The 72,089-nt window shown below is 42.4% G+C and overlaps 1 protein-coding gene across 3 annotated transcripts; it reads left to right on the top strand.

The window, feature by feature from the left end:
- Window positions 1-28,163: 28,163 nt before the first annotated feature.
- CABP1 (calcium binding protein 1) lies at window positions 28,164-60,189 on the top strand. Of its 3 annotated transcripts, XM_040416498.1 has the most exons (7): window positions 45,555-45,988; window positions 46,761-46,922; window positions 47,949-47,979; window positions 56,733-56,876; window positions 57,084-57,193; window positions 57,360-57,507; window positions 58,141-58,166. In XM_040416498.1, exons 1-7 carry the CDS (start codon window positions 45,944-45,946, stop codon window positions 58,164-58,166), a joined length of 666 nt encoding a protein of 221 aa, XP_040272432.1. In that variant the 5' UTR covers window positions 45,555-45,943. The 3 variants fall into 3 exon arrangements, with proteins under 3 accessions (XP_040272431.1, XP_040272432.1, XP_040272433.1); XM_040416497.1 differs by lacking the exons at window positions 45,555-45,988; window positions 46,761-46,922 and adding an exon at window positions 28,164-28,964 and having other exon boundaries at window positions 58,141-60,189; XM_040416499.1 differs by lacking the exon at window positions 46,761-46,922 and having other exon boundaries at window positions 45,558-45,988; window positions 58,141-60,189.
- The last annotated feature ends 11,900 nt before the right edge of the window (window positions 60,190-72,089 follow it).

The following is a 72,089-nucleotide window of genomic DNA, read 5'->3' as shown; positions in this document are numbered from 1 at the left end:
GCCTCATTTTTGAACCGGTATTACCGGACCAGGATTTTAACCAGGGAGCTCTCCTAGCTGCAACTGCTAGGCCCGAGGTCTTAGCGGCCATTCTGACTGACTCTGCCGTGGAGTCTGACAGAAAATCAACTGCTTTCACTAGTAGGGGAAAGGAGTCTTTTAAAGTATCATAAGAGGCTCCTTCTTTCAGGAGAACCTCTAACTGTAACAGCCACTGTTTTAAAGACCTTGATACAGATGTGGCCGCCAGATTAGGCTTAAATAATGCTGTGCTGGCCTCCCAGATTTTTTTAAGGACCTGATCAGTTTTTTTGTCCATGGGATCCCTCAAGGTCCCCATATCTTCAAATGGGAGAGCATTAGCCCCTTTCACTAGTTTGGATAAAGATACATCCACTTTGGGGCAAGTTGTTAATAGGGCCTTGTCTTCTTTACAGAATGGGAGGCGACGTTTCATTGTTTTTGGGACAAATAGTTTTTTATCTGGGGATTTCCATTCTCTTTTAATTAGTTCCATCATGTTTTTATGGACCGGAAATACCCTCTTTTTCCTTTGTTCTAGACCGTTATACATTTGGTCCTGGACAGACCTCTGCACTTTCTCGTCTGAGAGCCCCATAGTAGCCCTAATGGCTTTTACTAACTCCTTCGTGTCCTCAGAGGAAAAAAGGAAGTTTTTATACTCCGAATCAGACCCGGAAGAGATTTCGGAATCTTCATCCTCCGAATCCGACTCAGGCTCTGAGTCAGAGGATGGCACGGAGATGCTCATTTTAGGATCTCTGTGTTTAGAGCTAGATGTCCCAGGAGTAACAACTGGATTTTCTGCCATAGCAGATCTCATTTCTTCCCGTATAACATCCCGTAGCTCCTCTCTAATTGACGGAACTAAGTCCTTCACCATATTAGAGGTACATTTTTAGCAAAGTTTTTTTGTTATAAGCGTCGGGCAATTTAGCTGAACACATAACACATTTTTTCGTTTTTGGACTAGCTTTTTTCTGAACTATATCCTTATCACTCTGCATTCATACAGGGAGAGCCATAGAGGGGGAGAGAGAGAGAGATGAGAGGCACATACTGGGGTTAGCAAGGTAATACAACCAGCACTCACCCAACCCCCAGGACCTTACTTACAATAGAGGGTCCCTGGGAGGTTTCCATCTGGCCAGGTTGTTCAGACATGTTGCAGCAACCTTCTCAACACAAACCCCCCTTAAATACTCTCACCTGCAGACCTCAGATCAGTGGGCGACTTCCGCCATGATCAGCGTGCCGATTTGCTGCTCCGCCCCCACCGCATGCGTTCCACAGGGCGGAAGTTCCGGTTGGAACGCACGTGAACCGCATAGGACTTCCGGTGGCATTCTTTGCGAGAGCCGAAACTATCGGATCGCAATGCGGAGCTGCTGGACAGACCGGAGGGACTCCCTGAGTGTCCGGTTGCACATGGACCTCCACGCCCGACACGCCATGCGGGAGGTAAGGAGCAGGGGTCCTGACAGTCTTTACAGCCCCACAATACCCAACTAGGGCACGGGTGCTGTCTGCTTCCCTCATGTGCTAGGCATTTCCTTTCTTCTTCCCGCCTCTGCCTGCCTGAACAGAAACGGGCTCATAGCATGTGCCATGAGGATGATCCATCTCCTACCTGGAGGGACAGGAAGACACTGGATATGCTGGAGGAGGGTCTAATTTATACTTCCTGTCCCTACCTGTTTGGAGGCGGGTCATCTCTCATGGTATGCCGTCATGGAGGATGAAAGGGGAAAAAAAGCATTTAAATGACTCTCAGACTGTAAGAAACAAGATTCTGTGGTCTAATGAAACCAACATTTAACTTTTTATCCTCAATTTTAAGCGTCACAACCAGGCAATGACTAATAGCATCACTAACGTGAAGCATGGTGTGGCAGCATCATGTTGTGGGAGTGTTTTTCATGGAAACGCGGTCTGTTGAGGGAAAGCTGAATGGGCAAAGTACAGAGATATTCTTAATGAAAACCTCAGAATGGGATGAAGGTTCACCTTCCAAAAAGACAAAGACCCTAAGCACACAGCCAAAACAACACATGAGTGTGAATGTCCTTGAGTGGCCCAGTCAGAGCCCTGACTTGAACCCAATCTTGACAGGTTCTGCAGAGAAGAATGGCAGAAAATCCCTAAATCCAGTTGTGCAAACATTGTGGCATCATATCCAAGAAGACTGGAGGCTGTAATCACTGCCAAAGGTGCTTCAACTAAGTACTGAGTAAAGGGTCTGAATACTTATGTCAAAGAAAGATATGAATTTTTCCTTTTCAATAAATTAGCAAAGATTTTGAACACTTTCTCATTATTGGGTACTGAATGCAGATTGATGGGGAAATATTTGAACTCTTTATTTTAGCACAAGGTCATAACATAACAAAATGTGAAAAAAGTGAAAGGGTCTGAAGACTTTCCAAATGCACTGTAGGTTTTTATTCAAAGAAATAGACCCTAGTGGCAATTTATTGTCTCTAAAGACAGTTCCAAATGTTTTTTTCTCCTGGGACTTTCTTGCCCTCATATTTCATTAATCAGTACATCCCACAGAATTGCTAAATGGGAGCAGAATATATACACTGGGTATAGCTTTTAAAAGGAACTGTCTGATTGCTGATTTTGAAATATGTAAGCACGGCAAAAAGAGAATAAAGACCTCCAGAAGATAATTCAATGGTGCAAAACACATGGGGCCCTACACTACAAGCAAGAGAGTGTTATGCAGTGTATATATAATAGTACCAAAAAAGTACAAATAACAGCGCCAGACCTGCAGTGCCTTTGTATTCACACAGCCAGACAAACAGTTAACCCTTTGTGACAGAAAGGCTTAACATTTTTTAATGAAGACAAATTGAAAAAATTATTTTTATCCCAAAATAAGTAAAATGCAATCATAAAAAAAAATTTGCCCTCGAAAGTGTACATAGCCTTTAACCCCTTAACCACTTCCCATCTGGGCCCTTTGCCCCCTTCCTGACCAGGCCAAATTTTGCAAAACGGACATATCTCACTTTATGTGGTAATAACTTTGGAACGCCTTTATTTATCCAAGTCATTCAGAGATTGTTTTCTCGTGACACATTGTACTTCATGATAGTCATAAATTTGAGTCAAAATATTTCACCTTTATTTATGAAAAAATCCCAAATTTACCCAAAAATTTAAAAAAAATCGCAATTTTCTAAATTTCAATTTCTCTGCTTTTAAAACAGAAAGTGATACCTCATAAAATATTTATTATTTAACATTCCCCATATGTCTACTTTATGTTGGCATCATTTTGGAAATGTCATTTTATTTTTTTAGGACGTTAGAAGGCTTAGAAGTTTAGAAGCAATTCTTCAAATTTTTAAGAAAATTGCCAAAACCCACTTTATAAGGACCAGTTCAGGTCTGAAGTCACTTTGTGGGGCCTACATAGTGGATACCCCCATAAATGACCCCATTGTAGAAACTACACCCCTCAAGGTATTCAAAACCGATTTTACAAACTTTGTTAACCCTTTAGGCGTTCCACAAGAATTAAAGGAAAATTGAGATCAAATTTTTAAATTTCACTTTTTTGGCAGATTTTCCATTTTAATCAATTTTTTTCTCTAACACATCGATGGTTAACAGCCAAACAAAACTCAATATTTATTACCCAGATTCTGCGGTTTACAGAAACACCCCACATGTGGTCGTAAACTGCTGTATGGGCACACGGCAGGGCGCAGAAGGAAAGGAACTCCACATGGTTTTTAGATGCCATGTCCCATTTGAAGCCCCCTGATGCACCCTTACAGTAGAAACTCCCAAGAAGTGACCCCATTTTGGAAACTAGGGGATAAGGTGCCAGTTTTATTAGTACTATTTTTGGGTACATATGATTTTTTGATCATTCAATATAACACTTTATGGGGCAAGGTGACCAAAAAATTGGTTGTTTTAGCACAGTTTCTATTTATTTATTTTTACAGCGTTCACCTTAGGGGTTCAGTCAAGTGACATTTTTATAGAGCAGATTGTTACGGACGTGGCGATACCTAATATGTATACTTTTTCTCATTTATTAAAGTTTTACACAATAATAGCATTTTTGAAACCAAAAAATTATGTTTTAATGTGTCCATGTTCTGAGAGCTATAGTTTTTTTATTTTTTGAGAGATTTTCTTATGTAGGGGCTCATTTTTTGCGGGATGAGGTGACGGTTTTATTGGTACCATTTTGTGGGACATACGCGTTTTTGATCACTTGGTGTTGCACCTTTTGTGATGCAACGTGACAAAAATTGCTTGTTTTGACACAGTTTTTTTTTTTTTTTTTTTTACGGTGTTCACCCGAGGGGTTAGGTCATGTGATATTTTTATAGAGCTGGTTTTTACGGACGCGGCAATACCTAATATGTATACTTTTTTTTATTTGTTTCACTTTAACACAATAATAGCATTTTTGAAACCAAAAAAATTATGTTTTAGTGTCTCCATGTTCTAAGAGCTATAGTTTTTTTATTTTTTGAGAGATTTTCTTATGTAGGCGCTCATTTTTTGCGGGATGAGGTGACGGTTTTATTGGTACCATTTTGTGGGACATACGCGTTTTTGATCACTTGGTGTTGCACCTTTTGTGATGCAAGGTGACAAAAATTGCTTGTTTTGACACCGTTTTTTTTTTTTTTTTTACGGTGTTCACCCGAGGGGTTAGGTCATGTGATATTTTTATAGAGCTGGTTTTTACGGACGCGGCAATACTAAATATGTCTATTTTACTTAATTTTTTCTATTTTAATTTTTTTTTTTTTATTCCTAACTTGGGAACTTTTTTTTTTTTTACATGTGAAACTTTATTTTATTTTATTTTTTCAACCCTTTATTTTTTTTATTTTTTTTTACACTTTTCGTCCCCCATAAGGTCATACAAGACCTCTGGGGGACATTTGCTTCACTTTTTCTTTTTTTTTTCACAGTTGATTTCTCCTGTAACTGGGGCTGAGATAGTAGCCCCAGTTACAGGACAAATGCACCCCTATAGAGAGACCTCACACAGCCCCTGCACTCTCCGGTCACGGCGGTCACATGACCGCCGGGCCGGAACAGGAAGCGCACAGGTGAGCGCTGTGTCTGCAGCGATCGTGAAGGCAGGGACACCTGGGCACTGTCCCTGCCTTGTCTTAGGGTTGCCCTGCTGTCACTGACAGCGGGCAACCCGATCAGCAGCTGCACGATTAGCGTGCAGCTGCTATTTCTGACAGGACGTTTTAAAACGTGCTTTCAGAAATAGACGTCCACCCATAGGACGTTTATATCCTATGGGCGGACGTGAGGCGGTTAAGGACTTAGCCCTATTTCACCTTAAGGACTTGGCCATTTTTTGCAAATCTGACCAGTGTCACTTTAAGTGCTGATAAATTTAAAACGCTTTGACTTACCCAGGCCATTCTGAGATGTTTTTTTCGTTACATATTGTACTTCATGACACTGCTAAAATCGGGTCAAAAAAGTTAATTTTTTTGCATAAAAAAATACCATATTTACCAAAAATTTGGAAAAATTAGCAAATTTCTAAGTTTCAGTTTCTCTACTTCTGTAATACATAGTAATACCCCCCAAAATTGTGATGACTTTACATTCCCCATATGTCTACTTCATGTTTGTAGCATTTTGGGAATGATATTTAATTTTTTGGGGATGTTACAAGGCTTAGAAGCAAATTTTGAAATTTTTCAGAAATCTTCAAAATCCCACTTTTTATGGACCAGTTCAGGTTTGAAGTCACTTTGTGAGGCTTACATAATAGAAACCCCCCAAAAATGATCCCATTCTAGAAACTACACCCCTCAAGGTTTTCAAAACTTTGTTAACCCTTTAGGTCTTCCACAAGACTTCATGGCAAATGGACATACATTTTAAGAATTTTGATTTTTTTAAAATTTGTCCAATATAATAAATTCTTTCCTGGAAAAAAACAAGGGTTAACTGCCAAACAAAACTCTAAATGGGTTGCCCTGATTCTGTAGTTTGCAGAAACACCCCATATGTGATCGTAAACTACTGTTTGGCCAAACGGGAGGACATAGAAGGAGGGGAACACCATATGGGTTTTGCAAGGCAGATTTTGCAGGACTGGTTTTGTTTATACCATGTCCCATTTCAAGCCCCCCCCCCCCTTGCACCCCTAGAATAGAAATTTCAAAAAAGTGACTCCATCTAAGAAAGTACACCCCTCAAGGTATTCAAAACTGGGTTTACAAACTTTGTTAACCCTTTAGGTGTTCCACAAGAGTTAATGGCAGATGGAGAAACAATTTAAAAATGTAAATTTTTTGGAAAATTTTACATTTTAATCCATTTTTTTCCAGCAATAAAGTAAGGGTTAACAGCCAAACAAAACTCAATATGGGTTGCCCTGATTCTGTAGTTTGCAAAAACACCCCATATGTGGTCGTAAACTACTGTTTGGCCAAACGGGAGCACATAGAAGGAGGGGAACACCATATGGGTTTTGCAAGGCAGATTTTGCAGGACTGGTTTTGTTTATACCATGTCCCATTTCAAGCCCCCCCCCCCTTGCACCCCTAGAATAGAAATTTCAAAAAAGTGACTCCATCTAAGAAAGTACACCCCTCAAGGTATTCAAAACTGGGTTTACAAACTTTGTTAACCCTTTAGGTGTTCCACAAGAGTTAATGGCAGATGGAGAAACAATTTAGAAATTTCAAACTCAAAATGGGTTGCCCTGATTCTGTAGTTTGCAGAAACACCCCATATGTGGTCGTAAACTACTATTTGGCTAAACGGCAGGACATAGAAGAAGGGGAATGCCATATGGTTTTTGGAAGGCAGATTTTGCTGGACTGGTTTATTTACACCATGTACCCTTTCAAGCCCCCTGATGCACCCCTAGAGTAGAAACTCCATAAAAGTGACCCCATCTAGGAAACTACGGGATAAGGTGGTTGTTGTTTTGGGACTATTTTAGGTGTAAATATGATTTTTGGTTGCTCTATATTACACTTTTTTGAGGCAAGGTAACAAAAAATTTTAATTCTAAAATTGTTTCTACATTCGCTATTTAGTTTTATGGAACACCTAAAGGGTTAACAAAGTTTGTAAAGTAACTTTTGAATACCTTGAGGGGTGTAGTTTCTTAGATGGGGTCACTTTTTTGGAGTTTCTAGTCTAGGCTACATCAGGGGGGCTTCTAATGGGACATGGTGTCAAAAAAAACTGTCCATTAAAATCTGCCTTCCAGAAACCATATGGAGTTTCCTTCGTTCTATGCCCTGCCGTGTGGCTATATAGCCATTTACGACCACATATAGGGTGTTTCTGCAAACTACAGAATCAGGGCCATAAATATTGAGTTTTGTTTGGCTGTTAACCCTTGCTTTATTACCGGAAAAAAAGGATTCAAATGGAAATTTTGCCCAAAAATTGGTGTTTTGGCACCGTTTTTATTTTATATTTTTAACGCTGTTCATCTGAGGGTTTTGGTCAAATGTTATTTTTATAGGGCAGATTCTTACGAACGCGGCGATACCCAATATGTCTACATTTTAGAATTTATTTAGATTTTACACTACATTATCATTTTAGGAACCCCAAAAAATTTTAGTATCTCCATAGCCTGGGAGCAAAATTTTTTTTTTTTTTTGTTGGGCGACTATCTAATGTAGGGGCTCATTTTTTGCGGGATGAGATGGCGGTTTTATTAGCACTAATTGGGGGTGCATATGACATTTTGTTCGCTCGCTATTACACTTTTTCTGATGTTAGGTGACAAAAAAATGGGCTGGTGGTGGGGGGTGGCAAGTGGCAGGGGGGGGTCTGGGGTCTGGGGTCTGAAAGCTGGAACAAAGAAAGTTTGGATAAAAGTTATATATATATATTTTTTTACTAACTAACTTTTCCCTTCTGTCCCTGCCTAACGGTGCCTCTCCCTCACTGACCCTAATCTACCTGGAGGGCGATGGGTGCAGGAGGGTGATGGATGGCGATTAGGGGGACTCAGGAGCTGGTGCTGGACGGTGCTGCAGGGTGCTCGTGCAGAACAGGAAGAGGAGCGCAGGAAGTTTGAATCTCGCGCCTCTCTCCCCTGCACCAATCAGCACCCTGGACAGCGGCATTCAGCACCAGGGCCAGCACCGCCTCTCCAAATCTTTGGACTGTGATTGGTGGTGACCTGCGGTTTTCTGCGATCGCCGATACGGGGGGGGGGGGGGGGTGTCAAAGGACCCCCCCTGCGTTGTTACAGGATGCCGGCTGAATGATTTCAGCCGGCATCCTGTTCCGATTAACCCCCGCGGCGCCGGAATCGCGATTTAAAGCTATGACGTACCGGTACGTCATGGGTCCTTAAGGGGTTAAGGGGTTAAGCATACAGTACTGTGCCCTGGCTGTACTAAGAAATGCTGGTGGGAGGGAAGGGGGGGTACTTTACCTCACTGCTGTGTTCCACTGGCATTCTTGAGCAGTTTTCTGAGTGAAGAGGGGGTGGGGCCTAGCAGAGGATCCTCTGATCCTCCGATGCACTAGTCCGACAACGTGCACACTGGTCAACAACAGACACGTTAGTGTGTTATGCAGCTGGGCCACAACAGGAACATGGATTGTGAATCTGGACCATAGTAACAAAACAGGGAACAGGCCGAAGAATTAACCAGGACGTCGCAGGAACAGAGACCTGGACCAGGCCTTGGAAACTACCAGGAGAACGAGACTAGTGGAAAGTGCTGGAGTGGGGAGTGATGGGTACAGTGCCATTCATAAGGTGGTGCATACTTGCTGGCAGTGCTGCTTTTAGTGGGACAATCCCATGAACCAGACCACAGGAGGGGTGGGATTCAGGGGCGGATTGGCCATAGACCCTACAGGGAAATTTCCCGGTGGGCCGATGCCCCAGGGGGCCACCCAAGCCTTCCTCTCTGCTACTGACCGGGTACACAATGAGCTCTCAACAGTAGTTAATTTTATGAGAATCAGGTACTTATTTACCCAGCCAGCTACCTCTCATGTCCTCCTGAATTCAACTGCAGTGGCCTGCACCTCACCTACTTAGCCCACTGCTCCATAGACAACTGGAGGAAGAGGACACAATGTGGTAGTTATTGATGGCTATCACAGAGGATCAGCTTTTGGAACAGTATATTGTGCTACACTGTGTTATTTGGTCCTGCTGGGATGGTATTTTGTGATTGTTGACCCCGCCTACTTGTATTACCCCACCTTCTGTTAATTTAGACCTGCCTTCAACATGGGGCCACTTATTTTTTTTCCAGGGCCACTTTAAGTTCCCAGTCCGCCCCTGGTGGGATTTATGCAACCATGTCCAATAAGGGACGTTTCGGGGGCTTTTCTGGGGGTGGGTCTTTTTGGCACTTTGTACCTATGAAACTGGCTGACCTGTTGCATGTTCGCTTGGCAGCTGAAGGCATCTGTGTTGGTCCCATGTTCATATGTGCCAGAATTGCTGAGAAAAATGAAGTTGTAATATATACAAATTAGCCTCTGCGAGCAACAGAGGCGTTGCCGTTACACCTAGAGGCTCAGCTCTCTCTGCAACTGCCGCACCCACTCCACTTTGACTGACAGGGCCAGGCAATGAAAATGTCACTCCTTCCCTGTCAAAGTGGAGCTGGTGCAGCAGTTGCCTCGTCATAAATTAGGCGCATCCTCCGGCAGCACAGGGATATCAAGACAGGTGCAGAAAGTGTCTTAATAAATCTCCCCCTAAGTGCCTGCAGCCTATCAGACGAATGGGGAAGGGAGACGCTGCTCCTGTGCCCCGCTGGAGCAATCAACTGTATCGCTGTCCTGAGGATAACGATATAGATGAATGTAGAGAGAAGAGCATATCCACAATAGAAGAGCTAATTTCCCACAGCCCTGCTGCGCCCCCCTCCCCCCCACACACACACATTTCTGGCTGCTTCCAGGGGGGGTCCAGACCTGTTGGACCCCCCTCTGTGCACATCATACGAATTAGGCCTCATGCACACGACCGTTGTTCTGGTCCGCATCCGAGCTGTAATTTTTGCGGCTCAGGTGCGGACCCATTCATTTCAATGGGGCCGCAAAAGATGCGGACAGCACTCCGTGTGCTGTTCGCATCCGTTGCTCCGCGCCGTGGCCCCGCAAAAAGAAAAAAAACATGTCCTATTCTTGTCCATTTTGCAGACAAGAATAGGCATTTCTACAATGGGCAGCTTCCGTGTTTTGCGGATACGCAATTTGCGGACCGCAAAAAACTGAACGGTCGTGTGCATGAGGCCTTAGATGTGGTTTTTCCACATGGATTCTCATGCAGAAAAACTGCAGTGTAATACAGCACCAGCAAAGTGCATGAGATGAGACAAATTTGAATTTTGAACTTACTATGTAAATATATACACCATACAATGTCATAAGATATTCTAGCCTGTCTCCTGCTGTGCTTTTTGAATTAAATAGAGAAAGATCATAACGTAGCAGTTTACAATTGACTGTGAATACATTAAATTGGCTTTGTCTAGAGATATCAGTAATACACGCTGGCTTGCCCTCAGCCCTGCTAGAACTAATTAGAGAGATATTGATGGCAGCATTTGTTTCCATGACTGGACATGCTGAAATGGTGCCCGACTTCCCAAAATAAGATGCACTCAGGTAACCAACCAAACTGTAGAGAAGAAAAGATGGATCGCACATCGTACAACCTTTCTAGATTACAAAATGAAAAGTAACAAAAGCTAATAAATTGTTAATGTACACATATTTTTTTCATTTATAAAGGGTGCACCTGAACATAAGCAGTCTCATATATTGTATTGTAACTAATCCCAACGCTAGTGGGAAATTACATTATAGGAGGGGAAGATAGTGCAGATAGAGACAGGGGGCAAGGTAGTGGGACTGGGGGAGGAATGGAAGGAGGGACTAGAACAGTTCAGAAGGAAAGGTGTAGAGTAAAAAAATATACATAAACCTCTCAAATGTATGTATACTAATGCCAGAAGCCTGACTAATAAAACTGGTGAACTGGAATTAGTGATGTGTGGAGGACTATGACATAGTGGGAATAACTGAGACATGGCTGGATGATAGCTATGACTGGGCAGTTAATGTACAAGGTTACAGACTGTTTAGAAAGGATTGTCAAAACCGGAGAGGGAGGGGGGTATGCCTTTATGTAAAGTCCTGTCTAAAGCCCACACACGTGAAGATATAAGTGAGGGACATGAACATGTGGAGTCACTGTGGGTAGAGATACATGGAGCTAAAAACAACAATAAATTACTAATAGGAGTTTACTATAAACCACCTAATATACCAGAGTCCACAGAAAATCTACTACTAAACGAGATAGACGAGGCGGCAAATCATAATGAGGTGGTTATTATGGGGGACTTCAACTACCCAGATATAGACTGGGAAACTGAAACTTGTATATCTCATAAAGGAAACAGGTTCTTGGCAATAACCAAAGACAATTACCTCCCCCCAACTGGTTCAGGACCCGACTAGAGGGACGGCCATACTGGACTTGGTATTAACCAATAGGCCTGACAGAACAACAGACGTGCAGGTTGGGGGAAACCTGGGAAATAGTGACCATAAAGTAATAACCTTCCAATTATCATTCAAAAGAGCGTTTCTACAGGGAGGAACAAAAATACCAAACTTCAAAAAAGCTAAATTTAGCCAACTAAGAGAGGCCATAGGCCTAACTAACTGGGACAAAGTCCTCAAAAATAAAAATTCAGCCACAAAATTGGATATCTTTAAAAGCATCCAAAAATCTCATTGTGAGAGGTACATACCGTATGGGAATAAAAGGTTAAGGAACAAAAAGAAACCAATGTGGATAAATAGAACTGTAAAGAAAGCAATAAATGACAAAAAGAAAGCATATAAATTACTAAAACAGGAGGGAAGCACTGAAAAACTATAAGGAAAAAAATAGAACATGTAAAAAACAAATAAAAGCGGCCAAACTAGAGACCGAGAGATTAGTTGCCAAAGAGAGTAAAACTAACCCTAAAATGTTCTTCAATTATATAAATGTTAAAAAGTATAAATCTGAAGGTGTCGGTCCTTTAAAGAGTAATGAGGGGGGAGTCGCAGAGAGCGACGAGGAGAAAGCAAAGCTGTTAAATATTTTTTTCTCCAATGTATTCACTGAGGAAAATAAACTGTCAGATGACATGCAGAATGTAAAAATAAATTCCCCATTAAAAGTGTCCTGTCTGACCCAGGAAGAAGTACATCAGTGACTTAAAAAGATTAAAATAGACAAATCGCCAGGACCGGATGGCATACACCCCCGTATCCTAAGGGAATTAAGTAATGTCATAGCCAGACCCTTATTTCTGATATTTGCGGACTCTATACTGACAGGGAATGTCCCACAGGATTGGCGCATGGCAAATGTGGTGCCAATATTCAAAAAGGGTCCAAAAACAGAGCCTGGAAACTATAGGCCGGTAAGTTTAACATCTGTTGTGGGTAAACAGTTTGAAGGTTTTCTGAGAGATGCTATCTTAGAGCATCTCAACGGAAATAAGCAAATAACGCCATATCAGCATGGCTTCGTGAGGGATCGGTCATGCCAAACTAATTTAATCAGTTTCTATGAGGAGGTAGGTTTTAGACTTGACAGCGGCGAATCAATGGATGTCGTATATCTGGACTTCTCCAAAGCATTTGACACTGTACCACATAAAAGGTTAGTATATAAAATGAGAATGCTTGGACTGGGAGAAAATGTCTGTATGTGGGTAAGTAACTGGCTGAGTGATAGAAAACAGAGGGTGGTTATTAACAGTACACACTCAGATTGGGTCACTGTCACTAGTGGAGTACCTCAGGGGTCAGTATTGGGCCCTATTCTCTTCAATATATTTATTAATGATCTTGTAGAAGGCTTGCATAGTAAAGTATCAATTTTCACAGATGACACTAAACTGTGTAAAGTAATTAACACTGAAGAGGACAGTATACTACTACAGATGGATCTGGATAGATTGGAGGCTTGGGCAGATAAGTGGCAGATGAGGTTTAACACTGACAAATGTAAAGTTATGCACATGGGAAGGAAAAATGCAAGTCAACTGTACTTACTAAATGGTAAAACACTCGGTAACACTGACATGGAAAAGGATCTAGGAATTTTAATAAACAGCAAACTAAGCTGCAAAAACCAGTGTCAGGCAGCTGCTGCCAAGGCCAATAAGATAATGGATTGCATCAAAAGGGGCATAGATGCCCGTGATAAGAACATAGTCCTACCACTTTACAAATCATTAGTCAGACCACACATGGAGTACTGTGTACAGTTCTGGGCTCCAGTGAACAAGGCAGACATAGTAGAGCTGGAGAGGGTCCAGAGGAGGGCAACTAAAGTAATAACTGGAATGGGGCAACTACAGTACCCTGAAAGATTATCAAAATTAGGGTTATTCACTTTAGAAAAAAAGACGACTGAGGGGAGATCTAATTAATATGTATAAATATATCAGGGGGCAGTACAGAGATCTATCCCATCATCTATTTATCCCCAGGACTGTGACTGTGACGAGGGGACATCCTCTGCGTCTGGAGGAAAGAAGGTTTGTACACAAACATAGAAGAGGATTCTTTACGGTAAGAGCAGTGAGACTATGGAACTCTCTGCCTGAGGAGGTGGTGATGGTGAGTACAATAAAGGAATTCAAGAGGGGCCTGGATGTATTTCTGGAGCGTAATAATATTACAGGCTATAGCTACACGAGAGGGGTCGTTGATCCAGGGAGTTAGTCTGATTGCCTGATTGGAGTCGGGAAGGAATTTTTTATTCCCCTAAAGTGGGGAAAATTGGCTTCTACCTCAGTTTTTTTTTTTTTGCCTTCCTCTGGATCAACTTGCAGGATGACAGGCCGAACTGGATGGACAAATGTCTTTTCTCGGCCTTATGTACTATGTTACTATGTTACTAGTTGCATTGGCGTGCGCACCTGGACCAAATATGCAGATATCGCGGGCTGCTGCTTTGTAATATGAAGCACCACGTGACAGACAAGTCACGTGAACTTCATAAGGTTGCATGATGACAGCGACACATCCCGCGAGATTACAGAGATGGTGTCAGCAGCATCAAAAAAATCAAATGGCGCATGCGCAGACCTGCATTACAGCGCAAAGAAAAAAGGAAGAAAAAAGAGGAAAGATTAAAAAAGGGGGCAAGAGTGCACATTATATATACGCCACATCACAACCAAAATTAGTGAACCTTATTAAAATGTGTGAGCAACCTAAAAAACATCCATGATCAATTTCATAAAAATAAAAAAAAAAACGCAATACCAGTGTGAACATAATTGTATAAAAATATAAGTAAATAAATGTGTAAACGTGATATGAAAAATAAATAAATACCTAGTTATGTGAATCAAAGTGAGGGTGACATGTGAAAAAGATCCAAAGAGATATATATAAAAATGAGTAAATAGTGTGAATCTATAAAATATGTGATACGTGAAATGATGCGTGAACATGATTGAGAATTAATCCTTATTTATATACGGTAATCATGACAATGTGATATGTGTGAAAAACATGATTAGAGAAAAATATATAATGAAAAAATAAATAAATACAATTTTTTGGTTGTGATGTGGCGTATATATAATGTGCACTCTTGCCCCCTTTTTTTATCTTTCCTCTTTTTTTCTTCCTTTTCACTGTAATGCAGGCTTGCGCATGCGCCATTTGATTTTTTGATGCCGCTGACATCTCCTTAAGCTCGCAGGATGTGTCGGTGCCATCATGTGACCTGATGAAGTTCACGTGACTTGTCTGTCACGTGGTGCTTCATGTCACAAAGCAGCGGCTCACAATGTTATCTGCATATTTGGTCCATGTATGCATGCCAATGCAACTAGTGTTGGTTGGTGGGGGTATTTAATGTAAGTCTCGCGGTGATGATGCCACTCCCAGACGAAGGTTCGCCGAAACACGTGTCGGGGTTGGCGCCATCCCAGAGGAGGAACAGCATGGGTAATATATTCTGCCTTGACGATCGACCTATCATGGTGGGGAGTGGGGAAAACCCCCCCACCGTACAACGTCATAGATATAAAGGTAGCAACTAAACCTGGATGCTGGGATCAGAGAGCAGGTCACCTCCTAAAGCATCCCTAAATTTGACTCTAGTCTCCTATCTGTATGAGCCGACCCTGATGGAGGGCCCATACGCCGGAACCTCAGAACCTCAGAACCCTGAAATCCCTGAATTACCCTTAGGTAAGGAGAGAGGGACAAGAGACCAACTGGTTCATCCACAGGCCTAGCAACAAAGGACAACAACACCAAGGAAATGACAGGTAAGTAACCAGTGGCCAGAGACAACTGAACCAACCACAACAGTAAATCTGGTCACTTACCTGCTGCTGCAGCTGTTGGAAGACACCAAAGAAGAACACAGCTGAAGTAACCTTGAACCCAAACAGACACGCTGCCATCCAAACACCTTCCGGATGCAGTCCGTACTGACACATAGGAATCAGGACTCCAGCAACTGCACATCCTAGGAAAATGGTTCACCTCTCGGGGGAACCAACCCCCTTCCAGAGGGACAACACACACAGAGAAACATCTTGCACTTATGCAGGGACAAACACCAACAACATCCCAGACATGTAACAACAAACAAGACGTACAACAAACCCAGAACATAAACCCACACCAAACATACAAGTGAGGTTGGGTACATAGAGGATACGAGGGACAAAGGAATGACATTACAGAGAGACCTCGATGTCCAACAAGGTGGCCCTCAATGACTGGGCAGATGGAATAGCCACAGAATGGAGCATAGCTTCCAGTCCACAGCAAGGCTAGAGCAAAACTAACCTCCAACCACCAAGCTACAAGCAAACAAGCAAACAAGCAAACAAGCAAACAAGCAAACAAGCAAACAAGCAAAGGCTAAATAGCTAGAAGAGACCACGCCCTGATCTAACCAAGTCAGGATATTAACCCCACGCACACAGCAGGGAGACACAACTTAAAGGGGAAGTGCACGTGCAAACCACAAACTACACGTTGCCACAAGCAACGAGTCTGCACGGCAACATCGTCACGGTCAAACACCAATATGACCGTGACACTACCATATTGATAAAATGTATACTTTATTTTGTTATTATCCTGTGGAGCAGTATGAATTGTTGCCAGTGTGCTCTCCTCTGCTGATGTTGCCTTGTCCCCGCACTTGTTTTGTTTGTTTTATTATGTATTGTCCTTTGAATCATGCTTGATACATTGTCATTATATTTTCATGCGGTCTGGTAGCTTTTTTTTTATAGTTGATTTATGCCATAGGCATGTGTCTAGTTTGACATATATAATTACTAATCTTGTTGCGGTATCAGGCCAAGTTTTTTTGGTATAGAGTATATAACCTATTAATATGTCATGAATGTCCAGATGGGACAACCCCTGTAAGGTCAAGAGTGAAGCAAAGGATAGCCTACTTATTTGCAAGCCCACACAAGCAGAAGGAGAACAGAAATCTCATCCTTGTGTTCCATTATTGGTAATTGAAGGGGATTTTAAAAACTAAGGTGCCAGGTAAGCAGATATGGCAGCTGCAATGAGGCCCAACAACTAAGGGGTCCGCATTCCCACTTATCCATAAGATGTAGTAAATGGTAATATTTATGTCAGGTGACATGGAAATTTTAATACAGTGGCATTTTAATGATATCATGATATCACAGCACAAGAATAATGTTGTGATGTCACAAGACAGAAATAATACAAAAAGTAACATCACAGAGAAGGGATAATGTGAAATACAGGGCTAACCATGTTGCTCTACAGTAAAACTTAAAGGGGTGGTCCACTTTTTATTATTGATGACCTATCCTGGGGGTTCCCCTGCAGTGGAGTCCAAATCCCTTGTATAGGAGTTAAAGGCTGAAAACCAGGAGATAACGCCCTTTGGAGTAACTCCAAGACAAATTTGTTAAGTAGACACAGGGGATCCACATCCTATTTTATATTGTTGGAAGTAGAACTGGTCTACAAAGACTTGTCAAACAAAATTTATCTTTCCATATTTTAAAGGGATTTACTGATTGATAGAAACCACAAAAACTAGAGGTGGGATGACGAATCCGTCGAATCCACGAATCCCTAGAATTTTGCTGGATTCGTGGACTTGAATCCTGACATAATTTACGAAATTCAAATCCGACGAATCCCGTCGCGACGTCACATCCCCGCGCCACGTCCACTACCGGATCCAGGGGGGCAACGGGGCAATCCCCCCCCCCCGAGCTGCTCAGAAGTGGGGGGCGGCGGCGGCAGGGCACAGGGAGATGAGTGCTTCATCTCCATACTCATCTGTATCGCCATCCTCAGGACAGTGATACAGATGGCTGTGCTGTGGCAGGGGAGGGAGAGGCGTGTCCCTTCCCCTTCCTCTGATATGCTGCAGGCACTAGGCCGGCAGCCTATCAGAGGCCGGCGCAGGTGGCGCGATGATGGCATCGCGTCGCCTGAGCCATACAACGCGGGACACAGGCCGGAAGAGGCCTGCATCGCATCGCTGACATGGAGGTAAGTATAAGTATTACTGGAACATGATGGGGGGTGCTTATTACTGGCACATGATGGGGGGCTCTTATTACTGGCACATGATGGGGGGGGTGCTTATTACTGGAACATGATGGGGGGTTCTTATTACTGGCACATGGGGGGTGCTCTTATTACTGGCACGTGATGGGGAGGTGCTTATTACTGGCACTTGATGGGGGGCTCTTATTACTGGCACGTGATAGGGGGCTCTTATTACTGGCACGTGATGGGGGCTCTTATTACTGGCACGTGATGGGGGCTCTTATTACTGGCACGTGATGGGGGTGCTCTTATTACGGGCATGTGATGGGGCCTCTTATTATGGGCATGTGATGAGGGGGTGCTCTTATTACGGGCATGTGATGGGGGCTCTTATTTTGGGCACGTGATGGGGGGTGCTCTTATTACTGACATGTGATGGGGGGGCTCTTATTACTAACACCTGATGGGGGGCTCTTATTACTGGCACATGAGGTGGAAGCTCTTATTACTGGCACATGATGGGGGTGCTCTTGTTACTGGCACATGATTGGGGGGCATCAATGGGGGCACATTTTACTGGCACATTATTGGGGGCAATTATTACTGGCACATGATGGGGGGCTGTTATTACTGGCACATTATTGGGGGCACTTTTTACTGGCACATTATTGGGGGCACTTTTTACTGGCACATTATTGGGGGCACTTCTTACTGGCTCATTATTGGGGGCACTTCTTACTGGCAGATTATTGGTGGGCATTAGAGGGGCATCTACTGAAGCCACAATGAAGGGGTATTTTATATGGGGGGCTCTGTACAGTAGCATTTTATACTGGAACACATTATCGTGGGTACTATGGGGAAGGGGGAGAGGAGTACTATGGGGTCATCTACGGGGGGCACTAAGAAGGGGTATTTTATACTTGCAAATTATGGGGGACACTGAGGGCCTCTACTGGGGCACTATATATGGGGCATTTTATACTGGTACATTTTGGGGGGGCACTAGGAGGAAGGGGGAGAGGAGCACTATGGGGGCATTTACTGGGAGCACTATATAGGGGTATTTTATACTGGCACATTATGGGGGCACTATGGGGACATTAGCTGAACTAGGGGCATTACAAGGGGGTATTTTTTGCACTGTGACATTATAAGGAGAATTATTTCCACTGGGGGGGGGGGGGGATTATGGTGGGCTTTATTACTCCCCCATGGTATGAGCCCCCTTGTAGCAGCACCAGCCTCTCCCTGCTCTGCTATCCCTCTGCCCCTTCTCCAAATCCTTATTATGAAATCTTTCTCATTAGGATAAAACACATCAGCTCCACCGAGCCCCCCAGCCAAAGTGTTGAAGTGGTGTCCGAGATCCCCAAGGGCCAAGCCAAGTAATTGTAAGTTTTCATGTGAAATATGTTTATGTTATACACATATAGCCTACACTGTGCCACACAATATACAGTATACCGCTACACTGTGTAGTCTGTTCTATAAGCACCATTGTTTTATGGAGGCGGACAGAAAATAATCTGTAAGTGCCCCTCCCGAGACCAGGCTCTGGATCCGCCACTGGCCACGTCCCCGCACCTCCCGAGACGCCTTCTATTTCCCTACCTGTGAACTTTCCCTAGTAAAACCCTAAGCAAGCACCGCATAACAACAGCCTGAGGAGCACACTCACCTCGGGTCCTGGGCGGCCGCCTCTGCCATGCCCGGGCAGCGGGTGACACTCTCTTGACTTGTTTTTACAGCTCTCCTGCCAAGTTTTTTTTCTGCACCCACAAAATAGGGAGGAGGAGGAGGTTCAGACAAACTGACACAGTTTGAGCCTCTTCAGCCACCGTCCTTGAGGTTACTTTCTTTCTGTGTTGACGAATAAAAAATTAAAAAAGTAAGGACTCTTTATTTTTTCATATTTAAAAGAATATTGAGTTTGGATCACTTTGTTTCTTACACCGTTCACACTATTCTCATGTGCAGGATTCGTAGGATTCGAGATTCGAAAGATTCAATATATTTGAGAACCTTTTTGGATTCGGATTCGAAAAAAATTGGATTCGTCCCACCTCTAAAAACATTTTGGGTACAAACAAATGGGCTAAAAATAGCAAAAATACAAATACAGTGCTATATGCACGTTAACATGAATGATATAAGGAAGTCAAGCAGCTGCCATATTTTCTCTAACCTCTGAGTGAAGTCTGTCTGAATAGCATGAAGCATCTAATGAACTGTAATTCTATTCCTGCTGGCCAGGAAATGCAGTGACACTGCCGGTTGTCTCCAATTATGTGTAATGTGTATCTGACCCACCTGGACCAACTAACATGTACAATTAGGAAGGCTTGTGGGTCTGTTACCCATCAAATACAGTACATGGAGTGTGCTAAACTGCATAGCTGGCCCAATAAAGAAGCATGGCTACTAGATTTGTATCATGGTCTTGACATCCCTAAAAACATCTCTTGACACATCTGGAAAAAGTGAACCCATAGGGTGTACCTTTAATGGAACCATGTATGCTCTGTGCAAGTTTTTAGTGGTTTCCCTCATTGATACTTCCCAAGTATCTTATTACAGTCGAGGTAATACAAAGATCAGAATCCCGTTGGAACATAAAAGTGAGAAGCTGCCTGGGACTCCTGGGCAGTAGAGACATAAAGCCTCCATAGGGAGGGAACTATTATGCTAAGACTAAGCAAGTGTGCCAATACTCTACTAAACCAGTAGTTAGTAGCTATCATTTTATATCTTAAGAAATGGCAATGTTTGTTTCACATTTACATTTTTTACTCAAAAATTGCTGCCTGGAGCTAAATTTTCTCATTCAAGCCTACAGCTAGTATATTCTGATGGCCATGACTGCTCAAAGCTTCATCAAAGCTCAACTCTTTTGATGCATGGATTTTATTGTCTTCTAGATGATGCGTCCTTGTCAGTATCCCTGTATTTTTAACATTTGCTTCCTTCCTTCTAAAAACACATCTCCATTTTTATTTTTCAATGATTACCCCCAAAAAGTCATGTAAAAAGACACATTGAGGAATCAATGAGAAATTTACGTTAAAAACGTTTTTTGGACAAATAAAAAATACATAGCAATATGAATCACATGCATTGTAAATTCGTCATCCACGGCATGAGACCCTCTTAACTATTCTATTTAACCCCTGCTCACAAAAGGCAATTTGCTTTCGCTATAATGAATGAGTTGTTTTGCTTGTACGTGTGCTGATCCAGACCCATAAATAGAAGCACTTACGCAAGAGAGTTTTGTTTTGTTTTTTCCTTTTTTTTTCTGTTGCGGGTTTCTAATTTTGCAGTTCCTAATTTACCTTTGCTAAAAGATTAACTGGGAATCGTAGTTCACCTCACAGCGCTGCATCTTCGTCACACTGTGCCCACGACACCAAATTTAGATTGTGCAATTTGTTGGGTGGAGAGATTCTATGAAACACGAGCCAAGTCCTGCTGCTCATCTCAGGAAGTAGATTGTGCTGTAGAGCAGGATGCATTTGCATCCATGTAAGGGCTAAGAAGACGAAAATGTCAGTAAATATCCTTGAACGTGAAGCACGGTAATTCATACGTGCGTTTGTATGTCCTAACCTATTATCTATTTTGTTTCATTTCTGGACTAGCACTCGTCCATTATTCCTGCCTGTGTACTGGTACGTCTATTCTGCACAGGTCTGAAGATGTTAAAGTCACTTTCCTTCCCCAAGGCCCGCGAGTGTCAAAACCAGAGCTTTATTTCGGGGGTGGAGATTCGGCAAGCAGCTATTTTTAGATTGTAGAGCGCAGGTCGGAGGCACCCGTGTTTCTGCGCTCCTATGATGTCTACCCAGTCTGCATACATTTCTACACACCTGAATGCATGTTCACATGTGTCTGGCACAAGCATCAACGTGCTTCCACTTATTCACATGGATGCCCCCTAGTCTTTCTTTCTGGCAAATGGAACTGGCATTCTGCCAGGGAGTCTGTGCTTTTCTACTGATAATAACACGCTAAGGAATGGGTGATTATATACAGACAAATCACATAACTATACCCTACGCATATGTCTTCTCTCTAATCTAGTGCTTCTTAACCTTTTTCAGGCTGGAAACTGGATTACTTCTAGGGGCGAGCATCAGAAAACAAGACTCGGCTTTACCTTAATAATAATATTACAGTCTAATGAAAGTTAATAGTAGTTATTAAAGTATGAATATTTTTTTAATAAGGGGTACAACACCACATGTCCACAAAGTGCTCACAGCTCAAACCATATCTCTACTATAGCTCAAGTAGTAATGAAGTTACAAGAGCAGATCTCAGAGACCATGGCTACATGGACTACGCTGTTTGGTTGCATAGACTTATACAGGGGGCAAACGGCCATACTCCCTACAGGGAAATTTCCCGGTGGACTGATGCTCAGGGGGCCACTCCACTGGGTACATAATGATCTGATGCCCCGGTACCTATGTTCCTGGCCAGCGGCCACAAGTGCTCTCCTAAACTTGACCGCATCACCGTCCTCAGGATGGTGATACAGTTGAATACTGTGGCGATGGCAGCAGTATTTTGTGAGGCACTGTGGTCTTTGGTTCTGCTGAGGTGGTATTTTGTGCTGCAGTATGGTATTGGAGGCCCACCTACCTCTGTCTACTTGTGTTTGCCCTGCCTATTTGTGTTACCCCATCTTCTGCCAATTTGGACCTGCCTACAACATGGGGCCACTTTTAGTTATTTCTTTTTCAGGGCCACTTTAAGTCTTCCCCTGGACTTCTATGTACACATGCCTCATTTTAGAGATTCTCTAGTCCCTGAGATCTGCTTTTGGGGACCACATTACTGCAAAATAAGTTGTATATTTCAGGGTTAGCACTCATGCACATGAACATATTTTGCGTCTGCATTACTTTTAGTATAGCACACGGACCAAATATTTTCTATGGGACCGTCCCATGGGATGTCCTTCATGTGCTATCCGCATCTGTACATCCATTCCACAAAATACAGAACGTCCTATTCTGGTCTGTATTGTGAATGAGAACAGTAATTTCCAGTGATGGCAGTGAGGAAAAAGCACAGTGCATGCAGAAGGTATCTGTATTTAGTGGATGTTACCGCAATACAGACATGGTTGTGTGCATGAGGTCCTACAACACACAGTTGTCCATGGGTCAAGTGTAGTGGTAAAGTGGGATATTTATGATTTCTGCTATTTCGTTCTGATATCTGTATGTCTAAGATATTTGTATGTCTGATATAAGTGAAGGTACCAGAGGTGAAACTTGAAGGTCCTGTGCCCAATGCAAAAATCTAAAATGTAAAATTCTGTAACATGACTTCCACCAATCATGTGCCATTTATAATAAAGGTGTTTTCTTATGTGGCCTGGATGTGATTGATACTACTGCACCACCAATAGCTACTCCGCTGAAGGTATCGTCTAGATAAAGATGCCTGTGCGCTAAAACCTGCCTTTATATAGCAAGAGCTGAAGGTTTGCTGGGCCAAGGAAGTCCAGGAGGAACGGACAAATAGAAGGGCGCAGGATCGCAACCCTGTTTGCGATCCTGCGCCGTTCTATTTGTCCGTTCCTCCTGGACTTCCTTGGTCCAGCAAACCTTCAGCTCTTACACTCACCCGATTGGCGGCTTGGCCCCGACCAAAGGGTGTTTGGACAAGACTGGCAGCACCAACCAATCACCACTATTGTTCATCCTCCATTGTAGTTGCACCCAATTAGGTGCAACTGTGACAGGTGAGCACATTACCTCCCCTAGACAAGGGAAAACAGTATTTTACTTATTTACCCTATGAGCGCCTTCTCTCTTTTTTGTCCAAATACGTTTTATATAGCAAGGGCATACATGCAGAAGAGACAGCCTATTGCAACGTGCCAGTCCACAGGGGTAGAACACGTGAGGTTCACGGTGGGCCGAAGTGTACAAACAGTTCATCGGGTACTCACGGTTTAGCAGATGCCTCCCTGGGCCGGCAGTGCAGTGAAGGGGAGAACAGCACTGGATTCTCCGGGGCACACTCTATTACAGGGGACACCGGCCAGGTGGTGATCGAGGTGCCCTTGATGGTGATTGGGTTTCTGAGTGCTTGTGCGGATGGGCCCCTGACTTAGGTATTGTCGTGACGCCAGCACCTTGATAGTGCAAAATGTTGAGAGTGGTAGTGGTATGAAATTAGAAGAATGAGGCAGGTTTAAATCCAACTGAGAACTTTACTATAACCAGGTTCTTGATAACAGTTTACATCCAGTAATAAAGCAGTCTCTGGTACACATGCAGGTTGGATGTGATGAATCCCAGTAACAGGCTGTACTGGTAGTTATGTCTCAGGCTAGGGTAGTTAGTTATGTACTCACTGATATTCAGCTCTTGCCTTGCTTCAGTCTCAGTTGAGGTAGTTCAAGTCTTAGTCTTCTACACACAAGTGATGTAACAGAAATCTTATCTGTCCTTAGAATAACGGTGAGGCTGCCAGAAGCTAATAAGTCCTTCACCTAGATACAAAGGTGCCTAGAGCCTAGAATAATGGCTTTGTCCTTCCTTTGTCTTTTCCACAATAAACTTGACAAAATCCACTTGCTACTCCGGAAGAGTGAATATTAGAAATAGAACTTCACCTCTGCCTATCTTCCTGGCTTGACATTGAGATAAGTTGGCTCCTCTGGGCCGTGGAGCCCAAGAGAGAGCTGAGAGGAGAGTGGACCTCTCCTTCCCCCTAGATCCTCACTCCATCTCCTTCTCTCTCACACGCTGAACCCCCTAAATTAGGCCTGAACTGTGCTACATATACTGTGGTGCTACCCCCATCTAGTGGTGGAATGTGTGTAGAGCACCTGACAGCCTGGTAACAGGGATTTCACATAAGGATGAAATACAACATGATATAACATGTCACACAATAAACTTTTGCAGTGCCCACGTTCACTAGCTGTACTGTGTAGATGGGAACCTTGGTTGATCCCATCCTCTTGACACTCTACAGAGAAGTGGAAGATTTTCCCAATGGTCATGAAAAGGGCACTGAAGTGTAAACTTCAGGCCCTTCTGTTTGCTATGGAACCCCCTACACCACTGCTATAGAATACATCATATTATTTCTATTATTCCCTGTATTTATTACAACCAGCTATGATTCATATGTTGATCGATGTTGAGCTCTTACCACTCAACCCTCGTCATCAACCATATTTATGACAGGATTGAGACATTCAGCTTGACTATGACGGAACCTTAATTTGCTAAAGGGGTTCTTGAAAAAGACATACATATTTTCTATAGGTCTTTAATAGCTTGGTACCTTATAAGCCTCCCGTTTATTTTCCATTTATACAAAACTCTGCGTACTAGATGACTGTATTGCAATGAGAACTATGACTGACAGTATTAGAATGTTTTTTTGCTGTCACATAGATTTGCCATGAGCATTCAAGCTCAGCGTATTCTTGAAAGGTCTCACATTACTTGCCCTATTGTGTTTTCTTGAGATTCTGTATGCTGTGTCATGTTATCACAGTTCTTTCTGCTTCTTATTGTTGTTACTGTTTTTGTATAATCTTAAAATTCTCCTATCCTTCTTCTCCTCTGTGTTCCTGCATAATTTCATTGTATTTCTGCTGTCACTCCCTTCAGATCTCCTGAGTTATTTTATGTGGCAGTTTATATTCATAATCAGAAGCTGGCAGAAAACGCAAAGGTTTCTAGGTAATGTGAGCCGGCATTGAGTTATTTATAAGAATCTTCTTTCTAGATGCTTCTGAAAGATGAAAATATACATAATATTTGTGCTGTACTCATTCTTCTAATGTCCCCAAGCAGTGTCCCCTGTATTTATAATGCCCCCTCTCTGTACCGCCCCATTTGTACCCCCTGTATTATTATAATGTCCCCCAGCAGTGCCCTCTTTAGTTATAATGCTCTCTCCTCTGTAGTGCCCCCAGTAGTGTCCCCTGTATTTTTAAGTACCCCAGCAGTGCCCCCTGTCTTACTACACTTCCCCCCGGCAGTGCTCCCTTTATTTATACTGCCCTCCTGTCAGTACTGCCCCAGTAGTGTCACCTGTATTTTTAAGTACCCCAGCGGTGCCCCCTGTCTTACTATAATTCCCCCCGACAGTGCTACCTTTATTTATAATGCTCTCTCCTCTGTACTGCCACCAGTAGTGTCCCCTGTATTTCTAAGTACTGTAGCAGTGCTCCCTGTCCTACTACAATTCCACCCGGCACTGCTCCCTTTATTTAAAATGCCTTTCCCTCTGTACTGGACCCAGTAGTGCCATAAAAGAAAAAAAAAAAAGTACTTGAGGTGAAGCATTGCCTGTGTCCTGACGCAGGTGGTGCGATGACATCTTCTTGTCCACTTGCACCAGGACGCAGGAAGACATGACACCACCGCCTAAGACCTGACGCAGAAGGTTGCCTGCGCTGTTGTACTGCTTCATAGGCTTCAGGCCTAGTGTCTTGAAGCCTATGAGAGTGAAAGGGAAAAGAGGATGGTAGACATAGGCTCCCGTGCCTCGCTGCCTGAGACAAGAAGTAGCAAGATGTGGAGCAGTCTGACTTGTTTTTCAGGCAGGTGCCCCACGCAACTGTGTGGTTTGCATTGTGGTCAAGACCATCATAGTACATACATAATATATAATTTAAATGGTAGTCCAGATGCAGAAAAACATGGCGTTTGCCATGTTTTCTTCACCTTTCCACCTGCATCTATAGTGTGCCCCCCAGCCCCTTTCACCCACATGACCATCAATGCAACAAAACGCCCGGTTCCTTTTTTACAGGTGACCACTGATGCACTGAGGCATTTGAGAGGGGGAGGCAGTTCCCCATGACATGCTACTGTGATAATGTGTAAAAGCTTTCTGAGCAGCTACTAAACTTTTAGAATCACATTACAGCTCCGTCATTCAAGCTGATCAGGGCATGGAAATTAATTACTAGGTGCTATACTTTAATCTTATAAGAGCACTGTTTTTTTTTTTGTCTCCAGACAACTTCTTTACCACGTTGGTGGAATGTGTATACATCCTTTTTGCAGGGGCTGATACAAATCACAGAGAGCCCCTGTGTAAGAAAACTGTATGGGCCCCTGTGGTCACATCTGCATTGGGAGTTCCATTAGAGGCCTGCCTGTATTGCAGATTCCAGCAAAAATATCAGACAAAGAAGACCTGATGGCAGGACTATTGTGTCTAGTGAAATGTCGCTCAATGGTCTGTCTGGTGCTCTTAGGTTCAGTCACGTGACGGATCAGAACAATGGATGTAATTAGTGCTGATGTGAACCCAGTCTAAGACCTACATCAAAAAGAAAAGTAATGTCATTTGCAGACTTCCAAATTCTCATCATTTTGCTGATGGGTTACAGAATGAATGACATTCTTATTTTCAGTAAAACATAATTTTTCTTACACAAGATGCATAAGGGACCATTTTTTTAAAATCAACTTTATGATTTGTCTACAACGAGTCTTGCTAAAAGGGGACCCTAACCCTATAGAATTCAACAAATACACAAATTGTGCATCTATGAAGTGTTAAAGGGGTTCTCTGGGCTTTTAATATTTATGACCTCATCAATATCAGATTGGCGGGGGTCCGACACCTGGCGTCCTCACCGATCAGCTGTATGAATGGAAGGCGCGCGCAATGCGCACGTGCCGTCTCCGTCTCTCTTCCTGCTCTGCTGCTGCTTTGCCATAGGCATACAGCAGTAGCAGGAAGAGAGAAGGGAGACGGCACGTGCGCACTGTGTGCGTCGTCTCCTCTTACAACTGATCAGCACCTTGACCCTTTCAAACAGCTGATCAGCGCGGTCCCTGGGAGTTGGGGCCCCACTGATCTGATACTGATGACCTATTCTGAGGATAGGTCATCAATATTAAGCAACCCCTTTATGATGAAATTGGGCCCCCTAGTCTAGTGGGCCCCTATGTCTGTCCGACATGTCTATCTGTATAAAAGTATAGGAGACCACTGTACAAAGGAACTACCTGTACCTTTGTGTCGCCCCTATTTCCTCTGAGATTGCAAGCTCTTGTGAACCTATTGTTTGAGCTGTAACTATGTAACACCTTGTTTTCATTTTAACCTAGCCTCTGCAAATTGCTGCTGAAGAACATGGTGCTATAGAAGAATCATGATTAGACAACATATCATGAGCTGGAGAGGTGATAAAGAATGCAGCTCAATAGACACAGGGTAGGGCTTATGTAGGTGAGGGGTCCTCATAAAGGAAGATGGGGTCATGTTTTAAGGGGTTCTGCATGTTCCTGAACAGAACACTGGCTGCAGAGAGAACATTGACTGTACCTCCCATGGGGATGAAGCCAGGAGTAGGAGCCCTCTTCTCTCCGTCCCTCCAGCGCTCTCCCCCGTGTCTACCCCCTCTGCTCCTCCCTTTCCACGCCAGCTCCCTCCGCCCTCCCATTCAAGCTGTGTGCAGGAGCTGTCCCCGCACTGTGGTGCTGATCAGACCTGCTCCATGTAACCTGTCTCCAGCTCGGCTGCCTGTGCTCTGAGGACCCTATGGCAGACATCGATCCCTGCCCAGCGCCATGAACGAGTCCAGCAGCTCCCTGCTCAGCAGTGGGGAAGCCAGGAGACCCCATCCTAGATACCAACTGCCCCATGAGCCTGATCCAAGCTTTAGGAGGCCTCTATGTCACCCCCGGGATAGTGGACTTGCTGGGGAGAGAAGGCACCAGTCCTCAAGGACAACCGAGAGCCCACCAATAATGAGAAGACTTCCTCAACAGGAGGGAGGAAGAAGGAACAGGCAGCCTGGTAGCCCACATTTCCAGCAGAACCATGCTAATCACCAACGCTACCCTTCCACTTATCCCCAGCACCCGTCCAGCAAGTACCAGTCCTGCAGCCCACCTCCTGACCACCACAGACACATCCAGCACCACCCCAATTATCCAAGTCATCACCATCACACCCCCACTCACCAGCCTCATGTCAGTCAGACCCAAAACACCCATCATGCTCATCAGCACATATACTCATCTAACCACAGGCAATCTCCAAGCCCTAAACAGCAATGCCCTAGTCCCAGGCAAAATACCCAAACCCCCAGGCATCATCAACCTAGTCCCAGGGACTATCCACCTAGTCCAAGAGAGCATACACCTAGCCCCAAGCAGATGTCTCCTATTCCAAGGGAACAGCAAGAAGGTGGCCAAGAACACAGGGCAAAGAAGAAGGACTCTGGAAAAGGATCTGAAGGTCCCTCCACTCAGCCCTTTAAAGTCCATGACCTTCCTCCAGCTAAGAGCAGTGACAGTGACCCTGAGCCAGACACTGAGCCTCTCTTTGTGGAGTTGCACCCCATCCTCAGCTCTGTGTTTGGTCAGGTAAGGAATCTTTATCTGTTACCCTTCTCCACAGTGTACTATTCCCAAATCCTGTTTAGAATTTCTCTTTCCTCTGAGCCAATTTATGGACAATGTGACCTTAGTCCACTAGGGAGTTGTAGTTCATATCCTGCCTGTGACTAATCTGTGAGTTCTCTGCCCGTCTCCAACCATAACCACATGGGAAAATCTATCAAAGACCAGCTGGCCAGTGGTTAGGACCTGGAGATATTCTAATATTCTCTTGCTATGTATTTATTATTATTATTATTATTATTATTATTATTAATAATTATTATAAACATAACTAAACATATCTAAATGAAATGAAAAGACAGAAATATTGACCAGCATAACACTGAAGTTATATATATATATATTATAATTGCGGCAGAGGATTCCGGCAGGCAGTTCCGTCGCTGGAACTGCCTGCCGGATCCGTCAAAACGCATGCAAACTGATGGCATTTGTCAGACGGATCAGGATCCTGATCCGTATGACAAATGCATTGAAATGCCGGATCCGTCTCTCCGGTGTCATCCGGAAAAATGGATCCGGCATTTTTTTTTTCACTTTTTTTGCGGTCTGAGCATGCGCTTCGTCCTAAAAAGTCAAAAAGACTAAACTGAAGACATCCTGATGCATCCTGAATGGATTACTCTCCATTCAGAATGCATGGGGATAAAACTGATCAGTTCTTTTCTGGTATAGAGCCCCTAGGATGGAACTCTATGCCAGAAAAGAATAACGCTAATGTGAAAGTACCTTAAGTTTAGTAAAACTAGTTTAATTTGCATAGATTTTGCCTTAATATCTTCAAGCCCCCAAAAATAAGGGACAGATATATTAAGATAGGATAAGGATTATTTTGTGTCAGACTATATCATTGGGTATAATGATGTAGGACAACAGAACTGCGCTGATAGAGCGGCATTATTGATCTTTCCATGGTGCTTATCTGGGTTAGCCAATGTCTATAAATGACATTCATTTACAGAAAGTGCAGAATGGTTGAACTGTCCCCGCCCTTGTGACATGCTCCTGTGGAACTGTTGGTGAGGGGACCAGTGAATTCTAGGTGGGATAGATTTTGTCTTATGCTATCCTTCAATACATCAGTTATTATAATAAGCATGATTATTAAATGTTAACTGGTTTTATTGGCATAGATTTTGCATTAATATATTCACACACCCCACACACTGGGGCAGATATATTAAGATAGGTTTATTCTGCACCAGAACATTGCGCCTGCGCCATTTTAATTTAGTGTCATATTTCTGAAATGTGTCAAGATCTTGCTTTAAAAAGTCTTATACTTTATTTTTTTTGTGTGCAAGGCTACCTTAAGGGAAGATGCAAAACAATGCAGTTAGTATTTTACACCCTTTTAGACCATCTTGTCGCTGGTATCGTTTTTTGCCCACAAGGTGCGCCACATTCTGTCTAAGACAAAATAGGGCTAGACAAAAAGGTGGCGGAAAAGTGGACTTTCCGGCAGTCATGTCTAGCTTGTTGCAAGTGGGTACAAATTTTGGTGCACACACTTAATAAATTTGGCACAATGAGCACGCACCATAAATTCTAGTACACTATTCCATCTCCCCTATGTTTGGACCATCAGTTTAATTTGTGCATTGAAGTTGTACCTTGGTTTTCAGTTGAGGGGATCCTCTACCTCACTGGTTTCCAACCTCATTAACTTTAGAAGGCTTCATGGCAAATGTCCTAATATTTTACCATGAAATCAGTAAATGACACTTCATATTTATAGTCATATTGCAACTGACTGCGATTTCAGACTCTTTGAAATACCAGTTTAAGGTGTATTTCAAAGAATTCTAAATATTATCCAGAAGAGAGGTCTAACCATGCCGATGATTTCCCATCATGCCAAGCTAAGTTTAGTTTCACATCTCTGTCTCTCCTCTAAGGGTACTTTCACACTAGCGTTATTCTTTTACGGTATTGAAATCCAGTAAAGGGTCTCAATACCGAAAAAAAACCGCATCAGTTTTGTCCCAATGCATTCTGAATGGAAAGCAATCCGTTCAGTATGCATCAGGATGTCTTCCGTTCCGTCCCTTGAACGGTATTTGACCGGACAAAATACCGCAGAAAAATCTCAGAACACTACCACACTTGCCGAATCCGGCATTATTTTCCATTGAAATGTATTAATGCCAGATCCGGTACCAAGTGTTCTGGAAATTGCCGCATCGCCGGATCCGGTTTTCCGGTCTGCGCATGCACAGTTCTTTCTAGCTTTGAAAAATTAAATACCGGATCCGTTATTCCGGATGATACCGGAAAGACGGATCCGGTATTTCAATGCAAAGGTCTAACGGATCTGTATCCGGATCCGAAAAAAAAAAGATATCCGTTTGCATACGGATTTCCGGATCCGGCAGGCAGTTTCGGCAACAGAACTGCCTGCTGGATTCTTCGAACGCTAGTGTGAAAGTACCCTAAGGCAGACTGTTCTGGCATAGAACAACCCGCAACAGTTCTCCGGAAACGGAATTTTGTCTGCATCAGTTTTTGTCCTGCCGATTCCTGGCATTCTCTGCCAGAACAACCTACCGGAGAGGGTAGATGGAGATAAAAAAAATACCTAAACATGTCCTTCTGGCATATTAGGAGGCATAAAAGGGTCAGGACATCTCAAAGTCACTGAGCAGTCATCTTGTGGTTGTAATTGATACCTATGGTGTATTCTTTAAAAAGAAACAGTCATTAGTATCACATCTTTCACATCTTCACTTGGCCGTTATTTGACTGAGCCATTATGTGTTTTACTCATTTTTTTATTAAATTTTTTTTTTGGGGAGGGGGGTAGCAGTGGGACACCCAATATGACGGTAATTACATCTTTTACAGGAATTGTAACCCATCTTTCCCAGAGTCCTGAATAGAAAAGATGCCTAGTGATTCAGCAGTACAGAAGAGGAGCATATATGACTGCAAACGTGGACAGATTGACCATTCAGGAATCTGGGAAAGCTGGGTGGCATCTCTTGCGAGAGCTGTAATGGCGGCATTATTGCTTGGTTTATAAGGTGTTTCATGTGTCTTGATTGATGTCTCTATCATCATTTGTCTTCTCACCTTATCCCATAGATTACTGTGTACAGTACATCCTCTGCTGCTAAATGTTCACACTCCAGTAAAATGTGTCATCAAATAATGTTATTTTTGTCAGTAATTGTCATTCCATTTATATATTTGAGAAAGTAAGAAAAATCCAAATTGTTGTAATGTGCAATAACCGACAATAATTTGTAAACAGGTCTGACTGAAGCGTCAGATTTATAGTGGATGAAATGGATTATTGTCAAGATGTAGCAATTAATTATTACTTATATGAGGCATGACAATCTTTTGTACAGTGCTACAGAATATGCCAGTGCTATAAAAGCATTATAAGCTATAGGAAATAAATCAGTATGCATGTTCATTATGCAGTATAACAGACTGCCTTAGGCCTCCTGCACACGACCGTTTTTTCCCCCCGTTTACTGGCCGTTTTTTGCGTTCCGTATACGGTCCGTATACGGAACCATTGATTTCAATGGTTCCGCAAAAAAAATGGAATGTACTCCGTATGCATTCCGTTTCTGTATTTCCGTTTTTCTGTTCCGTTGAAAGATAGAACATGTCCTATTATTGCCCGCAAATCACATTCCGTGGCTCCATTCAAGTCAATGGGTCCGCAGAAAAAAACGGAACACATACGGAAATGCATCCGTATGTCTTCCGTATCTGTTCTGTTTTTGCGGAACCATCTATTGAAAATTTTATGCCCAGCCCAATTTTTTCTATGTAATTACTGTATATTAATATCAAATATTTTGAAAAGGCTCCACCAGCAAACTACTGGAGCTCAGCCTTTCAGTTACCAGCTGAAAAGAAGGAATAAATCAATAATAATATAGGCTGGCTCTCAGTATTTTTGCATAAAATTTATTGATACACTAGATCAAAACAAACTGACTTAGTGTCAGTATCAGCATACATACATAAACAAATGTGTAAATAGGTATATAAGTGCGGAGCTCACGCACAAACCTAAATATCGGAGTACTCCTAGGAATAAGACCTAATGGCTAGAGTTAGGCTGCAAGGGGTATTCTGTTGAACCGCTCAAATGTCCATGATTTCAGATGCCGATTTGCCGAATAGTTGGAACCAAAGGTTCAAAATGGTCCTTGTTGTAATTTCCCACAAGGGTGGGAAATTACAACAAGGACAATTTTATCGGCATCTGAAATCATGGACATTTGAGCGGTTCAATAGAATACCCCTTGCAGCCTAAACTCTAGCCATTAGGTCTTATTCCTAGGAGTACTCCGATATTTAGGTTTGTGCGTGAGCTCCGCACTTATATACCTATTTACACATTTGTTTATGTATGTATGTTGATACTGACACTAAGTCAGTTTGTTTTGATCTAGTGTATCAATAAATTTTATGCAAAAATACTGTGAGCCAGCCTATATTATTATTGATTAATTACTGTATATTGTATATGCCATACTGAAAAACGGAACAGAAACAAAAAACGGAACAACGGATCCGTGAAAAACGGACCGCAAAACACTGAAAAAGCCATACGGTCGTGTGCAGGAGGCCTTCCTGGCTGCTTATCTTTGGTCTCCATATGTCTGTACACACACCTGAGACTTTAGCTGCCACATTATAAGGGTAAGCTGTGTATTAACTGTAGACATGTTATTTTAGATGCAAAATATATTTTGGTCATATACCATTTTCACTTTATATACAAATTCCACTTTAACCAAATGTTTAAAAAAAAACTGCCGGCCACTACTTCTCCGTGAGTTCACCAGTCTACAGTTACTGATTTATATGCATATATATAAATGGATACACTGCGCCCTCTAGAAGGATGACCACCACATTACACCTAAACCTAAGCACAGAGATGGTGGTCACAGCGCGGCCTCCTGCACTTTTCTTTGCAACAGCCTAGGCTGGAAATACCCCACAGGGGAACAGGTGAATCCCCTGGTGGGCACCTGAAAAAAGGTGGACCCACAGTCCCCCAGCACAGAATTTCCACCAGCATCTATCCATAAAAAATGGGGTAGATTATTAAACAGGCTATCCAACTTTTTATTATAGATACATCAGATGGCTAAGATTTCCTCTGCCATATTAGCTATTTTTTAGAAGAGAAACTAGCACATTGTTTAAAATTCTTTAATGTTTTTTAATTAAACCGCAAAGGGAGGAAAAAGAGGGGGGAGGGCAATGGGGGGGTCCATACAGAAAAGTACAAGCAAAGGGCATGCTGGCCCATCATAAAAGTACAAGACATTCAATATCACAGGGGATACAACTATATCCCAAAGACCTGTGTAGCAAGGTTGAGGGTGAGGGAGGAAGGGTAGAAGGGAAGGACAAAGTGGGGAAGGAGGATTGGTAGATGGCCTCCTCCATGCCTTCTGCCAACCCAACCTGCCTCAACGAGAAACCAGGGCTTCATACGAGAGTTTTATTGTGCTATAACTATTTTCTAATCAATCTTGAAAGGAGGTTTAGGATGTCTCCGTTAAGCTGGAATGCAAGTTCTGGCTAATAAATGTCTCAAGGTAGAGACATGGTAAGACTTCATAGAGATAATACTATAATGCAGTATGAAGAAAGCAGAAGTGAAAGGTATAGTAGAGTCCATGAAGGTGGAGGTAATTCTCCACATCTCCCTCCAAAATAAGGTCATGACTGGACAGCCTCAAAAATAAGAACAATAGTGCTCTTGTCACAACAATGAGAGGGAACCGAGGACCTCACCATGTGTAGTTTGGAGGGGAGCCAGCACCACCTAGAAAGCAATTTATAACTGAAAATAGATGAAACACAGCCTTCATTGTTTTTACTGACATTAGCCAAGGTTGGGCCGGTTCAGGACTATGAGGCCATAGGTCAGGGATGGCCAACCTGAGGCTCTCCAGCTGTTGAAAAACTACAACTCCCAGCATGCCCACACTGCCTACAGCTTTCAGCCTACAGCAGGGCATGGTGGGAGTTGTAGTTTTACAACAGCTGGAGAGCCGCGGGTTGGCCATCTCTGCCATAGGTATTATAGCCTTAAAGAGGACCTTTCACCTGTATAAACTATGTGAACCGAGTATGCTGCCATATAGAGCGGCGCCCGGGGATCTCACTGCACTTACTATTATCCCCGGGCGCCGCTCCGTTCTCCCGTTATAGGCTCCGGTACCTTTGCTTTTTAAGTTATAGTAGGCGGGTCTTCCCTTGTCCTGTGGGCGTCTCCTTCTCCTTGGCTGTAGCGCTGGCCAATCGCAGCGCACAGCTCACAGCCTGGGAGAAAAAAACCTACTTCTACAGGCATTAAAAGAACAGCCAAACATGTTTGCATGCTGGGAGCTGTATTTTTACAGCTTTCAAACCTCTCTGCCAGGGAGAAGTCATTTTCAGTATACGGTTAGGGCTCCTTCACAAAGACAATTCTTCTAATGTTTTTTGCTCACTAAAAAAAAAAAATTAAAAACTACTTGAGTTTTTTTTGCCATGGAGCATGCGGTTTTTATGGCATTTTATTAGTGGCCTTTTTTTTTTGTAAGCAACAGTATGAATGTTTTCTATGCCCTTTTTTACCCCTATAGAGGAGACCTTAAAATGTCAGAATAAAACACACTTATTAAAGGTGTTTTGTTTCCCGTTTGCCACATAAGACAGCATTCCAACGACACCCAAAGCCCTCTGATAGTAACACCTAAAAAGCCCAGGAGGCTGACATGACAGAACGCAGAAACGCTCTCTACCATGCTCTTGGAATCTGGGATGGATATATTCCTGAGATTCTGACGGCTTATTCTATTTCACATTTCAGAGAAGAGTTTCTCGTTGTGGCTTTTCATTCTGTGCCCTGTGTGCAGATTCCAGGTGACTTTGGTTTACGTCTGTAGGAGCTGTCGAGCACTGTCTAAGTCATATATGAAATGTACTTTGATGTCTCATCTCCTGTGAGTGTCCTCATTTGTGGTGTACATTCAGTCTCTGCACATTTTCATCTGTCAGCTCAGGAGAGCTTTGTAGTGTCAGCCCTAGGACAGAGAATGTGACATGTCATGGGCTCGCCCTCTGCTGTTACAATATGGAATTGCGCAGGGGCCATTTTCAGTTCTGTATGGGTTTACAGTGCTTGTCATATTTTTTTTTAAATCCTTAAAACATATAGAATACATATGTGTACTTGTTTTATTATCCTGGCTTTCTCTGTCTTCACTGCATTAATCATAGAAGTAGTAAAGCTACATACCACAAAGGCTAATACCATTATAGTATGAATTGTCCTGTGATGGACCTATAGCTAGGTGCTAATAAATAAATCAAGGCCATTATGATCCCTGCTTTTAATATATTTCTCTATTTAATAAATATTTTTGTTATTTTTTGCAATCTAGTGCTGTTTTTTTTTTTATAACTAGTTATTTTTTTTGGTCTGATTGATCATAGAAGTAACTGCAGGGCAGGAGACAGAAATTAAAGGGATTCTGTCACCCCACTAAAGTGATATTTTTTTTTTGGGCTAGTTAAATTAGTTATATTGCGATATATGAAAATATAATGGTGTTACTTACTTTGATCCAGCAGTTTCTTCCAAAAACGAAGTTTTATAATATGTAAATTAGGTCTCTACCAGCAAGTAGGGCGGCTACTTGCTGGTAGCTGCTGCAGAAAACCGCCCCCTCGTCGTGTTGATTGACAGGGCCAGCCGGGATCTCCTCCTCCGGCCAGCCCTGTCGGCATTTCAAAAATCGCGTGCCTGTGTTCATTCGGTGCAGGCGCTCTGAGATGAGGAGGCTCGCCTCCTCAGAACTCCCTCAGTGCGCCTGCGCCGATGACATCACCGAAATAGAAGACATCATCGGCGCAGGCGCACTGAGGGAGTGCTGAGGAGACGAGCCTCCTCATCTCAGAGCGCCTGCGCCGAATGAACACAGGCGCGCGATTTTTGAAATGCCGACAGGGCTGGCCAGAGGAGGAGATCCCGGCTGGCCCTGTCAATCAACACGGCGAGGGGGCGGTTTTCTGCAGCAGCTACCAGCAAGTAGCCGGCTAAAAGTTTTGAGAATGACACAAATATTAGTTTTCACAAAGTTTGCTGCTAAACTGCTTTTAGATCTTTGTTTTAGTTGTTTCTGTGATGTAGTGAAATATAATTACACGCACTTCATACGTTTCAAAGGCTTTTATCGTCAATTACATGACATTTATGCAAAGAGTCAGTATTTGCAGTGTTGGCCCTTCTTTTTCAGGACCTCTGCAATTCGACTGGGCATGCTCTCAATCAACTTCTGGGCCAATTCCTGACTGATAGCAACCCATTCTTTCATAATCACTTCTTGGAGTTTGTCAGAATTAGTGGGTTTTTGTTTGTCCACCCGCCTCTTGAGGATTGAACACAAGTTCTCAATGGGATTAAGATCTGGGGAGTTTCCAGGCCATGGACCCAAAATGTCAACGTTTTGGTCCCAGTTCCACTTAGTTATCACTTTTGCCTTATGGCACGGTGCTCCATCGTGCTGGAAAAATGCATTGTTCTTCACCAAACTGTTCTTGGATTGTTGGAAGAAGTTGCTGTTGGAGGGTGTTTTGGTACCATTCTTTATTCATGGCTGTGTTTTTGGGCAAAATTGTGAGTGAGCCCACTCCCTTGGATGAGAAGCAACCCCACACATGAATGGTCTCAGGATGCTTTACTGTTGGCATGACACAGGACTGATGGTAGTGCTCACCTTTTCTTCTCCGGACAAGCCTTTTTCCAGATGCCCCAAACAATCGGAAAGAGGCTTCATCGGAGAATATGACTTTGCCCCAGTACTCAGCAGTCCATTCACCATACTTTCTGCAGAAGATCAATCTGTCCCTGATGTTTTTTTAGGAGAGAAGTGGCTTCTTTGCTGCCCTTCTTGACACCAGGCCATCTTCCAAAAGTCTTGGCCTCACTGTGCGTGCAGATGCGCTCACACCTGCCTGCTGCCATTCCTAAGCAAGCTCTGCACTGGTGGCACTCCGATCCCGCAGCTGAATCCTCTTTAGGAGAAGATCCTGGCGCTTGCTGGACTTTCTTGGACGCCCTGAAGCCTTCTTAACAAGAATTTAACCTCTTTCCTTGAAGTTCTTGATGATCCTATAAATTGTTGATTGAGGTGCAATCTTAGTAGCCACAATATCCTTGCCTGTGAAGCCATTTTTATGCAACGCAATGATGGCTGCACGCGTTTCTTTGCAGGTCACCATGGTTAACAATGGAAGAACAATGATTTCAAGCATCACCCTCCTTTTAACATGTCAAGTCTGCCATTTTAACCCAATCAGCCTGACATAATGATCTCCAGCTTTGTGCTCGTCAACATTCTCACCTGAGTTAACAAGACGATTACTGAAATGATCTCAGCAGGTCCTTTAATGACAGCAATGAAATGCAGGGGAAAGGTTTTTTGGGATTAAGTAAATTTTCATGGCAAAGAAGGACTATGCAATTCATCTGATCACTCTTCATAACATTCTGGAGTATATGCAAATTGCTATTATAAAAACTTAAGCAGCAACTTTTCCAATTTCCAATATTTATGTAATTCTCAAAACTTTTGGCCACGACTGTATATGCCATATGGAAAAACCGAAACGGAAACACAACAGAAACAAAAAACGGCCTTACTGAGAGTCTCCACACTGCCTTGATTTAAAGAGCACCTTTCACTATTCCCGACAGGTCTGTTTTAGTAAATACTGATACATACTTAAAGGGTTCCTGCACACGGCCATTGCCCGCTCGTGGCCGTATTGTGGGCCGAATACAGGGATTCTGCAATACACGGGCATCGGCCGTGTGCACCCCGCACCACAGATCATGGACCCGGTCCGCAATCACGGAGATGCGGAACGGAGGCACGGATCGGAAGCCCACGGAGTGCTTCTGTGGGTTTTCTGTCTGTGCCTCCGCACCGCAAAAAAGTAGTGCATGCACTACTTTTTTGCAGTGTGGACCGTCGGATGCGGATCGCTGACCCCATTTAAGTGAATGGGTCCGCTATCTGTGTGCGGCTGGCCCACGGTCGGTGTCCACGCATTGCGGACCGCAATTTGCGGTCCGCAGCAAGGTCCTGGCCAGCACACTCAGGGCATGTAAACTCTACCCCTGATAATGAGCAGAGCTTACAAATGCCCCACCCATATTAGCCAGGGAAATTCTAATTTCACCAGGATTCTCTCTGAAAATAAGGGAAAGTCTCTGCAATTTCAGGACCATTGGCAACTATGTTCATGTTTCTCTTAAAATAACTATTCTATTTTCTTAGAATTCTGTGTTTTCCTGTTTGTCTGTTATTTCTCCTAGAAATTTATCTATAAAGTGACCACTGCATATTATCATTCTCCTGGTCAAAGAAGTGTGTCCCTACAGACACTGGCAGCAGTACTGTCACGAGTTGGAGGTCCCAGGAGAGACCTCCGCGTCGTCAAGCAAAAACATACAGCAATACGGTAGTCACAACAGAGTTTATTGCACAAACAGAATCCAAGGAGGGAAACACAGGGAAATTGAGAGCTCTATGTACCGTCCGCACAGTGGGAGGAAACCCCCCACTGCGCCACTGTCTAGTAATACTCCAGAGGGGCGTGACTAAGCAACTCCTGGTATTCACTAGGGCCCCAGGGTCCCTCCAAAGCATCTTCTACAGAGGTGTCCTTAGGACCATCTTTTCTGTCATGAGTTGGAGGTCCCAGGAGAGACCTCCGCGTCGTCAAGCAAAAACATACAGCAATACGGTACAGTCACAACAGAGTTTATTGCACAAACAGAATCCAAGGAGGGAAACACAGGGAAATTGAGAGCTCTATGTACCGTCCGCACAGTGGGAGGAAAACCCCCACTGCGCCACTATCTAGTAATACTCCAGAGGGGCGTGACTAAGCAACTCCTGGTATTCACTAGGGCCCCAGATGGTAGGGTTAGGCTTTGCCGCAGGGAGTTGCCAGGGTCCACTCTGGAGCGTGAACTAGATAGTGGCGCAGTGGGGTTTTCCTCCCACTGTGCGGACGGTACATAGAGCTCTCAATTTCCCTGTGTTTCCCTCCATGGATTCTGTTTGTGCAATAAACTCTGTTGTGACTGTACCGTATTGCTGTATGTTTTTGCTTGACGACGCGGAGGTCTCTACTGGGACCTCCAACTCGTGACAAGTACAGTGTTCAATTTAGGACACGATCAGATATCATAGTCAAGTATCAGAATAATGCCAGTGTGATACCTGACTCTGACACCTGACCCTGACATTTGACTCTGACATCTGATCTGAGTTTGACTTATGCTTTTCATAGGTCAGGGTCAAAGTGAGAATGAGTTATACATATACTGTGTATTTGTATGCTAAATCAGTCAACCAAAGAAAGTCTATAGCTGAGCTTATTGCTATGTATCTGAAATGCTATAAGCTCACATATCACAGTATTATACGAGTGCATAGCTCAGTGGTTAGGTTGCTGGTTGTACTCTGGAGTTTTTGGGTTCAGGACCCAATAGAAACCTTAAAACGACAAGTTAATGTTTTTAAACATTAGATAAGAGACAAATTCAAGTGATGTGTGACCCCGTTGTCTCACTTTCCTGACTAGTCAGCGTCACAATGACCTTTAGGTTCATTGTACTTTTGATATGCTGAATCACACAGATGAAGAAAATACTTCAGGTACCTGTCTAAACCTATAGCTCAGTGGTTTAGAGGGTTCAAAACCTCTTTCAGTCTTAAATTTTTTTTTTTTAATTATCATTTTATTGACCCCTAGAAAAGAGACAAATTCCAGTGATGTGTGACCCTGATGTCTGACCCCTCCAGCGGTTGCAAAACTACAACTCCCAGCATGCTCGGACAACCTACAAGAGGGCACGATAGGAGTTGTAGTTTTTTTTTTTTTTAAACTCGTTTTATTAAAAGATGTTTAACACAAGCATGTTGCACACAGGACATTGCATCAAGGAGGGGTCAAACGTTTGAATAGCAAGTTAGACAGAATTACATTGGACAGAGTTGCAAATATGCCATGAGCCCCAGGCGGGGGGTAATGAATTGGATGATGAACAGTCAGCACATAGTACAGTATCAGGCACAATAGCGCATAATTACAATGAGAACCGCATTTGACATTATACGTTCCTTGGGGCTGAGGAGGAGGGTCACTGAGGGCCATCACCTGTCACATACATGTGCGAAGAGTGCAAAGTGATCAGAGAGGCACACCAGTCACCCCACACTCTATCGAATTTCTGAGGGCACCCTCTGTGCCTATAGACAACCTTCTCCATAGAAACTGCGTGGTTCACCAGGGAGATCCACTGTCCTTTAGAGGGAGGGAAATCACCCATCCACCTCAAGGCAATTGCCTTTCTGGCAATGAATAAAGTTTCAATTATAAAGATTCTATGGTAATGGGACCATGACTCCTCATCCACAACCCCCAGTACACACAACTTTGGGCAGAGAGGTAGTTCCTCTGGGACCATGGTAGCGAGGACTGCCAGCACTGCGGCCCAGAATTGGCGAATGATTTCGCAATCCCAAATCATATGCCAGAAGTTTGCTCCCTCTAAGGAGTTGTAGTTTTACAACAGCTGGCCATCACTGACATAGATGAAGAAAATCCTTCAGGCTGCTGTCTCAACTTATAGCTCAGTGGTTTAAATTGTTGCCTCAGACTGATAGGGGTTTTGAACCCAAGAACATTGCATGTGATGCAACCGTCTAAACCACTGAGCTATAGGTTTCGACAGCAACCCAAAGGATTTTCTTCATCTATGTGATTCAGCATATCAAAAGTACAATGAACCTAAAAGTCATTGCGACGCTGACTAGTCAGGAGAGTCAGACATCAGGGTCACACATCACTTGAATTTGTCTCTTATATAATTTTTAAAAACATTAACTTGTCGTTTTAAGGTTTCTATTGGGTCCTGAACCCAAAAGCTCCAGAGTACAAACCAGCAACCTAACCACTGAGCTATGCATATAATACTGTGATATGTGAGCTTATAGCATTTCAGACATAGAGCCATAAGCTCAGCTATAGACTTTCTTTGGTTGTGTGATTTAGCATACAAATACACAGTATATCTATAACTCATTCTCACTTTGACCCTGACTATGAAGAGCATAAGTCAAACTCAGATGTCAGAGTCAAATATCAAAGTCAGGGTCAGGTGTCAGAGTAAGTTGTCAGAGTCAGGTGTCAGAGTCAGATGTCAGAGTAAGTTGTCAGATGTCAGGGTCTGGTATCACACTGGCATTATTCTGATACTTGACTATGATATCTGACCATATCCTAAAATGAACACTGTACAGCAGAGATTGTATAGTGTGAGAGTGTGCAGGGACACATCGTCACCTGGTGCCGCTCAGATGGCATATTATTACAGTATTAGGTGAGCATTAATTTGAAACTCGAAGGTTCCCATACATGAACAATAATATTAGAGTAGATTTACGAAATCCTGTCTCAAATGTATACCATATAAATTTAGGCAGCCTAAAAATACACCAGGTTTATCCCAATGGCTCATGTCTAGACATATTTTTTTTTAACTCTATACCACCTATTGGTTGGCTTTCTTTGTGATGGAATTTTGTGCCAAAATATTGGCACAAAATGGGACACTTTAAACCCTCCCCCACTAAACCATACCTTCTTTGCTGAAGAGCCATAGCAGGATAGGCAAACCAGACTATTCTTTTTGGCTTACTTGCTTCATAACTATGTTTAAAGTGAGATGTGCCAAACCCAAAATGTTTTTTGGGCACATTACACCAGAATTCAGGCCACCATTGTAAATGTAATTTTTGTTAGGTTCCATAATTCATCATTTCTAACAGGCTGTTATTGTGTATCTGCCAGTGTCAACTCATCATTTGCAATGTGTGTAATAGAGCCACCATCAATTTTAATGCGTACCCATGAGTTAAATTAGTATCCAGAGAGCCATCATTATTTATAACTTTTTCCTAAATGCCCCACTAAAATAGTCAGACAAAAATAATTAGTAAAAAAAAAATAACTCATACTGTACTTACCTTCCCTACTCCAGATTCAGTCACTTTCTCTCTTCTGTTTGGTGTAGATTTCTATCATCAAAGCACAGGACTGGCTGGAGCCATCACTGACTGATTGCACTTAGGCTAGTTTCACATCTGCGAAATGTAGATCCGGCCGCCTAATCCGGCAGGCAATGCCGGGAATCGTCCGGATCTCAGCTGGACCCTATTATACTTAATGGGCCGGAAGGAATTCCGTTTGTATCCAGCACAGACTGGAACAGCCTGCTGAATTTACACCGAAGGTGTGAAACTAGCCTTACAGGACTGTTCACTCCACCACTTCACACACCTAGCTCATATGATAGAAAGCCCCTTTTTAGATTTCCCCCTATACCAGCCACCAACTTCTATAGTCATGATTGGAATCATAAACCTTTTACAATGTGCATAGACAAATCTTGTTCAGGAGTAGTTGTCATAGTGGTTTGGGCCAGATGGAGAAAAAAAAGGAAAGTGAACAACTAAAATCAGAGAAAACATCACTTGTCAGTCAACGGCTTCAACTGCATTGTATATATTAATATAGTCTGCAGAGTGCCACTATACCACTATGTGGCCACTATATGGTGGTATAATAGTTTTTTGTTCAAGTTTTATTTAGTAACTGTATGGTGGCCGTATGGAGTCGATTTATAGTAACTGTATGAGCGTATTATATGGAGGTATACTATTTCATATAGTTCTGTTTTATATCTATTGTTCCTTTATGTACCTTTAAAGGAGTTTTGCCATCACATACAGTGGAGGCATATCGCTAGGATATGCCCCCATTGTCTGATAGGTGTGGGTCCCACCTCTGGGACCCGCACCTACAACGAGAACAGAGTGGGGAAATTAATAGAGGGCGCACTGCGCATGCGCAGCCGCCCTCCATTCATTTCAATTGGGCTGCCGAAAATAGCCAAGAGCTGGCTCGGCTATTTCCGTCTGCCCCTTAGAAATGTATGGGAGCAGGGGCCACTGGTGTGCAGTGCGCTCCCATTCACTTGTATGGGAGCAGCGGGGAGCAATGCTTTGTGGTGGATGGACCCTGGGAAACCCTGGGTCCTCCAGCCACAGCTCTCCCCGCTCCGTTCTCCTTGTAAGTGCGGGTCCCAGAGGTAGGACCCGCATCTATCAGACAATGGGGGCATATCCTAGCAATATGCCCCCATTGTATGTGATGAGAATACCCCTTTATGCTAGTGCCCCTCCCACTTTTAAGACTCTAGCAATGACCCATGGAAAACAATTCATATTTGATGACTATTACTGATCAGTCATATTGAAGCAGAGTACGTGCTCTGTGCTGGGGTGAATAGATGAGCCATACAATATGTTTTTTTTTATATGTTTGTAATATAGTTTCATTTACTAATGGGAATCTCAATTTCCTTAGCTTCTTTATCTGTGCATGGACATTTTGAACATGACCACGTGACCCCCTACTGATCACAAGAACGGAACTCCTCTTTCTCCCCATAAGAATGCAGCAGTGGTCAAACACGTTTCCTACTGCTACATTCAGTCCATTCATATGGGAGGTGGACAGGACCCCCATTCTCATGATTGGTGGGAGTCCCAGCGTTTGTACCCCCATCAATCAGACTTTTATCCTCTACCCTGTGATTAGGTGATAAGTTTAAACCTTGGGGTAACCCATTTAATGATTGCAGCTTCAAGAAGCAAATTTTCTGATTACAAATATATAACTTTAGCTTATGATATAATTTTAAAACCCTAATCAGGTCAGGGGTAGAATTCAGCATTCCTTCCACATCTTTGCACATTTTTCCATCACATTTTGACCTTCAATATTCTTGTAATGCGTCTGACTTAAATTATAATTGCCAACTCAAAGGCGTCCTCGTCTTTCATCAGCATCGCTAGTAACCTGCAGAATGTAGCAATGGTAGACAGGCTTATATGGAGTCTGATTATCTAAAATGTTCTGTGAATGTCATCATAGGATACCAGTAACAACACATCTCTGTCATTACAACGCAATCATCCTGATTCTATTTAATTGGTTAAGATGAATTACATTGGCAAAGTGAATGTGATATATATATATTTTTCAGCTTGATCTTGGGAGGACTATCATCCATGTACCTACTTTTCCAGCACAGGAAGATCTGTGATTCTCTTGGTGTTATTTTACTATAGAAGCATGCAGTATTATCTGGTGTGCCATTTTCTCCTGTTCTGCGGTGTCATTGTAATGTGGCAGGTCCTTAGATGCATCATAGCCATGAGTGGAACATGCTCAGTCTATGTCTCTCATGAAACGCACAATACTACATTGTCCTTCCTTTGACAGCTCATGTCGTTCTACATTGAGCCTATTGGAGATGCCTCCCTAAACAGGCAACCACAGCAAAATATAAGGGATCCAATGGGTTTAACCGTTTCATGCTTAGATGAGGGTATTGCTGCCCTTTTGGAAGCAATGTAGCTAACATAAAAAGGGCATAAATGTTTCGAGCCATATCCCAAAATCAGAAGGTTCTTGGCGCTGTTCAGAGCCGACGTCAGTGTCATGAATCCAGTGTCCGCCTCCAGCTGATCTGTCCCACATCATGTCGTTGAAAAGCTGTAAGGCTCATGGGGGGAAGGGGGACCAGCTCCAAATTAGCCGGCTTCTCTGAGCTCATCAGGGAATAGTTTCTGCTGCAGTTTATCTGCTGTAATCAGAGGCTCTATCAGAGAAACAATCTGCGGCTCAAAGGGTCTAATCTGTGGGACGCTGCTGACTGCCCCCAAGGCTCAGAGGCGCTCACTGTGCGGGATGCCTCGCCGGCTGCTGCCCTCTCAATCTCTCTGCCCTCGGGAAAGCTCGTCCTCTGCTTTGTACTGTGTGTTATGGGGAATTGTGTGAAGTCTCCTCTTCAAAACCTCTCACAGAAGGTACGTTTCCCAATAGAGTAACACCTGCAGCGGACGATTGGGCTTACGGGTTAGACTGAAACAGAAAGGGAAGGCAGCTTTTAGGAGAAGGCTATAGAGAAAAATCTAGTAGCCTAGCCGCAATAAGCCTCGGGTACGTCCCCCCACCCCCAAAAGAGCAAGCATTGGTGCTCAGTTGTTCTGCTTCCTTTTAGACCATTTCAGCAGAGCCATAATGACCATGTTACTGTCTCTATGTATCTGGAAATATGACTTGCCTTTAGTTCTCTCTTATTTTTAAACTTGAGATGGAATCCTATATTTGTAATGTCCTTCGAGGCTGGCTGTACGTTCCCAAAGGACCTAAAGAGACAAGCACAGCAAATATGTCTTATAAAGGCGTGGGAATGGAAGGTCCGACAGGACCAGACTAAAACAGTTCCTTATATAGAGAGGAGATACACGGGAGGGAGGGAGAAGAGGTGGCAAGGAAAACATAGACTGAGAATTGTTCATGCACTAAGCCATAAGCACCAGGTCAAAGAACAGAAGGGAGAAGTAGCGTTGTTAAAAGCTAGTAAGGGGATTGTATGAGATAGAAGACCAGAACCTATGGAAGCAGAGAAGGAATTCGGGGGGTTTAATTAACAAATACACTAGATTTAGAGGGGGGACATTTCTTAAGAACCCAGAAGAGTTCAGTAATTAATATATTTTCAAGCAAAAGATTAGGTAGAACCCAGGTTTTGGTGTTGACCCCACAGTGTGCTGGTAACACTCTGTATGTTGTAAGATGCACCAGGAGGAAAGAAGCTGCCTCAGACCGGCGCAGACAGGGGAAGAGGGTGCTCAGGGACCTCTTATGCTTTTGGCTCAGAACTGCGCAGTGATGCACAACCTGCTGGGCCCTGCCTGTATTTTTCTCCGGAAGGGATTCGCTGAGAGTCGGCAGCCTGTACGTGAGTTCTGACCCCTCCATCATCCCTATTATTGTGTGACTGGAACCATCTTTCACACTGGAATGCTATCATAAATCATTTGACCCTTCACTCATTTATCATCATATTCCTGGGGAAAATAAAGTGCTGCTATCTGCGTCCATCCTGTGCTAGTATATGCTGGTTTAATAGTGGACACCATGGGAGACCATTATTGTGTCGTTGCCGGACCACACTTCAACTCATGCCTCTTATGCTGGTCACACTATTTTTATAATAGTCATATACCAGTCTCCGCTGGCATTGTAATTTCTTAAAGGAATGCAATATGCCTGAATACAACTTTATCACATTTACGTAGCATTGCCTCCAGAAAATGCTTTCTAAAAATGAATGCAGGCTGCTGTAGAATGATTCTGATGCTAGTCTATATATTTCCAATAATCATTATGAAATTCATTTAGTGCTGGCCAATGCCAATATCGTGGACCATTGGTATAATTATATCTACGTTGAGACACTCCATCTCTGCAATGTTCTGCTAATATGGGTACATTATACACATAATACAATAGCAGCTTTATATTGTCTATCTTGCCCAAAAATGTTTCTCTTCATCCTTGCTGTTTTTAGAAAATGCTAATACCCTGTAACCAAGCAAATCTTCTTACCCTGATGTCTTACTTGTTGACTTTGTGGGGGGGAAAAAAAAAAACATACTGTGGCATACAAAAGCTTGGCAGATGAAAGTCAGCGACAGCAATGCAATAGGAAAATGTATTCAACATTTCATCAGAGCGCAGTTGTAATCTTTAAAGATATTCTTATTAATTGGTGATGAAGGAAGAGAACTAGATATTGTGTACAAGCAGCATGGACGGACCTAGACGGCTGAGCATTCAAGGTCCTTCCCTTATTCCCACTGGCCTCTGCGTAATTATTGTCCAGATTATTGTAGTTCAACCATTTAATCCTTTTCATTCACTGACTTCACTGCTCCCTTCTTTTAGATCTAATCTGTGATTCAATATGTTCTCTTTCAGGACAGAGAACTACGTCCAGAGGAGATAGAAGGTAATACAGCATTTGCAATGGAGAACACATAAAAAGTCAGACGCTGTCTGTGATTGTATATAAGATGTATATAGGAGATGATATGTTGGGGAATAGACCGCTAATTGTGAACAGTGTTGGACTGGGGTATCTGGGGGGGGCACCAGTAAAATTCAATCTGAGGGCCCACTGTAAATCTACATGCAAATATTACCTGCCCAGCAACAGCTACAAGATGATTATGGGGGCTCCTCCAGGACTTTTAGATAGGGCAGGTCCCTGGAGAAAGAAGATACTGGCTGGCCTGGCTCTGTGTCAAAAAGTCATCTCAGTGACCAGATGCATGTGTAATAATAAATTAGGTATGTTGTAAAAAATCTACCCAACTCTTAATAATCTGCTTATCTATATGTAGAGCAGTCAGTGCCATGTGACAGAGAGTGGGGAACTAGGGGCCCACCTTACTCTGTGGGCCGCCAGGGGATAGACCTGTTTCCCTGTGGGCCAATCCGAGTCTGATTATAAATACAAACAGGGGTATAACAAAGCTATTGTAGTGTTGAGAAGTTAAAGAAAAAAGTAGTAGAAGTAAAGAGAAGTTACGGGGGTTAACGCTTACTTCTGTGACTTCAGTATAGGGTTCTTGGAAGTAGTGAATGTAGTAGGTGTCATAGGAAGATCATATATTGTGACTGCAATGTAAGAATGCTAGCTTGAGACAGCAACCAGTTTATAATATATGTGGCTATAATAATAGGTAAAGATTAACAGTAGTAGATGTCTCTGCTCATTTGGACCTTGTGTTACATAGTGAAAAGCTACACACATTAAAGGGGTTGGCCACCTTTTGGGGTTTTATTTGGCAAACCGCCTATCCTGGCCCAACCTGCAAAGGGAAGCATACTTGCCTGCACCCTGCCACTAGATCCAAGCTCCTTCACTCCCAGGCCTCAGCTGCATTGCTCGGGTCCCCTGCTGTCAACATTCTCTTTGACGCTGCTGCAGCCAATGACTGGCCGCAGTAGTGATGCTCCCTTTCATCGTGTGACCAATTGACATGAATCTTTTTATTTCTAAAACAGCTGAAATAGCTTGCTTCAATAAACCCCATCACCATTACCACCATTCATAAACATTTTCAGTGTGCCAGAGTGTAGCAGTTGTAAAGGGATTAGTATAAGACTGTATTAGACATTGTGCCAGGTACAGCGTGCATTAAAGAACAATATATTGCAATTACATTGCTACTTATATTCATTATATATATATATGTATAACAGGCAGCGTTTCAATTGGACCCATGACAGGAGTTGACAACGGCACCTTAATGTGATACTGTATCTTGGCATCTCTGCCAATGCTGTTAGAGTAGATAGAAATTAAATAAGGCCTCTTTCACATGGGCGAGTTTTCCGCGCGGGTGCAATGTGTGAGGTGAACGCATTGCACCCACACTGAATCCGAACCCATTCATTTCTATGGGGCTGTGCACATGAGCGGTGATTTTCACACATCACTTGTGCGTTAAAGTCGCAGCATGCTCTATATTGTGTGTTTTTCACGCAACGCAAGCCCCATAGAAGTGAATGGGGCTGAGTCAAAATCGCAAGCATCCGCAAGCAAGTGCGGATGCGGTGCGATTTTCACGCATGGTTGCTAGGTGACGATCAGGATGGGGACCCGATCTTTATTATTTTCCCTTATAACATGGTTATAAGGGAAAATAGCATTCTTAATACAGAATGCATAGTACAATAGGGCTGGAGGGGTTAAAAAAAATATATAAATTTTTTTTAACTCACCTCATCCACTTGTTCGCGCAGCCCGGCTTCTCTTCTTTCTTCTTCTTTGAGGACCTGGGAGAAAAGGACCTGTGGTGATGTCACTGCGCTCATCACATGGTCCATCACATGATCCATCACCATGGTGAATACGTGAATAAGTCCGGGTTCGGGTCTGGGTAGCAAACATGCTGATTTTTCTCACGCGTGTACAAAACGCATTAAAACGCTTTGCACTCGCGTGGAAAAATCGCGCATTTTCCTGCGACGCACCCGCATCCTATCCGACCCTCACACACAACGCCCGTGTGAAAGAGGCCTAAGTCACACCATGCAATTATTAGGTGCTTATGTCACATATTCAATGTTAAATATGTTAAATATACTGGATGAGAATGTGTCAGTATGAGATGTGTGATGATGAAACGACAATGTGTTAAACAACTGAGAAATAAAATGACAGGAAACTCTATGTGCTCATTATAAAATTGCATGCATTTTTATACATTAGTTAAAGTGGTTTTGCAGGCTCCTGATATTGAGAACCTATCCTCAGGATAGGTCATTAATATCCGATTGGTGAAGGTGTGACACTAGCACCCCCACAGATCAGCTCTTCCCTGCAGCCTCCAGCGCAGAATCCAGCTCTTGAATGGAGCAGGAAGCACAGCTCCGTTCAAAGAGTAGTGGCCATGCTGGGTACTGTCGCTCAGCTTCCATTGAAGTGAATGGTAGCTGAGCTGCAGTAACCCATTATGGCCACTACTCTTTGAAGAGAGCTGTGCTTCTTGCTCCATGCAATATCTAGTTCCCATGCAGGAGGTTGGGGGTGCCTCCACTGATCGAATGATGATAGGTCATCAATATCAGAAGCCTGGAAAACCCCTTTAAAGTGAAAGGATGTTGTATATAATAACTATGGAATTAATATCCTAAATACAATGATTAACATGTCAACTGCTGGGTTCATTGAACTGAATGTAAACTCTAAACACTATTGGAAAACCAATAAAAGCAAATGTATATGGTAAGAATAATGTGAGATTGTACCTGCCAGGTGTTAAGTATTACTCTGTGGTGGCAATTTAACATTGCTTTCAGTGGGTAAGATACAACTGCAAGAAAAGGTAAGTGAACCCTTTGGGGTATGTTCACATGGCAGTTTGATGCTATCAAAATCCGCTGCAATGCCACATGTTCACTTTGAATGCCACAGACCTGCTCATGACTTATCTCCATTGAATAGAGACACCCTCCATATCTTATAGTGGCATATGTCCACATCAAGATGGGACATGTCGCTTCTTGGGGTGGTTGCAGCAAAACATTGAAAAGAATAGGAGGCAGACACAATTTTGCTGTAGTATCTAAAATTTTGGTAGCAAATTCCACCATGTGAACGGGCCCTTGGAATTACTTCTGCATTGATTACTAATAAAATGTGGTCGGATTGTTATCTATGTCACAATTATAGACAAACGCAGTCTAAACTAATAATACACAGCTAATTATAATGTTATTGTATTTTATTGAGCACATTGAGTAAACATTCACTGTGCAGGAAGAAAAAGTAAGTGAACCCGTCATTTTGATAACCTGTGGATCCCCCTTAACCCGTAATCACATCTACCAAGCATTTCCTGCAGCTACAAATAAGATTTCTACAACCTTGAGGAGGAATCCTCCTTGCAAAGGTGTTTCAGGTCATCAATATTTCTTGCATGGTCTTTAGGGTACTTTCACACTAGCGTTATTCTTTTCCAGTATTGAAATCCGGTAAAGGGTCTCAATACCAGAAAAAAAACCGCATCAGTTTTGTCCTAATGCATTCTGAATGGAAAGCAGTCCGTTCAGTATGCATCAGGATGTCTTCCGTTCCGTCCCTTGTACGGTATTTGACCAGACAAAATACCGCAGCGCGCTGCTGTATTTTTTCCTCCCAAATTCCCGGAACAATACCGCACTTGCCGGATCCGGCATTAATTTCCATAGAGATGTACTGTATTAATGCCAGATCCAGTACCAAGTGTTCCGGAAATTGCAGAATCGCCAGATCTACAGTAGTTTTCTGGACTGTGCATGTGCCGTGACATAGGAGGAGCGGGTTTCTCTTTTGATGTTTGAAAAAAAATTTAATACCGGATATGTTATTCTGGATGATACCGGAGGAGACGTTTGTATACGGATTGCTGCTAGTGTGAAAGTACCCTTACTTGGCTATTCCAAAACACTAATCCTTTTTTTCAACCATTCTTGGTTTACTTGTGTGCTTTAGATCATTGTCTACATGCCAACATCTCTTCAGTTTAAGGTCATAGACTGCTGCCCATACATTCTCCCTCAAAATGTTTTAATACACCTTACAATTTATTGTTCCCTCAGGCTGGGTTCAGACCTGAGCGTCTTTGATATGCGCGTTTAACGCGCGTTTTTGACGAGCGTTTTTTGCAATAGTAAACGCGCGTTTGACGCGCGTTTGTGTGATTGACTGCAATGTCCAATGGCCACAAACGCGCGTCAAAACGCCCCAAAGAAGCTCAAGTACTTGTTTGAGCGTAGGGCGTTTTACAGCGCGTTTTTCAGCGCTGTAAAACGCTCAAGTGAGAACCAGGGCCATAGGGAAGCATTGGTTTTCATGTGTTGAGCGTTTTACAGCGCGTTTGAACGCGCTGTAAAACGCTCAAGTGTGAACCCAGCCTTAATGATTGCAAGGTATCCAGACCCTGAGGCAGCAAGGCAGCCCTAAGGCTCAGTTCAGACCTGAGCGTTTTACAGCGCGTTCCTACGCGCTGTAAAACGCTCAACAAGGAGAAACCAATGCTTCCCTATGGGAATGGGTCTCACCTGGGCGTTTTACAGCGCGTACGATCGCGCTGTAAAACGCCCGACGCTCAAACAAGTACAGGAGCGTTTTTTTGGGCGCTTGTCGCACGTTCCCGTACATAGACTTTCGGGAAGGCGCGACACTGTGTGTACGCTTGTCTCTGTATGCGCGATTGTAAACGCCCGTACAATCGCGCATACAGAGCGCTCCTTTCAGAACGCTCAGGTCTGAACTGAGCCTAAACCATGTTGCTCCCTCTACCAGGCTTCACAATTGGGATGAGGTTTTGGTGTTAGTGTGCAGTGTTCTTCTTTCTTCAAACATAGCAATGTGCACTTGTGCTATGAGGTTCCCCTTTTGTATTATCTGTGATAATGATTGATAATGCTCTGTGCCTTTCTCTGCTCTTTTTACTACAAAATCTTGGTGACAACTTTATCCCACTGTGATTTTGTAGTAAAAAGATCACAGAGAGGCACGGAGCTTTATTAATCATGTTAATGCTCCGTGTCTCTGCTGTCTGAAACGGGGCTTGGCTGTCTTTCACGCAGGAGTAACTCGCTCATGTGAAAGGGGCCTTAGAGGACCTTGCAATTTTCCGTTTTTGCGTTTTAGTTTTTTAACTCCGCCTTCCCAGATCCATAACTGTTTGATTTTTCTGTGCACATAGCCTTGTGAGGGCTTATTTTTTTAAGGACAAAAAAAAAACAACCTTGAAAAAAATTTATGTTTTCGTTTCATCGGCACTCACGGGAGCACTGGTGCCTTCTCGAACAGCTGATTGGGTCCTGGGTGTTGGAGCCCCACGGATCAGATACTGAGGACTGAGGATAGATCATCAGTATCAAAATCCCAGAAAACCCCTTAAAAATGGCTAGAGAGAAAATGCACCAAAAAAAAGACCCAAAGGTATAGAGCAGGAGAAGCTGAGCAGATTGATAGTTATATATTTTTGTGGGAAAATATTCAGTAAACTTTTTTTATATGTACATCTGCAGCCCTGTGAATACCTATCGGTACAGGAGGGAGGAGTTATCAGTGACTGACAGCTATCTATTCACCTCTATAAAACCTCCCTCTTGTACCAATGCTGTTGAAAAGTAGAAAAAGCAGAGATATAAATGAATAAATAACAAGTTTTACTGAACCTTTTTCCACAAAAAATACATATCAACCTGCCTTGCTTCTCCTGCTCTACAGATTGCATTGCATAGTTTGGTGACAGGCACTGTTTTAAGAACAGATCTGTCAGTAACCAGGCTTTGTGTGCCTTTATTTAATGGGCAAAGCACATATACAAACCTACACTCCCAGTCTCATCTCCTTAAATGAAACACTTTTTACCTTTTAGATTGAGAGGCTCACTTACTTTTTTCTCTCTGCATTTTGAATGTTCATTCAATCTCTTAAATTACAATCATGAATGGTACAACTATGTGTGTGCTATGATTGTGTAAGTCTATAATTGTCACTTAGGGTGCTGCCATACGTTCAGGGTTTTTTTTTTTGCAGATTTTGAAGCGAAAACCAGGAGTAGATTGAAATAACTGGAGAAGTTTATCTGCCCTTAATACTTTTTCTCCTGTTATGATCCTCACCTGATTTTGGCTTGCTCTATGTACTCTTAGATAATCTAAACACATTTTTATTAATCAATTATTCAATACAGAAATCCAGGTAATTCCAAATAGTTCACTTACTTTTTCTTGCAGTTATATAAATCCAATTATTATTTAAAAATAAACTTAGTTTTGGATGAAACTGCCCTTGGATTAATAATAATCCATAAGCTAAATATGATCATGTAAGGACGTAGTTATCATTTATATTAAATCTTAAGAGCAAACATTTAGCATAATGTTCCACCTTACAGAGGTTGTTCTCCAATTTTTGAACAAAAGTTAAAAATATAATAATAACTGGGACTATTTTAAAAAGCAGAGTAAAAAATACAAAGTGGAACCAGCACATGATGGTAAAATGTTTCTTCTTTATTGAAATGCAGCAGGGAACAGTGACTTGGTGTGAACATGGTAAAAGCAATGGCTCCCAAATAACCCATTTCGGAGTCCTAATACAGTCCTTATTTGCGGCGACTGCCTGGATCATGTTCTCACCATGTTGCTGTTTTCTGCTGTTTTAATGCATATCATTAAAGAAGAAATATTTAAGCAGCAGGTGCTGGTTCCACATTGCATTTTTATCTTTGTCTGTTGCTGTCAAGACACACTGGGATTTGTGTGAACTAGATATAGAGGTGATCTGGATCTGCTTCCGCAACATATTTATTTAAAAAAGCAGCAACATTTATATGCGGGCTTGCATAGGCTATTGGCTAGACTGCAACTTGTGAAAATCATAAAGTTACATTGCTAGGCAATTAACAAAACAGAGTATCACCATTGCTGCCAAAGTCTAAAGAAGAATTTCAGGCACGCTGTATAGGCCGGGTGCTGAATCTCCTTAAAAAGACCAGTCCTGTATGGAGACTTACTGGAAGTGCTCTATGTATGGACACCTATTGGCAATTCTCCAAGGGAAATGAATATGCAAAACGGTATCTCCCAAGAAAGAGAACCATCTTGCCAGCGCCACCTATAGGAAGTGGCTCCCTATGAGTCAAAATCTGACTTTCTAACAAACCTTGGTATTTGACAAGGGAATATAGCCAGCCCAGATATCCATCTGTAGACAGTGGTTTCAGGGGTGCTTGCCCCACATCAGTACAGAGTAGGACTCTGACTGGCTTAGTGCGATGCCTTGGAAGAGGCTTAGGCAGGGTGCTGAATCTTCTTAAAGAGACCAGTCCTGTATGGAGACTTCCAGGAAGAAGCCCCTGGTATGGAGACTTATTGGAAATTCTCCAAGGGAAAAGAATATACAAAGAGGTATCTCCAAAGAAAGAGAACATCTCGCCAGCGCCACCTATAGGAAGTGGCTACCTATTAGTCAAAATCCGACTTTCTAACAAATCTTGAGATTTGACAAGGGAATATAGTCAGTCCAGATATCCATCTGTAGACAGTTGTTTCGGGGGTTCTTACCTCTTACTGCGATGCTTTGGAGGTACTGTATCTCCCAAGAAAGAGAACCATCTCACCAGCACTACCTATTGGAAGTGGCTCCCTATGAGTCAAATCCGACTTTCCAACAAACCTTGGGAGGGAACATAGCCAGACCAAATATCCGTACAAAGCAATATGCTCAGCTATGCACGTCAGACAGGGTACAGGATTTGCAGAATCAGCCACAGGCACTTCACGCATGCTGATGCAACATAATTGACAAGGGAGAAGGAAGGAGACAGTGCAGAGATGGGGGAGTGCAGAATGTTATATACCATGCTTGTGACAAAGGTGTGTGGAGTATGACAAGTATACTTGGAGAAGAGAAGAACTGATATAGCATGACATGCAGAGATCTACAGACTGCCATCACTAGCATGTTCTCTCAAGGGTGCAATAGTGAAACTGATAAAAATCATGAAAGACGGTCATTTAGGTCTTGTAATATCTGCTTTTCTTTTTATGTCCTGGAATATGTCTTTAATCTTAACTGGGATAAGTATTTAAGTGGATAGACAATAAATTAAAATTAATTCCCTTGACCTAAATACAGCTGGGCTATTATGCTGGATGTAGCATGCACACGAAAAGTGAAAGTTTATCTACCAAAATAAATGGTACAAATGCAACGGTATTCAGTAACGAACAACCTGATTTCATCCATGTTCCATTATTGCTCTTTCTTTATAAGGGCAGATCAATTAACAGCCTTTACATTTTTTTATTTTATCAATAGGTAAAGGGAAAAACAACAGTTAAAACTAATGCTGATATTCTGTTACATAATACGGTTGACCAATTACATCAGGTTTAACCACGGCATGGGTAGGGAACAGATTAAAGGGTTAAAATAGGCCAATGGGTCCTTTCATCCAAAAATAGCGTCATTTCAATCCATTCAATTTACAGATACAGCCAGATTCTAAAATGCTCCTAATCTTTCTAATAGGCTGAGAACAGATGTGAGCATCAACCCAACAGATTTTCCTGGCGGGATTTTTTAGTCAGTATTTGTGCCTTACTTGCTCAAAGGTTTACATGACCATATTTATTTTTGTTCGTAGGATTTTAAACTTTAGTTTTACTACAATTTATTTACTACAGAACTAAGAGAAGCCTTCAAAGAGTTTGATAAAGACAAGGATGGATACATCAGCTGTAAGGATCTAGGGGATTGTATGAGGACCATGGGATACATGCCAACAGAGATGGAGCTGATAGAACTGTCTCAGCAAATCAATATGAACCGTGAGTTACGTTCATTATATTTTTTACAATATACTACACATTCTATGGCATCAAAAAAGTAATAACTGTGCAATTAATATCTTAAATATTATTAATTTAGACATTTATCCTAGACAACTTCCAGTTGTGTCCACTGTATGTCCCATATAGGTAATACTTATATTGTATGTGGATTACAACTTAAGTTTTCCAAATTTTTTGTCTTAGTTGGAGGTCATGTGGACTTTGATGATTTTGTGGAGCTAATGGGCCCTAAGCTACTTGCAGAGACAGCTGATATGATTGGAGTGAAGGAACTTCGGGATGCTTTCAAGGAGGTAAGAAATGTTTTGATCATACACCAACCTATACGTCTTGCACCCTCCTCTCCATTTTTTCTCCATTGTCTGAAATTTATCTTGAGATTGTAGCCATTTTTAAGAAAGTCTTCTTACGAATGAATTAGTCATCATGCTAACAAGAATCTTTTGCACCTATACTCAGTTTGACACCAATGGAGATGGGGAAATTAGTACAAGTGAACTACGGGAAGCCATGAAAAAGCTTCTTGGGCAACAGGTTGGACACAGGGACATAGAAGATATCATACGGGATGTTGATCTGAATGGAGACGGACAGGTGGACTTTGAAGGTTAGTAGTGTACTGTTATGCTAACAACTAAAAATAGTGACGTTCTTAGGCCTTTCTGAAAGAGAAAGGCCAACGCTATGGAATATTTTTATATTATTTATGTTGGAAAATACTTTGCGGGATGTGATGATTCGTGTGTTTAGCACTTCCTTAAGGGGTTTTCCGGGTGTTTAATATTGATGACCTATACTTTGGATAGGTCAATTATATCTGATTATCTGATCGGTGGGGGAACCCCCACAATCAGCTGTTTAAAGAGGCTACAACCATCAGATGAATGCCTTGGCCTCTTCGCATCTTACCAAGTACAGTGCTGTCCATCGTATAGCAGATGTGCTTGGTATTGCAGCTCAGCCCTATTCACTTGAATAGGACCGAGTTGTGTTTAGGCCATGTGACCCATGAACATGACATCCCTGGGGGAAGAGGCAGCAGCACTCATTGGAGTGCCACAGCCTCTGTAAACGGCAGATTAGCAGGGTGTAGGGAGTCAAACTACCACCTATCAGGTATTGATGACCTATCCTGAGGATAGGTCATCATTATTAAACACCTGGAAAACCCCTTTAATATTGTAGGTTATTTAAGGCCAAGATTTTAAACTTTCATTTGTTTGTTTTTCAATTTGTACAGAGTTTGTTCGCATGATGTCGCGCTGACTTGGTGAACGGATGACCATGTCCCCCATCTGACTGCGCTGCATTGGCAAAGCTGTGCCTGAACTAACCCACTAAAGTCCTGGACGTGAAAGGGGAGTGCCCACATCAGCCATAATATCCCTAACTTGGAGGTGGTGTCACCATGCCTCCTCCCTGTACTCTTGCTATGGGATACAGCACAGGCCATTCTTCCATCTGACCCTGCTGCTTTGACTTGTTGTGTGCCATCCCAAACTATTAATGTGACATCCTACATATGGAGAACCCTGAGAGGCTTCTTTCTGACTTTTGTGCAATATGATGAAGTCTCCAAAACAATGGGAACAGTAAAACTATATGTGCATGAGCCAGCAACCTTCATGTGACTTTACTCCCCGAGGATTTGTGCAATAATAGAATAGATTCTGCTTCCTGGATTTTCCAAGACATAAATGGCTATAAATAACTAGTACATAATAATTCTTCTGGGTTTACAGTGAAAAGAAATATGTTGAAGAGAATATATGTATGTATTCAGAGACTATACACATGGCCCTAGCACTTACCTACTGTAGTGAAACATCTAATGCAATATTATGTCTATGATGATCCAAAAAAATGTGGTACTCCAAAATATTAGCAACAAATGCCAGAATAATTTGAAGCCTAAAAGTTAGTTCATTCATGCCCACATTCTTTCTTTACATATATTCCATCTCGTTTTTCATATCCTCCTGACATCATTTCATAGCATTGCATGTGACCTGCACAAAAACCCACTTTGGTCTCGTCAAAACAGAAACCGAAGGAATAATAGCAATGATAGCATTACTATGGTAAGGTGCTGCCATAACTACTTTTGGATCCTTGACACCCAGTGGACCATAAACATCGACTGCCTCTGAACTGTTATTTTTTCATATCTGCAACATAACAGGTTTACCTTGTAGCTACAGCTACATTTCCCACAGCAAACTGTATTTTTTCTCATGTTCAGATCATATCATTCTGCTCCGTAAGCCCATAGTCATGATTTCAACTGGTATGAACATTATATAGCTGCACACAGAAATTTATTTTTTTATGTGTATTTTTTCTTTGAAAAAAACCCAAACATTTTCCATATATTCCTTGACATGATCGTACACATCCATTCTCATGGATTATAATTCTCAGTACCTGGTATCACAAGGCATAAACAGCTGTGGCCACAGTTTATCAAGACAAAGGTGTTCCTGTAGCTCAGCAAAACAGACCAGTACCTCGAAACTCCTTTTCTGGAATCACAAGACCTTTAATTTTATTGTCCCTCCAGCTTTATCCATGTAAAGCAAATCAATGTCACTTGCTTTGATCGCCTGTACCATCATAAGGATAGCGTCTCTGATGGAATGAGACAGTGTAAGAAATTTACCTTCAGGCTTGAACTGGCCATTCACATTACCAGCATTTCCACCATGGCCCCCTGAGGGTATAGGTCCCTCCAGCATATGAAAGTAAAGCAAATCTTGGGAAACCTCATCTTTGTGTTTGAACAGTTTCCTAACATATATGCTAGAGAATGAAGTGCATGTTAGATATTATATGTTACTTCTGGGTCATTGTGAACATCTACAGTAGAACTAGTTCTCCTGTTGGCTTCCTTCCTGCACTATCGACCATCATATTATATGTGTATGCTACATAATGTGTGTATTTGTTTCTGTGTTTTTTTTCTTGTTTATATACTATTGATTGCATTTTCTAAAGGTCTGGTTTTCATAGAAACCAACAGTGCCAACGACATTAATATAGGTACAGCATTATCATGGTGTGTGTGTTCTGTGCATGATTATTTTACTTTGCACTCACTTAAAGACTGCAATTCACATTTTTGGCACCAAACACACAAATAATGTAGCAAAAGCTATCATCCCAAAAACAAAATTGTTTCTTTTTCAACTTTCTTGGCTTTTGAGATTCTCAGGTCTCAAAGTCATAACTGATGTAACCCCACATTGCTTCATTTTGTTGTTTCAGGTATTTGTGTATTTTTGTATTTTTATTTGTTAAAATGGCCCTTAAAATCCTTTAATAAAACAGTTGATGACTCATCTTGTTATTAATGTAGAACTTTGAAATTGTCAGTTACCCAATTGACAGTCTATCTGCTTTTTTAAATGTACATGTGCTTAGTAGGGGATTGCAGAGAAATCAACTTTATATTTGTTTTCAACAATAATTTTATACTTGAAGGGGTTTTCTGGTACTTAGATATTGGCATCCGATCCCTAGGATAGGTTGCAAATATCAGATAGGTGGAGGTCCAACACCTGGTACCCCCACTGATCAGCAGTTTTGGGCAGCCACCAGTACTGGAAACTATACAATTGACTAAAGGCTTCATACTCTGTGTAGTTTCTGGAACTGGTGTACTGCAGCTCAGGCAGCGGAGGTTTTGGCTACTACGCAAACCACACAATTGAGTGGGGCCCCTAGGTAGCATGGGCCCCCTGCTGTTCCTGGCATGTCACCTATTTCAACTGCATCCACATCCTTAGGATGCAGATACAGGTGAATACAGTGGTGTGATAGGGAGCCATCAGCTCCCTGCTCCACCATTCGCTCTGCGACCATAGGTTTGGTGCTGGCAAATGCAATGAAGTGACATTGTTGTACCAGCTGCACCTATCCGCCTTACAGATTGGAGCAGGTATGCAGTGAGAGATCTGCTCTTTTCATTGTAGAAATGAAGCAAGGGGGCATTTTACTGCATGAGGGGCATATAAGGGAGCATTATGAGTGAAGGGCACATCAGGGGGCATCAAACTCTATGGGGGGCACATAAGGGGCATCATAATGTATTGCAGTCACATAAGGGAGTTTATACTGTGTTGGTGGGGAAGATAGGGGGTCACTATATTAGCAGTGTGACAGGGAGCAGATTAGCAGTCTAATGGGGAAGAGCTTAGTGGTGCAAGAGGAGGCCCCACATATAACTTTGCTTGGGCCCCCAAAAAAGCCAAATCTGGCCCTGAGCTCAGGTCCCATTCACCTGAGTTGCAGTTCACCAGCATGACCACTATACAGTGGATGGAAGCTCCTGTATAGTTTCTGGCGCTGAGATAGGCCATCAATTGCTAAGTACTGGAAAACCCCTAAAAGTGGAGCAGGCACTATAGGGGTCATTTATCAAACTGGTGTGAAGTAGAACTGGCTTAGTTGCCCATAGCAACCAATCAGATTCCACCTTTCATTTTGGACAGTTCCTTTGGAAAATGAAAGGTGAAATCTGATTGGTTGCTATGGGAAACTAAGACACTTCTACTTTACACCAGTTTGATAAATGACCCCCTTAGAGTGTATTGTCAAATGTCTCACTGAACTGCAAGTGGATGTGTGTTGGAGAAGGAGAAGGGTGAATTCTCATATCGAGTCATTTTTCTGCAGGTAAATCTGCATGAAAGTTCAGACAAAAATCTGTGTGATGGTAGTTGGGGTGCCCTTGGTGTTATAAGTGTTATACGGGTGCAAGGTGGGAGATGTGGCTGCTGTGGCTGGCAAATAGTGCTGGAGTCAGTAACCAGGCCACTTGTAGAAAATAGATAGGTCTCTCTTTACTAAAGAGCAGAATGGGAGTTGTGGGAAATCCAGCAGTATAAAACACAGTGCAAATCATCCCTGATAGCAATGTATGGATATAAGCAAGGATGAGGGTGGTAGTACTCCTTTCCACTATCTCTCCAAAGTATCTCTCTGCAGAATCTAAAGCTGACCATACATATTATACTTCTGTAGGCAATACCCGCTGAGAACGGCAGGTTCAGCCGACACACTAATTTATGTGGGGAGCTTCCGACTCTCCGTGACAGATGATGTCATCTTTTGTTCTCCGAGTAGATAAGCCGCTACCAGAACTGACTGACAGCGACTTTCTCCACTCTCCCCATAGAATATACATACACGTTCAGCTGAATGTGTATGGGGAAGCCAGAAGGGAGACTGGAGAGATAGCTGTCAGCCGAACAACAGCTATTGAATAGGTATGGCCAGCTTAAGGCTGGCAATAAGGTTCTTGCAGGGGGAGCTGAGAAGATTTATATGTAGTTGGAATGGGAACATATTTGGTATAATTTGTATTTTATTTATGTAAATCCCTGCTATTTCCTGGCTTAGGAGTCATGTGGGCAGTGATTGACAGCCTTCCTTGTTTGTTTAGTCCTGCAGTGTTAGCAATCAATCACTGATAGGACTACCCACATGATTCCTAAAACCAAAAATAGCAAGGATTTACATGAATAAAATACTAATTACGCAAACTTTTCAAACAAAACTATATACTGGTATATCAGTCTGCTCAGCACTTCTCTATAATATGCTTCCTGCAGATTGGACTGCATTTTCATGGTGACAGGTTCTCTTTAAAACACCAAACTGATCAAGTAAGCAGTGTGATTGAATCCCTATCTCCTTGCTGTATCCATTAACAGGCTCTGCACTGCTAATCTGCCAAAGCCAGGGGGATAAGCGAGGATTCCCCCACATTGGAATACCCAAGTTGACTGATTCAATGAATAGGTGGAAGCAATTCGGAGACCCTTGAACTGTGGTCATTTCAAAGGTGCTTTAAAGGGAATCTGTCAGCAGTTTTGACCATGCTAAATTGTTGACAGCACTAGGTAGGGTCTAGGGTGAGCAATACCATTTGTTGAGCTTAGAATATGAACTGCAGCATTTCTCCAGTCCCATTCAAGTCAGCACTGCAGTAACCAGGTCTGACCACTACACAATGGACTAGCTATGTAGTCCCAGTGCCAATTGAGGGTTCAGGGACTCGGACCTCCATCGATCTGATATTAATGACCTATGCATTCACTTGAGTGGGACCAGTATTGCAGTAACCAGCTCCATCCACTATACAATGGAAGGAGCTATCTAGTTCCAGGGTTTATTTCCAGCACTGGAGCTACTGTCAGTGAGGACCTTTGCCAATCTGACATTGGTGATGTACCATAGGGATAGCCATCAATATAAAATCCCGGAGAATCCTTTAAGTGAACTGGAAGTGGAGCTTCACTGTGAATGCACTCTGCATTGTGCTGTTTCTCCTCTGCTCTGTGTGACATCTGTAGTGGTCTGGTTGGATACTACATCTATTCCTCAGAGCAGAGGGTAGATCCTGTGAAGCAGTTCAATGCAGAGAGCATGTCACAGTAAAGTTTAACCTCCAGTGCACTTAAGGAGCAGAATCTGGCATAATATAACAGCATATTCACACTACTCCTGATAATACAAACTCCACAAAATGTATATTTGTACTGCTCTCCCTAGACCCTACCAAGTGCATGGTAAAATCTGGTGTCAAATTTCTTTGCTTGGGATTACAATAAATGGTTAATTTTATATTTCAAGAAAATGCATAACTCTTGGCCATTGTCTGTGTCTGGTATTGGATTACGTTTTTTTTTTTTGAAAATGCCCTTTTTTTCTAATTCTGGAAAACTCTTTTAAAGCTATTTTTTTAGATTTAGATTTCTGTGGTTAAAAAATAACTTAAAAAAAACTGAATTAGAAACATATTTAAGCCATTCTTTATAATTTTCCATTCCCAATAAAGTTGAAAGGCACAATATTTTAAAATCATGCCAGATTTTTGGATTATTATGACAAGTACAGGTTACAGAATTGAAACTTTGAATATATTTTGATATAATGCATAATACAGTATATATGAAATGCATTCAGGAAGTCTTCAGACCCTTTGACTTTTTCACATTTTATGTTGAGGCCTTGTGCTAAAAAAGACAAAAATCAAGTTTTCCCCCATCAGTCTACGCTCAATACCCCAAATCACATAAAAGACTCTCAGACTGTGAGAAACAAGATTTTCTGGTCTGCAAAAACCAAAGAATGAACTTTTTGTCCTCAATTAAAAGCGTCATGTCTGGAGGAAGCCAGACACTGCACATCACTTGCCCTTTACAATCCCTACCGTGAAATATAGTTGTGGCAGCATCATGCTGTGTTTTTTTTTTTCAGCGGCTTGGACAGGAAGACTGAGCAGGGTTGAGGGAAAGCTGAATGGAGCAAAGTACAGAGATATTCTTAATGAAAACCTGATCCAGAGTGCTCTGGACTTCTGACGGGGCCAAAGTTCACCCTCCAACAAGACAATAACCCTAAGCACACAACTCTGGGAATGTCCTTGAGTGGTCCAGCTAAAGCCCTGACTTAAACCCAATTGAGCATGTTTGGAGAGATCTGAAAATGACTGTCACCGACTGTCCCCATCCAACCTGACAAAGCTTAAGAGCATCTGCAGAGAAGAATGGCAGAAAATACCCAAATCTAGGTGTGCAAACCTTGTGGCATCACACCCAAGAAGATTGGAGGCTGTAATTGCTGCCAAAGGTGCTTCAACTATGTACTGAGTAAAGGATCTGAATACTTATGTCTATCCAATATTGTAGTTTTTCCTTTAAAATAAATTAGCAATGATTTAGAATATTCTGTTTTCCCTTTCTCATTATGAGGTAATGAGTGCAGAATGATGGGGGGAAAAAAACGTTTTTTTTATTCTCAGTATAAGGCTAAAAGATAACAAATTGTGAAAAAGTGAAAGGGTCTGAATGAAGAGTTTTCCGAATGCATTGAATATATATATATATATGTATATAGTCCAGAAAATGAACAGAACTCCGGTAATTATAAACAAATGACTCCTTTAATCACCCGTGCGGTGCAACGCTTCGGCTCAATACTAGAGCCTTTTTCAAGCAGAGAACTCATACAAATGGTGACATATATATAGGTGAAACAATCAACATACAAATCATGTGATCCAATCCAGCAGGTGGTTGTGTATCAAAAAAACACAATGCAATAGAAAAAAGTGCATACAATGTATACAAAGTACAATATGCAATAAGGACATGGTCATATATATCAATCGTGATACATAATATCCCTCTGTATTTTAGGTCATTATTTATCACCTGACATGGTCAGTTTTTTGTATATGATTAATATGTTTTTGTCACAAGATCAATATATTATGTATCACGATTGATACGGTATATATGACCATGTCCTTATTGCATATTGTACTTTTTTCTATTGCATTGTGTTTTTTTGATACACACCCATCTGCTGGATTGGATCACATGATTTGTATGTTGATTGTTTCACCTATATATATGTCACCATTTGTATGAGTTCTCTGCTTGAAAAAGGCTCTAGTATTGAGCCGAAACGTTGCACCGCACGGGTGATTAAAGGAGTCATTTGTTTAAAATTACCGTTCATTTTCTGGACTATTCATTGGGGTAAGAAGCCTATTCCCTCAAGAGCGTGCACCCATTTTCTCATCATTTGCCAGTGCTGCCATTTTTCTTATATATATATATATATATATATTTATATATATATATAAATACACTGTGTGTGGATATATATATATATATATATATATATATCTTTAAAAAGGTTATACACATTCTGAAAGCTTACATATGACCACAAACTGTAAGGTTGGGTTGTGTGTTTGCAGAAGTTCAGCATTTCCATTTGACATCATTATCCAATTTTTCCGCTAATCTCAATGTGTTTATCCGTGAGCTGCTCTAGGAAAGCAGCCATGCACACAGAGATTACACTGTCTAACAACACAGCTTGCATGAGCAGTAGAGCATTGCCTGACATTAGCACAGCTCATTCAGTGCCATTCCTTGCTTTCTGCAGGTCATCACACAGGTTACTGCAAGGACATACACGACCAAACCACTGCAATGAATCCATCTATTGATATGGGAAATTGAATTTTATTTCAATTTAAGAAAAAACATGCTGACCTAATACATGTTGACCTAGCTTTATGAAAGGCAGATGATCTTAGCTTTAGCACACCTCTAGCATTTCAGATTGTCAAATAGGTTCATACAGTTCAATTGATTAAATCAGATTTTTATTTTATTTCTTTCATTGGTGCAAAAAAGAAATAAATCTTAATGCCATATTCATACATCACAGATTCTTTCCTCGATGGAACTTAGAACTTGTAGTAGAGCCATAGGGAATTCACTAAAGACATGGAATGCTGTAAATTTTCATCTCTGCAGGATGCCCATGTAAAACCCTCTTCACTTTCATTGTACTGCACTGTTGTAAAAATTTGCAACAAATCAACATGTGAATAATTTAGGAAGCAATCTTCTTATGTTTTATGTACAGAAGAGCAACGCAGAAAAAAAAAATCTACTATTGGAGCATGCTTCAAATGAAAAAAGCTACATGCTTTGGAAAAAACGCAGTATCTGAAGGCAGCACGGATAGATGGGTTATCTTGTTCCTCCACTAGTTAGGACAGGAGAATCAGTAAGGTAATGTAAGAATAACCAAAGAATAACCAAACATGTTACCAAAAGAGGAGGAAAAATATAATGCTGCCTAATAATTCTGTAAAAATGGTTGTAAAATTATTCAACAAAAAGTATTTTTTCATCTATCCACAGGGTAGTTGGTAAATATCAGATCACGGGTGGTCGGAGGGTCAGGGTGACCCAGGATTCGGGGGTCCCTGTGCCCCCTCTCTGAATTGAGAGGTAGTGCACATGTTGGTCAATCGGTCTATTCACTTCTGTGGGACTGACATAGATAGTGCTCCATCAGCCCTATAGAACTGAATGAAGTGGTGGACAAACATGCACACTACCACTCCATTCAGAGAGAGGACTCCAGAACTCTCTGTTCTTGGATCACTGGGGTTCGAAGAGGTCGGACTCCCTCCAATATTTATCACCTATTTTGTGGATAGGTTAAAGAGGTTCTCCTGGAATTAAGAAAATGAAAATATTTAAATATTACTTTATTAAAATTACAATATATTCCCAAATACGTTTCATTAGTTATAGTGGCTCCTCTTGTCTAGGGAGCAATCTTTAGGAAAAATAAAATGGCCGCCGTCCGATTAGTACACACAAATCCTGTCCTAATCAAACTCCCAACACTGAGCTAAAGAGCTGCCTCATCCTCCTTTCCTACTTGTCAGGGATAATGATCCTGAATACAGCTTAATATAATCTTCAGCTGAATCTCTGTGTGAATGGAGTTCATGAGGAGACATGAAGTACAGAGAGGACCGACAGGACAGACTGTGGTAATGTGTGGCTGTGGTAATGGAAACTGCATACAAGTGCTGCTGCTCATTAGTCACACCCTCCCTCCTCTCTGTACTTCATGTCATGACGGTCAGAGACGAGGACAAATCTTCACTTCCATTGAGCCCCCAAGAAATGACCCCCAGCCCTGTTCACAACCATGAAGACAAGCAGTGTCCAATGTAATGGAAAAATGAATCAAGCCAGTGAAGGAAGCAATATGGATAATCACAATACATTAGTAAGTGCCTTGTATTAACTTTCTCTACATGATAAATGCCATTTGCTAAAGTGAGACAACACTTTTAACCCATACAGTACCAGCGGCGTACATGTACAGCTCTGGCTACTGTGTTTAAAATACCAACGCCGTAAGACTCGAGCGCGCTGATCAGCTGCAGGGGTCTGGCAGTCACTAATAACCAGACCTGGTGATTAATAAGTTACAGTTTCCGTTTCCGATTCTCAAAAACGGATCGCATACGGAAACCATACGAATATGTTTTGTGGAATAACAGAATGGAAGAGGACTTAAATTAGAGGAAAAAAAACTCAGATACGGAACAACGGATCAGTGAAAAACGGACCGCAAAACAACAACGATCGTGTGCATGAGCCCTAAGCCTGTGAGATCCAACCCCTTGGATCTCACAGGAAGCAGGCTGTAAGTGTATTACACTCAGTAATACACTTACAGCCAATGCATTACAATACAGATGTGGGACAAAAAATGAAGTAAAAAAAAGTAAAAAATAAAAGTTTTACAAATATAAAAAGGTTTAAAATAAAAAAAGCTTCCTTTTTCCAGAATGAATTTAATTTTTTTTTTTAAATAGGGGGAAAAAAGTATACATTATAGGTATCACCGTGTCTGTATCGACATGCTCTATAAAAAACATCACATGATCCACCCCATCAGGTGAACGCCGTAAAAAAAAAAACTGTGCCAAAACAGTCATTTTCTGGTCATCTTACTTCACAAAAAGTGTAATACCAAGCGATCAAAAAGGCTTATGTATCCCAAAATGGTACCAATCAAACCGTCATCACATCCCACAAAAAATGAGCCCCTACCTAAGACAATCGCCCAAAAAAAAAAAAATATGGCTCTCAGAAAATGGCAACACAAAAACAAGATTTTATTCTGTTCAAAAAGGCTTTCACTGTGTAAAACTTAACAAAAAATAAAAATAATGGACATATTGGGTATCGCCGCTTCCGCAACAACCTGCTCTATAAAAATATCACATGATATATCCCCTCAGATGAATGATGTAAAAAAATGTTTTTTTAAACTATGCCATTTGTTTGTAACCTTTCCTTACAAAAAGTGTAATACCAAGCTGTCAAAAAGTCTTATGTACCCTAAAATGGTACCAATGAAAACGTCACCTCATCCCGCAAAAAATGAACTCCCACATAAGACAATCATTCAAAAAATAAAAACCAATGGAACCCATAAACCAATCCATCAAAATCTGCTTCAAAAGTCAAATGGCGTTGCTTTCTCACTGCTCTGCACCAAGGAACAAAATCCATCGGCATCCACTCTGCCCCTTGGTGTATTTTGCAACCGTTCCCATTTAATATTATTGGGCATATACCCAGCAACATTTTGAGCTGTCCAAGGCGCCTCTGGCCCTAATAGGAGCAAAGATACTTCTGGGGCCTACCGACTACGCCGGTCCACGGCCTAAATTTAAGACACACGCATGGCGCGCGGTGGCCCGCCCCACCCAGACAGTCGACAGTCACCAGGCTGCACTACGACCCGACGGCAGGACAAGTCCTCACCGAGATCGACGGTGGCGCTGAGCAGAAGGATCGTGCAACCAGACCGCCAGATCTCCCGCCCGGACCGTTCTGCTGACTCCGAGTCGGTCATCTCGCCTGCTCCACATCAGGGACAGTCCGGAGTATACACCGTCTGCTGTACAGCGCTCTTTGGGACAGTGAGTAGTGTCTAGTGCCTGTGCAACCTCAGACTGGCAGAAATCTCTGAAATCTGCCGGATGGCTACTGTCCCACTGCGATAGTCCTCATCTACCTGACTAGGCTTCATCACCCCCTCATCCCAGGCGCATATTAAAATAAAAACAGGGATGACACAGACCCCCAGCACAAAAAGTTTTCAGGTCTGCATCACTAGTCTACAGTAGACATTCTCTGTATATTCAGCTCCTCTTTGTACCCAGCATCTACAGGGTGGGCCATTTATATGGATACACCTTAATAAAATGGGAATGGTTGGTGATATTAACTTCCTGTTTGTGGCACATAAGTATATGTGAGGGGGGAAACTTTTCAAGATGGGTGGTGACCATGGCGGCCATTTTGAAGTCGGCCATTTTGAATCCAACTTTTGTTTTTTCAATAGGAAGAGGGTCATTTGACACATCAAACTTATTGGGAATTTCACAAGAAAAACAATGGTCTGCTTGGTTTTAACGTAACTTTATTCTTTCATGAGTTATTTACAAGTTTCTGACCACTTACAAAATGTGTTCAATGTGCTGCCCATTGTGTTGGATTGTCAATGCAACCCTCTTCTCCCACTCTTCACACACTGATAGCAACACCGCAGGAGAAATGCTAGCACAGGCTTCCAGTATCCGTAGTTTCAGGTGCTGCACATCTCGTATCATCTGAAGGCAATCGTTTATGCTGTGAAGATACGAGATGTGCAGCACCTGAAACTACGGATACTGGAAGCCTGTGCTATCATTTCTCCTGCGGTGTTGCTATCAGTGTGTGAAGAGTGGGAGAAGAGGGTTGCATTGACAATCCAACACAATGGGCAGCACATTGAACACATTTTGTAAGTGGTCAGAAACTTGTAAATAACTCATGAAAGAATAAATTTACGTTAAAACCAAGCACACCATTGTTTTTCTTGTGAAATTCCCAATAAGTTTGATGTGTCAAATGACCCTCTTCCTATTGAAAAAACAAAAGTTGGATTCAAAATGGCCGACTTCAAAATGGCCGCCATGGTCACCCCCCATCTTGAAAAGTTTCCCCCCTCACATATACTAATGTGCCACAAACAGGAAGTTAATATCACCAACCATTCCCATTTTATTAAGGTGTATCCATATAAATGTCCCACCCTGTACTATCAGGCATTCTCATTGTACTCAGCACCTCCTATCTGTGTAATTGCGGTTAGCAACAATTTTTCTGGACTGCATTGATATCGCCATTTGCTCCTTTGTCTCGTTCTCACAACCGAAAATGACCGCCAGAAGTACAATCAGGAAATCCTTGGTGTAGTGTGCGTCGATGTGTGCGCAATTCCTCCAAAATAACATCACAGAGACATTCTCAAGTAGGATCCAATAATGTGCCTGCTACCAACAGCTAGGCGTGGTTTTGGGAGGCGGTCTTACAATCATGACCAATAGGGAGACAGGTTATGGTATGAAATGATTGGCTGGAAAGCGGTCTTACAATCATGACCAATGGGGAGACAGGTTATGGTATGAAATGATTGGCTGGAAGGCGGTCTTACAATCATGACCAATGGGGAGACAGGTTATGGTATGAAGTGATTGGCTGGCGAAGATGTGAATGATTGCGTACACTTATTCGCGCCCTTTCTGTTACCGCGCTTATCCTCGTGGATGAAGAAACCTTTGTTCGACAGTCCCCATCCCTCCCGCCTCAGCCGGCGCCATGACACTGGTATCCTGCAGTAATACCAGGCCGGGCACAAATCAGCTACAGGTCAAGACGACCAGACCATCGTGCAAAAGTTTCTGCGCGATGCGAACAAATCTCCATAGGATAGATGGCGACCATACGGCGAACACTAATTTTTCCACAACAGTTCCCCCCTTTTTCGCCATATGTCGTCATTTCAGCGGCTCCCTAACACTACAATCACTCAAACCAGACCTCTAAAGGGAATAAACATGTAAAGGGGAACATGCTACACTACAGATGAACTAACAAGAAGAACCTGGCCTAGCATTCTTGGGCCTCTTCGGTTGCTTGACCGCGACGTCCGGCAAGGGTGGTGACAGTGAAAAGTCTCTAAAGTGTCTCTAATAAAGAAATGCCTTCAAAAGGAAGGGTGATTCCCCATGACGGTTCTTTAAAATGCGGTGGTTCTTCTTGGGTTGATCTTCCTGGAGTAAGAATCCGGTTGCTCCGGGGGCGATGGTTCTCTGTGATCATAACGTGGTCCTCTGAACGGCTCCTCGTGACTCGATTCATCAAGCAGCAGGTCATTCTTGTGACGAACTGCGACCGCCGCGGCCACAATACGTCACAAAACCGTCACAGCGCCCCTAGTGGTCAATCCGCAAACAGGCCTCCCCGCCACTTTCAGTACACCGACAGTCTAACTTGAGTCCGTACAGTCGATAGGCTGAAAGCGCAGGGATTGGACCGCCGATTGACCACAAGTAAGCGTGTGAGCGACCGGACCGGAACCACACACAGGGTAGTTTAACTGCCACCACCTTGCAATTGATGGGAGCAAGGAACCCACTATCTGGATAACAGAACTGAGTAGCTTTCTCTTCGGAGAGGCTAGGGTACGTTTTTGCAGTGTTTGAAAACAGGCATATGGCTAGAGAAATGACTGGCAGGTCATTTATTATATACACTGCTCAAAAAAATAAAGGGAACACAAAAATAACACATCCTAGATCTGAATTAATTAAATATTCTTCTGAAATACTTTGTTCTTTACATAGTTGAATGTGCTGACAACAAAATCACACAAAAATAAAAAAAAATGTAAATCTAATTTTTCAACCCATGGAGGTCTGGATTTGGAGTCACCCTCAAAATTAAAGTGGAA

The sequence above is a fragment of the Bufo bufo genome, chromosome 2 (genome assembly GCF_905171765.1).
Source record: "Bufo bufo chromosome 2, aBufBuf1.1, whole genome shotgun sequence".
Lineage (NCBI taxonomy): Eukaryota > Metazoa > Chordata > Amphibia > Anura > Bufonidae > Bufo > Bufo bufo.
Note: the sequence above shows the minus strand (reverse complement) of the source record. Positions and strands in the feature narration are given on the sequence as shown.

Coding starts and splice junctions, on each gene's coding strand:
- CABP1 (XM_040416497.1), top strand. CDS start 28,164: ATGAACGAGTCCAGCAGCTCCCTGCTCAGCAGTGGGGAAGCCAGGAGA. Junction 57,194..57,359: donor TTCGGGATGCTTTCAAGGAG/GTAAGAAATGTT, acceptor ACCTATACTCAG/TTTGACACCAATGGAGATGG. Junction 57,508..58,140: donor CGGACAGGTGGACTTTGAAG/GTTAGTAGTGTA, acceptor CAATTTGTACAG/AGTTTGTTCGCATGATGTCG.